Here is a 68406-nt window from a genome sequence, read left to right on the forward strand (position 1 = left end):
GTCGTTATGAAACAAAACTTTATTCTCTTAATCTTAATACAGCCTCCAAATAAAATTGCAATTTCCAACTTTTTTTATTATAAACAAAATAATTATTATTGACAGAACACAGTGGCTGCAACTTCCGTATGGAATCTTCGATTTGCAACTCTTATATTACTTATAAAACTGACCATTATAATTTAACAACAACAAAATTATTTGTCTCTTCTGTTTGTTATTATAATAACATTGAGGAATATTTGATGGTTTAAGTTCAAGGATAATCCTCTCATCCTGGTTCATGTATACATGATTAAAGTAATTGATAGGAGTGCTATTTTTGAAACATTATCAACTTTGCAATTCATTGAACAACATATATCCCCATATGAATATTTAGGCGCAGCAAATGTGAAATCAATTACATCTACTTACGTCCGAATAAAGTTTTTAGAAATATAGCCATGTTCTAGATTTCTGCCACCATCTGCGATTTCAATACTATAATAGATTAATCTTTATCCTCATCCACTATATAATTAACGCCAGTGGTATTAGTGAACTAGATTTTTTTTTTAATTTTCCGTTTAGATTAAAATTTTCAAAAGCACTTATTTTTTTAATATTTACTCATCATCTTCTCTACTATTCTTGTCTCTTGTAAGGCATTTGACGAATCTTATTGGATAAAATATAATTAAATTGAGAATGCATCTGAAATGATTAAAAAACATTAAGTAAAATTTATTTTCTTCTCTTATTTTATTTTATATGATACCACTTTATTCCAGTTTTCTCCTCTATCATTGTGCCCTGAACATGATAGTGGAGCATTGTTCCCAATATAGGTTTGTTTTCTATGCTTAAACAAAGTTAGTGTCAGCAAATTAAACAATTACACATACATATTGTCCAAATTAGATGCACGTCATGCTATTGTAGGTGGAGCATCGTCTTTGATTTGGTGCTAATCGAAAACTCATGACTTCTTTATTGTCCAAAAAAAGCCTTGACTACTTTCAATCCCAATTCAGGGTTCATCTTATAAACAAAGAGAGATAATTAGAAAGGTATATTCTGGTGATGACTATACAATAGCATGGATAAATGTTGGAATTAGTGGTTGGTACAGGTTCTGAGGATTATTACTACGAACATCTTTTTATATTGCTTTGATTTTCTCAATTATGGCATGTTAGTTATCCTGTCCCCACTCAAAGGAAACAGTGAATGAAATTCATTAAAATTAAAAGCAAGATAAAGATAAGAGATGAAATGTATATATTGACAGCGTAAGAGTTTTTTATATTGTCATTATATCATCTATAATTTATTTTTAATCACCATTGATTCTTTAAAATTAAAGTAATTCAAATTAATGATAGATAATGCATTGATTATGTATAAATCTTTATATTTATATTATCAAAGTATAAATATTACTTTGTAAAATAATATGTATGCATGTAAATACATGCAAATTTAATAGTTTGACTTTAAAATTACCGCACTAGTATAACTTTCATGTTAATTACGAAAGTAGTATAACTTTATGGAAATCGGTTACCACATAGCCGTCTTTTTTTCTTTTTTCTCTACATCCCACCAAAATTAGCTACCGAAGAGGAGTTTTTTTTAAAGTATTCCTATGGAAATCGGCTACCTAGATGGAGTTTATCGTTTTTTCTTTGCCTTAGCAAAATCGGCAATGCAGAAGGAATATTATTTTTTTATAAATATAGCAAAATTGGCAATGGAGAAAGAGTTGTTTGCTTTTTATATTTTTTTGCCACTCAAGAATCGGCTATGTGGTAGGAGTTTTTTGTTAATTTATTTTTTGCCTATGCCCTAGCTAAATCAACTATGTTGAAGGAGTTTTGTGAGGGTTTAAATTTTTTATGCCTTAACTAAATCAACAACAATTTATGCCCTAACTCATTTTAGATTGCGCAATACAACTAGTGTGGAGTAGGTTGGTCAAAATTGGTACATAAACAAATGAGTTAGGGCATAAAAAATTTAAACCCTCTAAAACTCCTTCAACATAGCCGATTTAGCTAGGGCATAAGCAAAAAAATAAATTAACAAAAAAATTCTACCACATTGTCCATTCTTGAGTGGCAAGAATAAAATAAAATAAAAACTCCTTCTCCATTGCCGATTTTGCTATATTTATAAAAAAAGTATTTCTTCTGCATTGCCGATTTTGAGGCAAAGAAAAAAATGATAAACTTCATCCAAGTAGCCGATTTCCATAGGAATAAATTAAAAAAACTCATCTTTAGTTGCCGATTTTGATGGGACCAAGAGAAAAAATGGCTATGTGATTGCCAATTTCCATAAAATTATACTACTTTCATAATTAAGAAAAAAATTACAATAATACAATAATTTTAAAGTAAAACTATACTAACTAACCGATTAAGTTTGCCTGTAAACACAATGCAAAATTGAGGGCTTCCGAGTTCTACGTGTAACAGGCTTGCTGCCATGGTCAGGAATTTATTTGGAGAAGTAAGATTGATAGAGGAGGCATTGATCTAGTGAGTTTGATACATGAATTGAAAATGATTTATTTAAATTAAGTTTATTGATAAAATATTGATATATGATTTATCATTTATATATTATAATTATCATTGACTATTAGACAAAAATAATAAAAATAAATAATGAATAATAACTAAAATTACAAAAAAAAATTACACTTTTTATGTTTATAGATATTAAACTCAATAAACATATACGGTTTAAATAAACAATAAGGATACATTTTCTTATGCCGATAATTTTATAATTTTGTTATTTCAAGATAGCGACAAGGGCAAAAAAAAATAGTACTCCATAAGTGTGTGTTAATAAACTAAGTCTTCTATATACCCTTAAAAAAACTAACTTCGGTACTTGTATAGATATTAAATACCTTAATGTTCAGCATTATTGCATAAAGTTGCAATTCATAGCTAACCATGCGGATTTAGGTTAATAAAACCTATGTAAAGAAAAACGTTTATAAAAGTTATGAAATCTTCCTTTAATATATGTTTTTATCTTTACTAACATTTTTTTGTAGTTTTTTTCTTGCACGTAAAACGAATAACGTTTACTAAATTATTTATAATGATTCTTTAATGATCTTTCCTGTTTATACCAACTATAAACACCAACTATATGGAATGAGAGATCAATGATCCTCTCCATTAACGAAGAGGTAAGTGATTCTTTTCTTCGCATTTTTAATCGCAAAAAAGTAGTTTTATAGTAAACAAAAGGATAAAATTATTATTACATATTGTATTTTATGTATTAATATGTTTCACCTCATAAGCGCAAAATTTGGACCCAAAACGAATGAATAACGCGTTGACAGAAAGCTTCTCGAATTTCTATAAAATATGAACAGCCTAGCGATGATTGTGGCGTCTCTCACTTGGAATGTTTTATCTATTCCCTGTGCATGTCTTTCTCTTTTCTTGTAACTGGTAAAATAAGTTAGGAAAATGAAATATCCTATTATTAATATTTTTATCCAAAAAAATATATTATTTTATTTAGTTATGATTGATATATAAGTGACGTGTCACTCTTCTGTATATAGGAGAATTTGTATAAAGATTTAGTAACAAAATATAACATTATTAAAAATCTATTTTCTCCTCTCTTTTTGTTTTTTCATGTATATTTTTACATATTTTGAAAAGTTTTTTATGACATGTGATTATGTTATTATTTCCATACTATAATTAATTGATTCAGATGTTACATGACTCTTTTCTCATAAGGAAAACTAAAATATGAATATCGTGGGTGAAAATAGAAACATATCACGAAAACAGACTCCATCACAACATGAATATTTTAGTCTTGAATTAATTGAGTTCCTAAAGAATCTTTGTGATCTAAAAGAAAATATTATTTTGATATCCTTGCCCAGCTCAATTTGACCAATAATTCAAGGATTTTGATAACTCTTACGAGTAAGTTTGAAAGATCCGAAAGTATATCATAATAATGGGAATGACGAATTTAAGTAAATAAACAAAGTATGTTTAGTTTTTCAATATAAAATAACATTTTAAAGATTCATAACCTAACTTAAAAGCCTAGGATAACAAAATCCATAATTTAAAAATACTTTAATTTCACACTTGCAATTATAATTATATACTATTAGGGTGCGAAAGACACAAGTGTCTGCCCAGCTCACGTTGTTATTTTACTGTATAAGTATTCAAATTTATATATTTTATTTGGCAGAAATTTCTTTTGGTGTTAAGTATACTTTGTATTTTTTTTTGTAATTTATGTACTTGTATTTTTTTATATACTTTGTATTTTTTATATTTTATGTACTAATATTTTTTTGTGTCGAGTGTACTTTACTTTTTTGTCTTCATTATAATGTTTAATTTAAGGTGAGAAATGATTAATATATTAATGGTAATTACCTAAGATTTTATGGTTTATAGTTGAAATTAAAAAATGATACTGATACTATGTTTTATTTTTATATATATTTATTTGATTTGGGAGTGTGCTTCCTCGAGGAATGGATGTTGGCCTAGGAAGTCAAATTTTATATTTTATATTTTTATTACCAATAATGATATAAGAATTTATTTACGTAAACTTATATTTATATACAAATTGGTACGTTAAGTTAAATTAATTGTTGAAAAGTGAAAAAGGGTGAAAACGCGTAGAGCATAAAAAGATAGAGAATGGGTCACTGAGGACAAATCAGCATGGGGTTGCGTGCACGTCTCTATAAATATTAGCGATTCCATTATTCCAATTTCATTTTTTATCTATGTTTAGGACTAGACACGAGCCCACAGGTTCAGGTTCTCGCAAAATCGAAATAATTCCAACTAAACTAGCATGCTTTAAATAAAAGGGCAACAAAACATGTATAAAAAATGTAAAATAAAAACAATCTAAAGTATAAGAAAGGATCTAAAATGAAGCATGTATGAAAACTATCTTTAATTCATCGAGAGTCAGAAGAACCGATGCTAGGGTTCCCAAAATGCAAAAATGGATATCTTGTATATAATAATAGCATGTGAAATAAATTATTTTTAACATAAACATCAAAATGCCATTTATAGGTTGACCTCTTGAATCTCTAATATAAATGAATTATGTGGGACAATTTTTATCCAAACATGGTCCAAATTAATTTTAAACAATTATATAAATTAACTCAAGTTAATAGAGTTTCTGAATTAATTCAAACCTGAGTGCAATCTTAGCGAGGTAATTGTTGTAGTTACAATGGCTACCAATTGCACTTGCAAAAACAATGAATCGGTGCAAAACCAACACATACAGCCTAAAATTCAAGTGTTTTTCTCTAAGTTGCACACAAGTATAGAATGTCTATCATCTTTAGTAAATACGAACCGGATGCAGATTTCCTGTAGTTATTGGTGTCTTCAATAGTGTATCAAGACAATCAAAGTGTGTCATTTAATTGTAAACTTTTTTATAAAAAAATATAATTTTATATTTTATATTATTTTGAGAAATAATATTGGTTAGGGACATGAGGACATGGTCTTTTTTAGACATGGGATCCTTGTCCAATACGAGCTATGCCATATACACGTAGAATTATTTCCACATTATATAAAACTAATCAGATTAATTAAACATCATAATTCCCATGAAGGTATCCAATAAAATAACCCTCATTTTCTCTTTTTAGTAGATGTTAATTAATAGGGTATTTTGGTAACAAAACTAATTAATATACCCAGGAATACGTGTATGTGTATATGTACATGCATATAATATACATATAAGTATATCTGAATGAATTTGAATTAGTGATGGAGATGCCTTGTGATTAACTTCAATAAACATAGTAGTGAGTTTAATGGATGCTTATTCATATTTAATTTTAAGCTTTCCATGTATCTCGTGTTTAATATTTGAGATAATAATGCATTGTATTAGTTTTATATAATATTATTACATTATCTATCATTTATGTTTTATTATTATTTAAGAAAAGACTAATACAAATGAATAGTAAATTATGTACTGATTGTGTATAAATTTTTACACTCATAGACATATATATTAAACTTTTAAAATTTTATGGATTACTAATTATTAAATAACTATTTATTAATTTTCTTATAAATAGTCAATAATGACCCTTGTAATAAAAGAATTTTCAAAAACTATTTATTTTAATTATATGAGAAAAATAAAATAATATTAGGCTATTAGCATCACGTATTTAGATTCTTCAAAACATTACGAATAAACAAGTATTGGTATATGGAAGGTTACTTTATACTCCACCGTGGTTGCGTGTAATCAAGTTATCCCTATTGGTATTTAAATAAAAAAGGCGCCTTCGAAAAGTTGCCCAATTATATACGAGTATAATATTTATTTGTATAGATTTACACAAATTCAATATATTATCTATCTCATGCATTTATGTTACTTTTATTTAAGAATTAATATCAATAAAAATAAATGATAAATAATATAATAAAAATTAAAAAACGGTAACGTTGTCAATATATATATCTTTGTCTGATAATATATTACAACTTAAGAAAGATTCTATAATTTCTTCTCACATTAAAAAATGAATATTGCGTCACTTCGAGCCTCAATTATTTGCAAGATATATATTATTAGATGAGTACTCCTTTCGCTATAATACACTTTCATTCCAGAGCGTATCTAATTTTTTTTTGCCACACTTCTTAACGTGTGTCACTTGCATTTATATTATGAAAATAATTGAGATGCCTACTTTCCTTTTTTGTAAGGTTAAAGTTGAGGTAAATTAGGTCTCAAGCTAGGCTTACATGGAGTCAAATCTTATCTCCCAAATTGAGATGCCTACTACTCCATGTACCTCTCTTTTTTTATTAGTCAACAAAATAAAACATGAATTAAATATATATTAATTTTATATTTTTTGATCAATGAAAATGAAAAAGCACATTATGTAATATAAAATTTGGGACAAGATAGACCTCACTATTTTTTGAGCACTTATAGATTACTCACCAACAAAGCACCATTTCGAGAACAAGATAATTTAGCTTATTATCGACTGTACCAACTTCTAGTGAGAGGTGCTCACAATCTAACAAACACAAACTAATTTGACTTTTAGAAATGAAAATTCCACTCTATGAATAACATTTTGAGCCATGCTCATATATAAAAATCCCAGTCTATATCTTTGTTCAATGCATGATGGCCCGCTATTATAAGCAGTGCCAATACCCATATTTAACAATACTAATTAAGCTTCTTTTGAATGACTCGACGTTAAGCCTTTGAGAAGAGGGGAAATATCTTTATCATCAAGTTACACTGCCACATTGTTTGACCATTGCCATTATAAATATTTGATCTTTGGTATATTCAAATGTGAAGTTTCATACAGGATATAATGAGATGAGAGGAAAAGGTTTCAAGTAAAGAATATCCATATAATCAGTTTCATAGAATGAGTTGAGTTTTAGAAGAAAATGAAGGAAAATGTGTCTAAAAAGGCTAACCTTAACTATTCATTGGAAGGATCTTTGATTGAGATATTAGACTGACTTAGAGCATTATATTTTGGGTTTTTTTTTATTTGAATAGAGCTTCCTCTGCCTTTTTATATATAATACACTAGAGCTTCAAACAATTTCTAACGTACGTAGCTATACAGGACACAGGACTCAGCTTGTAAGTAGACACTGCTCCCAATGAGATAAAGATATATTGTCTTAAACTGTGTTTTAAATATATCTTTTACTAAGAAAACATTTTATGTCAATTAAAATAATTAAATATTTATTATTTTTTTGTTTTAATATCATTAGTCTGAAACATAATTGAAGACATAGTTTTGGACAACATATCAATACAAATGAGACTATGCTGATATCCAGACAGCCATTAATTAAAAAATCAGAAAACAAGAAAAGGTCATTAATTAAAAAATTCAACATAGGTCATTAGCAAAATTAATGAGACGAGAGAAGTAATAATAAAAATATATAATCATGAGGCAAAAGGTGCATTGAGAACAAAAAAAATTATGTAGTATCTGCAACATAAAAAACAATTATTAATAACAAGTAAAACTCCTCTTTATTAATTGAGAGACAAATTATATTTTATAGTATATATTTTAAGGTTAAAATTATAACTTCAATAAAAAATTAAAGGTTAATATCATTACTTTTTAATTTTTTTTAGCATATTTTGACTATTTTCCCCTTCTCCAGTTACTCTTATTAAGCTTTTGGACTGAAATTACCGGGGCGAGCGGTCAACATAATAATACTAAGTTGCTGTTGGAGAAATGCAGAGTTCTATTCTTAGTTACTGAATGGAGAAAAGGAGTGGCAAAAAAAGTCTCATTTGTTAGTTTGATTATGCATTGGAACACTAACCGTCGTTTATTGATCCCCCATGTGAAGAGTCCATACCCATGAAATTAATTTGCCTCATAACTATAATATTCAACCACATTCATGGTAGACACACAACATGGAATCCTGTTTTGGAACATCAGCAATGAACTGAGATCCTGAGATCCTCATTCCCTTAATCTTCCCGTCTTTCTGTCCCGAACCAATTCCAGTTTACCAATAAATAAAAAATAATATTTCATTCTAATTTTATTTTACAAAAATAATACATTAATATCCACATGTCTAGATTTAAGTGGCTGAAACAGGAAATAGGACACCAGTTTTGGACAAAGGATCTGAAGGTGCCACTTTACCTAACTCATGTATGATACAATTAAGCCATTCAAATAAAAATAGCTTTAAGACTAACATCTTAGATTTATTTGTTTTCTATTGTTTAGATGCTTCCCTCAAATTGTTTTATTAGACTAGTTGACTGTATTTCATGACCGTCTACATGAAAAATAAGATTTATTTTGCCTAGTTTTGCTGACAATTTCATTCACAACAGAATTTTCTGTGGGGCCTTTATGATCTTCATTCCGCTGGTCCAGATTTTGAATTCAAATGACAGCTTGCTCAGTCAATAAAGACAAGTGAATTAAGTTGTAAAACAGAATATACCCAAATAATCACCTCAAACAGAACATGCCAATTCACTACTGTTAAAGATACCAGTAAATTAATCATGATGTATCAAAACTGGTTCCTATCCTTGATGGAAGCTACTGTAGTGAAACCAGAATAAGGAACAAGAAGCAACACCATTCCATCTCTACTAGAAAATTAACTGAGATTAGAATCATACTCTCAACTGCAAAAAGTATTAACGACCCAATGATCTAGGCGATTTTCTTTGCTAGTCTTGAGCAGGTGTAGCACCTGCTTGTCGGATCCTTCGTTGATGAACATCCCAATTATAGACCCGAGCAATAGTAACCTGATCGAATATAAAAAGGACCAAGAACTAAAACAAATTAATGTCAAGAAGATGATGAGACATTTGGGTGGATGCTTAGTAACATAAGAAATGTCCCAGATATATTGATTGTTAGAGATGAAAATGGGAGTGTTGGAAATGCCAGTGGAAATCAGTGTGTTCTTGCATACTAGGAATAAAAAGGAACTGTTGAAAATGTGTGACAGCCACAGTTTGTATGTCATCTTTTACAACAACAATCGAGCCTTAATCCCATTGGTGAAAAAGTAACATAAAAAATCATATTCCAAGATGTAAGAAACATCAAAGTGAAACAGTAAGGACGCTTCCATCTATTCTTCTCTTCTCCATTTTATACTCCACTCTATACTTTCCAACTCTCATACTAAGAACTTAAACATGCAGTGCAAGTCCCATACCCTCATTTGAGTCCTTTTGATAAATAGGTGTGGTGAATGCAGAGAGAGAAATAGAGCACCTAACCTGAGTTATTGTAACCTGATCCCTCAAGAACTGAAGATCAGAAACAAGAACTTCTAAACTAGCTTTAGCATTCTCAAGGTTCTTCTGTAGAAGATCAGTAGCCTGCACCAGAAATTCATATTTTCTTATGTAGGAACCAAATAAAAAAAGCGGAAAGAACAGTAACACCTAAAACTAACAGGGAAGGACCTCTTCTAATGAATATTCCAACATAACATTAGCTCCCAGCCATAAACACACTGAGTCTATTTCCTCAATCCGAGCACGTGAATATATTCCCTCTGACACCTCAAAATCAGCAGTAAGTGCCTGCATTTAAGTAAAATGAAACATATACCTTCTAGTTAATAACAGATTAAAAATAAGTTAATATTTTACTCACCTGTAGTGTACAACTTTACAGAATTTCATCCACAGCCATTATGGAGGCAGTGATTTTAATGCAGTGAAATTTCCAATTGAAAATTAAAGCAGGTACCAATATCAGTAAAATTAGAAAGATTGATCATTTGGATTATATCAGCAGTGATCATGATTGTTCCTGGGAAACACCATAGATGAAAAACAGTTATGAAAGGATCTATCACAAATTCCCAACGGCAAAATGTGATAGATTAGTGCAAGGAGTTAGTGTGTGCATATAGAAAGTGAAGCAGTGCACTAAGCACAAATATGAATGCTCGTGTACAAGAGTGCCATGTCGTCTCTATGTGTCAATTGTTTGGAAACAGAATAGTCACAGTATCAATTTTATATGATGAGGATGTATCCAAAAGTAGATTCCTGGTCATCAGTTGGAGAAGATGAATAAATTATTTGAAGTTGGCAAGATGCAAACACCAACAGAAAGAATTTTTGCATATGGTACAAACTTCTGATATCAAAATTATAAAAAAGGGCCAGTACAAGAGGATCCACCTAATCGGATCTGGAATGGCTAGAAGTACATAGCCTCACCCCCTAAGTGAACAGGTTGCTTACAGTTCCAGGTTCACTCTCAATAAGAATTACACAACAACGACCAAGCCTTAGTCCCACTAGGTGGGGTCAGTTACATGGATCGAATAACACCATAATACCCTATCATAAATCATGTTCATTAATAGTGCACTGATCTCTAGATCTTTCCTAATAGCCTATGATTTTTTTTTGCCTCCAAAAATTGGACTAACCTATATTTGATCTTCTCACATTTGTGGGACTTCTAACATTCTCTTTCACACATGCACAAACCACCTCCATTTGGCCCTTTCTCTCCACTCTACTCTTAACCCTTACATCCATAACCAAAGTCCAAAATATTGTTGCGTCGTCAAGCTCTCTTCGGGTATGACTATGTGTGTAGTCCAAACAATACTCTCTAATTTTCTTATAAGAAAGAAATCGATTTGAGAATATATCACCTCAGTCTTATATGTAATATGCTGCTTCTCTCACTTCTTGAAACATGTATTTGTTATTGTAAAATCAAAAGTTCGGGAGAAATCTAGAATAGCCTTACCTTCCGTATTTGCTTCCCCTATGTCCTAAACCCCATGAAAACCTTCATACCTCTAGTGTCTCCCCCTACACGTCCATTCACATCCCTTCTTAGGAAAATCCTTTCTCCTAAAGGTATTCCCTAGACTACACCCTCTATAAGAATTATACCCAAATAAAAATCAAAGGCAAAAATAAGCAGACAGCATAAACCAACAAAAATAAAGCAAGCAGTATTCACTATTCAGTATCTAATAATATCTTATTTGAACATTATTATCTTACAGTTTTACCTCAATTACAAAACATACTTATCTTTCACAAACAATGTTTTCTATCATATACTTCTTGTTAGATAAAAACAAGCTCCAAACGAACCTCACCAGTGCCCTTCTTAGCTTGCAATGTAGCAACGGCATCTAAGCACTTCTCAATATCTGGTATCTTCGCCTGACAAATACAATAAATAAATAGCACCAGTAAGAGAACAAAGAAAAAAGGAAATGCACATACTGAGACGATTAACTTACAAATTTAGGATTATTAGACAGTAGTTTTAGGTGATCAGAAAATCCTACTTCTATGATTTAAATTGAGGGTCTCTCTAATGCGTATCCTAGCCCTAGGGCACATTTTAATTCACACAAAAGGATAAGTGGGCATTCAAAATTGATAAACACTAATATATTTTCGGCCAGATTTTATCAAGGGAAATATGGTCTATGGTACACACTATAAGAACCTTAAAATAAGTCCTGGCAAAATGAACTAGGTAGATTGGAGATAATGGAGTTATCTAAAATTAGAGAGTTTGAAAACTTTTGAGTCTATAATTGCAAAGCAACTCCTGCAGCTGTAATCCCAACAGTTTGGGTTTTAGTTGCAGCCTGCATATGTTTTTGAATACTGGAAATTTGGAGCCCAACTACACCATTTCCAAAATAATAATAACATCAATAATTATGACATGCCAATGAGCAAAGAGCTTGATGCATGATCCTGTCAGGCAGACACCTAAACTAACATTAAAATGTCAAGTTCAAACTTGCTTTTATAGAGTGGATATCTTACTCAGTGCTACTGATTTAGGTTGAAGCAAAATAACAAATTTCATTTTGAAAGCCCTGAATCAAAGTTTTACAAACCATATATAAGTATAGCTAGAAATACTTTAAAAGTTCATGTGCCAGCAAACTACAATCTATAGATATACAAGGCTATGAAACCTGAAGATCCCTTTGCTGAGTGAGAAGCTTCATTTCGACCACTTTGTATTGCTGAAGCCTGCAAGAATAAGTGCTGGATGATTCATCAAATCATACAAAATAAACGTGAAGCTCCTACTGAATCCATAACACTATAACAGAAACCCACATATAATGTTTCTTTAATGTACGAATGAAGTTTAGTACTTTAGTTACTTAAGTATCTAACCAATGCAATTACGCAACAGAAACTTTACAAAACCTACTTTCTCAGTAAACCTAACACATAATAACAATGCATAGAGTTTTGTTACACAATTACATTGACAAGTTAAGCATGATAGGTCTTGAAAAGAGAATCACATTGGTCTGTCTAAAAATTATATTAAACAGAGCCAAAGGCATTAATTTCAAGAGTGTTGTGTGATGTTACTACTTAATGAGACATATAAAGGAAGCGTTTAGAAGAGTATTTTGGACTCATGAGAACAGTCTAGGAAAACAAGCTCTTTTACTTTTGTTTTAGTTTATGACTTTCCAATAAGTTTGTTTTAGTTTTATTTCAATAAAGGCTGTTAGAGAAGCTTATGAAAATAAGAAAATGAGCTTTTTTAGCTTATTTCAAAAAAGCGTTTTTTAGCTTATTTCAAAAAAGCTTACCGAATAAGTGCTTAATTAAGTTGTTCACCCCAAACATGCCCAAAATAGCACTTGAATGCCATACAAAATCCAAACACCTTCCTATACTCATTCAACCCATTCTTACCATTGTATCTCACCATTATTCATGGCATTGTTCCAAATCCAATGAATCAATGAAACAAACAATAAAATAAAAACCACGCACATAATAATAAATATCTCACACCACTTCAACCCAAATTCAAATGTCATGATCTTACATCTAACCAAAGTGTTCCACTCTTCTGATCCAACACAAATATTAAGTGACCAAAAAATAGCTTCTTTAAGCGATCTAGTAGGAAACAAAATGTGATCATTTAAACCCCAAAAAATGTTAGCTTTTGAGAATCAAAGTATAAAGGAAAGGTTAAGGCCTTAGTTGATTACCGTTCTTGTAGAAAAGAAAGGGCAGAGTTTGCATCAAGGCCAATCTGTGTGAGATAAATTTGAACATCCTCTACGAACTGTGCACCTGGTATCCCTCTACGCTCTTCCACCACTCTTCCACTTCCTGTTGAAGATGAAGAAGAAGCCATTTTTGTCTTGTGTTTAGTTCAGTTGAGTTGTTTACTGCTTCAAACTCAACTTCGCTCATCGTTTGTGGGTTTGTTTTGTACTTTTGGGCCTAAGCCCATTCATCAAACTGTTTAAGAACATTGGTCCTAGGATCTATGGTGTCACGTCTACGGTTAGAAAATATATAGTTAATATATATTAAATTCATGTTTTATTTTTTGGCTCGATGAAAATAAGGCTGTATAGAGTGATATATATATTTGGATAGAAGACGTGTTTTGTGTCTAGAGTTTCAATGTTTTTCTACATGAATCGGATTCCTTTGCCAATTGCCACCAAAAGTATGGTGAGAAATTAAGGTATGATTTTAGGAAGAAGAAATGAGTAACTGAATAATGATTCTTTTGAAAATTGATTTTAAAAAACGGAGAGTTTGGTGCGTGAAATTGTTTTATTTGTTGATTGCAAATGGGCCTATTGGGCCATCTCCTTCAATAATTAATATCCTCCTATACTTGGTTCCCTTTCCTCTAAGTATGATTTTCATAATTCACACGCCGAAATAGTTTTTTTAAAACATTAATTATTCAATTGAAATTTGTTCGTAAGATGTTATGATTCTACATATCCACCTGAATTTGACTGATGTACTTAAATCCATTAAAACTTAGATATAATACATAGTTTTATTTATTTATTTGAGTGAGCATCGAAGAAAGTGGACATTTAATAATGTTTATTCAAGTGAATCAACCTAGCTTGTTTGAGTAGATAGTTATAATATATAGCTAGCTTGAGTGAAAACTCACACTACATAGCTTGCTTGAGTGAAGACTTACACTACATAGCTTACTTGAGCAAGTAGTGTAGAAAATAGAAACAACACTCACTCAAACGACTACTGTTAAATGTCTATTTTCTATAATACTTTTGAAGCATTGTTGAATCTAATTCTACGTTTTATAACACTCACATAGACAATGTTCAAAAGTGGTGTTGAATGACAATCTTCAACGTTTTTTGCGATTTTGGCATAATGAATACATGACATTTTGTCAAGCCAATAACATTTACTTAAAAATATTTCATGTTCAACTTCTCTAAAAAAAAAGAAGAGACCCTTCATAAGAAAATTAACACAAAAGTATATTTTCAGAAACACACAGAAACTCCATCTAGATAGTCTCAAATCAACTATTATCTATATTTAGCAGTATCAGCCTCCCCTCGGCCTTAATAAAGAACAATATATCTTCAAAGTATGAATATAATGACTTGTATTCTATATTCATTTGGACATCCTCATACTCATATTTAGTGAAGTATTTTATTTATATTAAAAATGTCTTAAGCGTATTCAAATGAAATCAGTTACTCCCGGGATGCTATAGCAATAACATCAAATTATACTGATATTTTCTGAATTTTGGTGAAATTATTTTATTTTTTTACACTTACACAAACCCCTAATTTTTATACTTTCATTACATTGATCACCTTTGCATGAGAAATAAATCTAATATTTTAAACAAAAAATACGATAAATGCAATTTAGTCAAACAAAAAAATGGTATAATGTATATACAAGTCCAAAAAATATATGAGTCAATATCTCTTTATTATTTTTGATTCGTTACGATATAATGTAAGAGCGATTTAAATAATATTTCTTTGGAATTGTTGATACATTTTGTAACCAAAAATAATAAAAATACATTGATTTGTATATTATTTTAACTTGTCTCCACGATATACCATATTTTGTCTAACTTAATTGAATTTATCACATTTTTTGTTTAAAAGATTACATTTATTTTTCATACATGAGTGGTCAGTATAATGCAAATATAAAAATTAGGGGATTTATGTAGGTGTAAAAATATAAGAGATAATTTGTATAATTTTACTAAAACTCAGGAAATTTCATTGTAATTTACTCTTTGCTATTATTATTCAATCATTTGCACTTTCTTGGTTTAATGATATTGTCCAAAATAGTCATAGAAAGTGTTATGTTGTGGGCCTTTCTTAACATAAAAGAATAAACCTTACGTTCAAAAGTTGAATCCGGAGGAAAATTATGTGTTTTGGGCATGTTTTCCTATATTTAATATAAACTAATTTAACTTATATTTAAAAAAAATTAGGATCATTTAGATTTTCTAATTTTTGAGGGACTAAGATTGAAAACCATGAAAAACTAAAATAAATATTTAATCTAACAAATATGCAAAATCCTAAATTGCTTGGAAGGTAAGAGGCTTAAACTGCTTTAGAGCAACCACAATGGTGAACAATATCTTCATTCTTATTTGTGTTTTACATATTATTTTATAATTTATTATAACACTACATTCTTTTTTTCTGACAATAACAAATATCATTTTTGTTCTTATTTGGATCCTACAACATCTACCTTTTTTCTTAATTTTTATTGGCTAAGAACAACTAAGAATTATTCTTATTTATGAACAAAAAATAGAAAATAAGAATAATACAATAAAAAATAGAGTAAGAATATTTTTATTTCATTAAAAAAACTCAACTATTGTGGTATGGAGAAAATATATTTTTTAAATTTCACCAATATTTTCTCTAGCAGGACGAAAATCAGTACACAAGGATAAGAAGTGAAGCTTATCATTTTGGAATATCCTTGTGAAATAATTGTGGGAATTTTGTGGAGTTAAAACCTTGCATAAAAAAGATAGGAATATCATAGGTTGAACAGGTGTAGGCCTAAAACTATTTACCTTCTCATTCCATTAGGCAAAGACAGGTCAATTAATTGGGGCCATTACAAGGTGGCTTTATATTGAACCTAACATCTAGCATTTATTCATTTACAAAGATAAGAACGGAAAGGGACAATCAATTAGTGCACCAAAGCTAAAAAAATATCAATGTTGCTCTACAAATAAATTAAAGTCTTATCCTATCCCTAGAAAACTATGCACGGTTTACTAGCTTAGTGATATGTAAGTTCACTAATATAACAAAAACATACATTTCAGAGCGATTTCATACAGGAGAGTTAAGTTTATTTTTTGTTTATATTTTTAATGATAAAAACATAATCTCATTATAAATAAAAAGATATAAACATTATTATATTTTGCTTTTCCACATAACTGATCCTCTCGGAGAGGATTATCATCATTTTTATTTTATTTTTCTACCATTCTCAATTTGTTTCCCTTTTGCGATGCTGTTAATAATTGAATTATAATGCTGACATATCTGCAAGCCAATATACAATCACTTAAAAATAAAGCATACATAATAGTTAATGGCACTTTTTTATTTTATCTTCAGAGAGTGAGATCCGAATTTGGTTTGGGGTGATGAAACTTTTGTCAATTCAACTTTCTTCGCAGTCCTAATAAGATCCCTACTATACCCCATAAGTCTAGTTTCTAGTTCAATAGACACTAAATCCAAGGCAGGACCAACTAGGTTTCGTAGTTTTTGACTTGAACTACTTTTCTTTTTTAGCCTATTATTACAACTTTTATTCATAAAAAAAGCATATAACATTTTTATTTATGACGTCATTTGACATTTCCCTAACTTGTATAATACCACCATAAGCTATAGCATATTAGTATTTCATGGTAAATTTTAGACATTAATTCTTAACTTAGATACATCGATCAATTGGCTAATTTCACTGTCTTATGATCTCACTGTTAAGTTAGATTAAATTCACATGCAAAGACTTCACATTAATAGTTCAATAAGAAAAGTTAGATTAAATTCACATTTAAGTTAACAACAAGGAGATTAGAAGAAGGTATATTTTTATGAAAACTGATATATCTTTATGTAAATCCTCATGCACCTTAATAGAATTAAAATAACATGTGTCACAAAACTGATAATATTTTTTTATTAGTGATTGATTTATAAGTAACATATATTTTTAACATATTTTTGAAATGTGATGATGAAAAATATTATAAGTTCATCCCTCATATCTGGTTATCATATTCTATTAATATAAATATTTGACTTTCCAAAGATACATTTGAATGAAAATTAGATATTAGAAATAGGAGATCACCAAAGTCATTTTATACTAAGAATTGACATTCCTAATGTAAATCCAATATTCTAACTAAATTATCTTAATATTTCCAAGAATGTTACTTTCTTAAATATTTCCTTGGAAAATATTAAAACATTTCTTATAAAAAACAATATAGGATGATTCATATGCATATGTAGATATCATCCCAAATGCAATATAACTTACTTTATGCAATAGAAAATGAAAAATAGACACTTTTGTACTCTTCATGAATATCTAATTAGGATTGTCATCAAACTGTCCAAGTGTAATACAATTAATAAAAACTAATATTAATAAAAAATCAGGTCACAAAACTTGGTTAGTTTTCATAGTATTTCATCCGATCCCTGCAAATTTAGTCGGCAATGATGAAGACAAATAGATTATGCTTGAAGACAAACTTTTTTTTTAATAAAGATCCTCTCAATTAATGGAGAGACAAACGTCCACAATAACACATAAAAGATAATATATAATGACATTTTTGTTTTTATATTTACAATGAAATTACATTTTTGTCATTGGAAATATGTGAAAAAACTCCTTCTTCAAACTCCTTCTATATTCCATTAGAGTGGTGATCATATGAGGCTACCATCAAAGACCAACTTTTATTTTTCCCTTCCACTTTTTCAGGGTTCTTTGGAGTGTAATGGACAAGACATGACCCCTCCATGTGGTTTAAGAAATCTTTTAACATGAAGGGACGGTGCCATGTGGTGTATTTTTTAAAGGAAAAATATATACACAGTTTTATATATTGTCAGCATATTATACATTATTCTTTTAATTATCATTGTTTCTTCGAAAAAAGTAATTTAATAAGGGAAAAAAGATATACATCGACAGTGTGAAGGTTTTTACATTGTCACTACATCATTCACTATTGATTTTTAGTCGTCACTAACTATTAAATAAAAGTATTGCAAATGAATGGTGGATGATGCATTGACTGTGTATAAATCTTTACACTGTCAGTTACACTCTTCAAATAAATGATAGATGATACATGTATATAAATTTTTACACTGACAATGCATTGATATTATGTTATATTTTGTAATACTTAATAGTATACATTATTACTCCTATGATTTTTTTTAAAGAAAATTATATATTACCTACATATAAGAATATTAGCTAGAGATTAAGTATTGTCTTCAAATATTGTTTTATTTTTTAGCTAATTGGTTGTTTATATAGCCCTTTAGCATTTTCTATTTCATTGATTTTATTCTGTATTTCATTTTTTCTATTATCTTATCATTGTTTTCATTTCATTGTTTCAATTTTATTGTTTTTATTTGTTGCATTTAAATAAAGCTATTTCCATTTGTTATTTTTTTTGTTTCATTAAATTTTCATTACATTGTTTAGATATATATTTAACACTATTTTTATTTCAGTGTTTCTATTTATTTCTTTCGAACAATGTTTCGTTTCTTTTATTCTTTATTTGCTTCATTGTTTTTATTATGTTCCATTGTTTCTATTCACTCTTTAAATCTTTATAATTTATAATTTCATTATTTCTATTATGCTTTGTTTCTATTATATTTTATTTTATTTGCAATGATTTTAGATGTTGCAACAATAACCGCATAAAGATAATTTTCAGCTATAAAGATTACAAAAAATAGGTTGCATGGTTAAATAAGATATGCATGGATGAATGACTCCTTATTGACTTGTATTGAGCAATAAGTGGTTAACAACTCTAACATTAATTTATATGGAATGCGTAATTTATTTGAATAGTTCTATTTAAATTTTGGTGATCTTCATATTAATGTTTTTATATTTTTATATTTTTTTATAGAGAATTAGAATGTCTTTTGTATTAAATATGTATTTTATTTTATAATTTATATTATATTTATGGTAATATCCAATTTAAAGTGGGATAGATGATTATTTTATTAATGATAATTACCTTTGATTATATGATTCTATTAGAAATTAAAAATTGTTAAGAGGAAAATAAAAAATTGGAAATTCATGCATAGTGGTAGTTAAAACATGTTTTGCTTTTATATATTGTATAGAACTATGTATGATTTTTTTATTTAAATTTTTAATATATGTCGTACACCTGCTCCAGGGTCTTAGAATCGTCAGTGACATGACCCCTCCATGTGTTTTAGAGAAATATTTTAAATAAATTAATATTTTTAGAAATGATTGTGCTTTTATTTTTCATAGCTTTTGGTGTAATCACATGGAACATCCCATTTGGTTGAGTTGTAATGTCTACTCCAAAAATCTAGAGGACCTGTTCTCTCTTATTATATATACATAGTTGATTATGTGTGAACAGAAAATCAACAGTTGAGAAGCTTTGCTGGATATGTTAGTGGAGCATGAATATGCATGCAAGAATGAATTTTCAACAAGATGAATGTGGCTCATTTGTTAAGGATATATATTTCAAAGTTTTGCAAAGAGACCCCATGACCTGTACTTTTTGCATTATGATCTAAATCTACAGCCTACAACATGTAGAAAAATATGAGTATGAAGGTTGGTTTGGTCAAAGATAAGAGGGTAGCAATATGGTTCATGATGTTGTGGTGGTGAAGCTTAATTTAACATTGCACATGTTGGGTGATTTTTTTATTCGGTATTCCAAATATGAATGAATTGAACAATATATAAGTGGATGAGTACATGAACATAATACCTTAACGTTTTGGTCAAGATGTGATATTAAACTCACTTATATATTTAATTTGCTTAGTCCATGAGAAAATGTTACATCATATAAACTAAGAACTCCTAAACTTTTCAACCTTTATTTAGTATCTCTAAATTTTATGTATATGCATTTGTCATGTGCAGTTTCATATTTATATTAAACATTAACTATTATTGTTTATTAATATAAGAACCTTATTGTTTCTTCACCAGAGCATGTATTTCTCATCCTTAAAATCATGCAACATAGGACAATTGTTAAGTAGTCCAAAATTATTAAGTCTTCATAAAAAATTAAAATGTTGGCTCTTGATCTATTAAATTCCACCATTTTATAAGGAAGACTATGTAATCTTGTTTTCGTTATCTTCAATGGTAAGCAAAACTGAATTTACAAAAATAGAACTACTTAACCTCAAAGTATTCTTTAATCACTGATAAAAGCACAAACAGATAGCCACAGATTTCAAGTAACAGCATTGGCTTTGAGCCTCCGTTGTATGGCCACATCGTGAGCACAAAGGAAACTTTGATGTTTTGTGGAGCCTGTCTTTACTTGGAATATGAGGGAAATGAAGTTTGAAAATTTTGGAACATTATTTTATTAAAAAACAAATAAAATCTATACCGCTGAAAAAACTTTGTGTCGCGTTTAAACTTATACAGTTGGATTCTCTAGCACCAAAAATGATGAATCTATTCATAATTATTAGGGGTGAGAATGGATGTGAGAACGAATTAAGATTTGTCTTTACCCGATCTTTAATGTTGATCGGGTAACTTTTTTGAATCCGAACTTAACCTTAGACCTGAAGTTAACCCGATTCTAAATATCGATTGAGTCAACCTTGAAACCTGAACCTAGACCCGATTAAATATAATGTATACTCATTTTAGATAAAATCTTCTCAATCTTATTTATTATTATAAATACGTAATTTCATATATAAACTGGTATGTATATATATTATTAATTATATATATGATGAAAAAGATTAGACAATCAATAATATTTTTGGCTAATCTCTGAACCCAAACTCGGCCATAGACCCAATAAAACCAACCTTATTCGGGTCCAATTATAATCAGACTGTATTAAATAAGTGGGTAGGATTGCGTCATTCTCACCCTAATAAATATCATATTGAAGATCTTTTTTCCAAGTAAAGTTCTAATTTGGGAATAATAATGAAAAGTACAAAATGCTATCTGTCAATTACTTTTTTTCCTTATTATGAGCAAAAAAAATTAAGGTGGGGAAAGCTATTTTACCAATATGAACCCAAATGTTTATAGTTCTTATCCTACAGTTTTACCAACTAATTAAGTTGATTCTTAAGACAACTATCAATTAGTTATTTTGTTTAACAATCTATTTTGCCTTTTACTTAATTATTAATAACAAAAAATATAAAGATAAAGGATTTTGTCACGTATAACAACATTTTGTATTAAGCTTTTTTATGGGGATTTGTATTAAGCTTTTTAGCTGTAAAGAGCAAGTGACAATATGGAAAAAAGTGGATCAAATGCAACTTTTTTATTTTTTTTGTAAAGGATTAAATGTTACTTTGTACGTAGCTATAAAAATCAAATTCAATTATCAATTGCTTTCTATGAATGTAAGATGTTTGATGTATAATAACTTATCTGTTAAGGTATTGAAATCCTTATTGCATATGTTGAACGAGGTTTCTTGCCTCTTAAACAAATAACTTTAGATAGTAAAACGAATTGGAATCAAAATGCTTTAATTTTGAGTGCTATTGCAAGAACTATGTACTATTACCTTTTTGCATTCTCAAGGTATTCTTGGGAGATCTTCATCCATGGGATGTCGTATTCTTCTATGGGCTAAGTGAAAGAAGCATAATATTGGGTTTGATACCAATCTTGACCAAAAACCTTAAGGTATTAGGTTTATGAGTTCATTTTGTCGAACCGCTATTCCAACAATGAAGAAAGCAATAAAAAGACATAGCTGTTATGACAAGTTTCTGTTTTAGCAGTTTTCTGTTTTGGCAGTTTTTCCTATTTTGGAAAGTTCTGTTTTTCTCTTCTTTTTCTGTTATGATTATTTTCTATAAATCTCTGGTTCTCTTTCAATTGAGAATAAAGAATGATAATAAAGTTTTTTGAGGTATGTTCATGTTAAGAGTTCTTATATCTCTCTTTATCTTTGCTTTCTTCTTCTTTGATTCAAGGTGAAAGGTTGTTATGTTTTTCACCTTCACTCATTCTGTTTTTCTATCAATAGAGTTCATGTCTATGCCATCCTCTTAAGATGGTATCAGAGCTTTAAAGCTCTGTTGCACTCCTATATTCTTTCACATATTCTTGTTCATGTCCTATTTGATCAAAGGCCTTCGTTCAAGATTCATCTTCAATGGCTACCAATGTTTTGAATGATCCATTAGTCCTTACTTCGTACATCCCAATGAGAACCTTGGTTCTGCCATTGTGTCTAAGCCCTTGAAAGGGGGAAACTATCATTCTTGGTCGAAAGCCATGGAAATGGCACTAAAAACTAAGAATAAACTCCAATTCATTGATGATAGTTTACCAAAACCCTCTACTAATGACCTTGTGTTTGCTACCTGTGACAGATGCAATACCTTGGTTCTGTCATGGATCAACCAATCTGTAGACCCATCTATAGCTGAGAGTATTCTTTGGCTTGAAACGACTTTTGAAGTATGGAATGATCTTAAGGAAATATACTACCAGAGTGATATCTTTCGCATATGTGAGGTGCAAGAAGATCTCTATAGCTTGAAGCAGGACAACCTTTCAATTGATGCCTACTACACTCAGTTAAAATGCATATGGCAAGAGTTAGACAATTTTAGATCCATCCTAACATGTATGTGTGAATTCAAGTACAAAAGTACAGTGGTTCCTGTTGTGAAGACATATAGGGAAAATGACTATGTTATAAGATTCTTGAGGGGATTGAATGAGCAATACTCTACTGTGAGATCTCAAATCATGCTCATGGAACCCTTACTTGGCATAAATAAAGCATTTTCTCTCCTGGTCCAACAAGAAAGACAACTGAACACTCCCTATGAAGAACCTAGAATCTTGACCAGCAATGTAGAAGAAACCTTTGGCATAGGAAGAGCTGGAGGAAGAGGATTTTGAGGCTCAACTTCAAGCAACTTAGGAAGAGGAAGGAACTATTTTGGTAGAGGGAATAATATAAGGATTTGCACATACTGTAACAAATCTGGGCATACAGTTGATGTTTGCTACAGAAAGCATGGATATCCTCCAAGTTTCAAGAATAGTAATAATGTCAACAACATTATGAGCAATGAAGAAGATAATGCCAAAACTAGTAATGATGTTGAACAAAGTCAAAAAGATTCAGGATCAATGCCTTTCACTCTTGATCAGTAGTTAGCCATCTTGACATTGATGAAGCAAAGTAACACCCAACCTCTGCACATCACTAATCAAGTCAGTTCAAATCCATAAGGTATATCACATACTCCTCCTATCTTGTCCATATCAAAGGACTAAATACTTGACACTGGAGCCACAGATCATGTGTGCTACTCAACTTGAAACTTTCAATCCTTTAGGGAAATAGCTCCCATTCATGTGAAATTACCCAATGGCAGTGATGTTGTTGCTGCTATTTCAGGAACTGTCTTTTTCTCTAATGACTTCTATCTTTCAAATGTTCTTTACATACCTAGTTTCAAATTCAATATCATATTAGTTTCTAAACTAATTGTATCTCTTAATTGTGAGTTGATTTTCTCTAAGATGAAATGTTTAATTCAAGAACATAATTCCTTGAGGATGATTGGTGCAGCTGAGATTAGGAAAGGATTATACATTGTTAATAGTAGTAGTTTGATTAGTAATACTTCCTATATAAGCCAATTCAATATTTACAAAAATGATGTATGGCATAAAAGGTTAGGACACTTATCTCATGCTAGATTGATAACTATGCATAAATACTTTCCTTTCATTTCTTTAAAATCATCTAATTATCCTTGTGAGACTTGCTTTTATGCTAAACAAAAGAAATTGCCATTTCAACAAAGCATTTTTGAATTTTTGAATGTTTTTTATCATATTCATGTTGATATATGGGGACCTCTATCTGTCTTTTCTATAGGTGGACAGAGATATTTTCTAAGTATAGTGGATGACAAATCTAGCCATACTTGGATTTACCTTATGAAACTTAAATAAGAAACTTCTGCTTTTTAAAGGCTTTTGTTAACTTTATAGAAACACAATTTGACATTAAAACAAAATGCGTTAGAAGTGATAATGACCTTGAATTCAAACTCACTGAATTCTATGCCTTAAAGGGAATCACACATGAAACCACTTGTGTTGAAACTCCCCAACAAAATGGAATAGTTGAAAGGAAGCACCAACATATCTTAGGTGTAGCCAGATCTCTCCTATTCTAATCCTATCTTCCAAAGTGTTTTTGGAACTTTGCTGTTAACCATGTTCTATACCTCATTAATAGACAACTTAGTCCTTACCTATCTCAAAAATCACCATATCAGATATTGTTTAAGCATGATCCTAATTTGATGATTCTTAAAGTGTTTGGATGCTTATGTTTTTCCTCTACTCTTGTTAGTCATAGAATGAAACTAGATTCTAGATCTAGAAAATGTATCTTCCTTGGTTACAAACATGACACAAAAGGATATATAGTTTATGATATAAAGAACAGAGAAACCTTTGTTAGTAGAAATGTAGTCTTTTATGAACATGTTTTTCGCTTTGCCTCTGATTTTTCAAACAACAAGAATGAAAATGAATTTTCTCTACCTACTTATCCTTACATGTCTTGTGATCATTTTCTTGACTATCCTACACAAATTGAGACTATTGTTGATAGAAATGATGTTGACACTGAGTTGATGCAGAATGAAGTTGAAAACCATATTCCATACAATATTGATAATGAGCATATAGATGAGACAGGTCCTCGTGATGAACTTGAACCTAATCTTAGAAGATCCACCAAAATTAAAGGACCACTATCACATCTACAAGATTACCAATGTCTCTTATCATTAGAAACACCAGCCTTGAATAAACATGGTATTGACTATCCTCTCTCAGATTACATGTCTTATGGTAGGCTTTCTAACAGGTTCAAACATTTTATCCTACACATAAACACTCATATTGAGTCTTACTCCTATGAGGAGGCCATAAAATATGCGCAATGGAGATTAGCCATAGATAGTGAGCTTAAGGCCCTCAATGAGAACCACACTTGGATCCTAACCAAACTCCCTAAAGATAAGAAAGCTATAGGCTGCAAGTGGGTATTCAAGGTTAAGCACAAATCTGATGGAACCATAGAGAAATATAAAGCTAGGTTAGTTGTTAAAGGGTATACCCAAACAGTTGGTCTTGATTACCTTGAAACATTTAGCCCTATTGTCAAAATGACAACAATCAGAACCATGCTAGCTTTATCTGCTATTAACAATTGCACATCTATCAAATGGATGTCAATACAACTTTTTTACATGGAGATTTGCTGGAAGAAGTCTACATCAAGGTGCCTTTAGGTCTATCTGTTCAAAATTCAGCATTGGTATGTAAACTACAAAAATCTCTCTACGGCCTAAAGCAAACCAGCAGACAATGGAATGCAAAGCTCACCGCCATCTTGACTAAATATGGGTACACTCAATCCAAGGCTGATTATTCTCTATTTACAAAATCTTTTGATAACAATTTTACTACAGTTCTTGTATATGTTGATGACTTGATGGTTGCAGAAAACAATTTGAAAGAAACCACTCAACTTAAAGCCTTTATGAACAAGTAGTTCAAGATCAAAGACTTGGGTGAATTGAAGTACTTCCTTGGAATAGAAGTGGCTAGAGCGGCAAGAGGAATCAACATATGCCAAAGAAAATACACATTGAACCTTTTAAGAGATACTGGACTTCTTGACTCCAACCCTTGCTCAACTCATATAGATCCCAATGCAAAGTTACATGGAAATTGTGGTCATCCCCTCACTGACCATAGCAAATAGAGAAAGATAATTGGAAAGTTGATCTATCTCACTCATACAAGACCTGACATCTCATATTCAGTGAGCCATTTAAGTCAATTCCTTGCAAATCCCACTGACATGCACTATGAAGCTGGTTTGAGAATTGTCAAGTATCTCAAAAATGCTCATGGACAAGGTTTGTTCTTTCCAATGCATAACACTACAAAGCTAACTGGTTTTAGTGATTCGGATTGGGGATCTTGTGTTGACACTAGAAGGTCAATCGCAGGTTTGTGTTTCTTCATTGGTAAAGCCTTAATTTCTTGGAAGAGTAAGACAAAAAACAGTGTCTAGATCCTCTACATAAGCAGAGTATCGTGCCTTAGCTTTGGCTGGTTGTGAAGCAAGGTGGCTGAGTTATCTTCTTCCTGACTTACAAGTTGATCATGTTACTCCAATAATGCTTTATTGTGACAATCAATCCGCCCTTCACATAGCTGCCAACCCCGTCTTCCATAAAAGGACAAAGCACATAGAAATTGATTGCCACTCAATCCGTGAAAGAGTTCAAGATGGTGAGGTTCATCTCCTTCCTATTTCTACCAAAAATCAATTGGCAGATTGCTTGACCAAATCTTTACACAAAGGCCATTTCAATCGATTCATTTGCAAGCTTGGAATGTCAAATGTTCACATTCCAGCTTGTGGGGGCATGTCGAACCGTGATTCCAACAATAAAGAAATCAACAAAAAGACATAGCTTAGTGTTAGTTTAAACTGATTTTTCAACTTTCCTTTTTTGGCATGAACTAGCTGTTATGACAGTTTTCTGTTTTGGCAATTTTTCCTATTTTGGAAAGTTCTGTTTTTCTCTTCTTTTTCTGTTATGATTCTTTGCTATAAATCTCTGGTTCTCTTTCAATTAAGAATCAAGAATGATAATAAAGTTTTCTGAGGTATGTTCATGTTAAGAGTTCTTATATATCTCTTTATCTTTGCCTTCTTCTTCTTTGATTCAAGGTGAAAGGTGGTTATGTTCTTCACCTTCACTCATTCTATTTTTCTATCAATAGAGTTCATGTCTATGCCATCCTCTTAAGATGGTATCAGAGCTTTAAAGCTCTACTGGACTCCTATATTCTTTCACATCATCTTGTTCATGTCTTATTTGATCAAAGGCCTTCGTTCAAGATTCATCTTCAATGGCTACCAATGTTTTGAGTTATCCGTTAGTCCTTACTTCATACATCCCAATGAGAACCTTGGTTCTGCCATTGTGTCTAAGCCCTTGAAAGGAGGAAACTATCATTCTTGGTCGAAAGCCATGAAAATGGCACTAAAAACCAAGAATAAACTCCAATTCATTGATGATAGTTTGCCAAAACCCTCTACTGATGACCCTTTGTTTGCTACCTGGGACAAATGCAATACCTTGGTTCTGTCATGGATCAACCAATTTGTAGACCCATCTATAGCTGAGAGTGTTCTTTGGCTTGAAACGACTTTTGAAGTATAGGATGATCTTAAGGAAAGATACTACCAGGGTGATATCTTCCGCATATGTGAGGTGCAAGAAGATCTCTATAGCTTGAAGCAGGGCAACCTTTCAATTGATGCCTACTACACTCAGTTAAAATGCATATGACAAGAGTTAGACAATTTTAGACCCATCCCAACATGTATGTGTGAATTCAAGTGCAAAAGTACAGTGGTTCCTGTTGTGAAGGCATATAGGAAAATGACTATGTTATAAGATTCTTGAGGGGATTGAATGAGCAATACTCTGCTGTGAAATCTCAAATCATACTCATGGAACCTTTACCTAGCATAAATAAAACATTCATTTATATACTCTTTAACTCATTTACTTTTGTACAATATTAAACTTCCTCATTCACACTTGAAATCATAACGTGTAACATTATTAATGTCAACACATTGGTTCGGTTGATTGGAAATTGACTCATAAAATTGTAATTTGTCTTGATTTCAATAAATTTTCCGTGATATAACTAACCTGAACTTTTGTTAAAAATGAAAATATAGTATCATCACTATCATCCATTAAATCTTGCACGGGAATACCCGTTTTCAGTAGAACTCGTCGGAAAGTAGTGAGACATAATTAGTTAAATTAATCGAAAATAATTCTCATGGACGCAACTCTAGTGGAAAAACAGCATAATTTTCATGTTCACACGTCGGAATATTATCTAGGCAATTCTAATACACCGAACATCTTGGGATACCATAGTGTAAAAATAATAGAGAATATTATCTAGCATCAATGAAGAATGTTTTGAAGAGGGTTAATTTTATTAATTTCTTATTCACACATTTATTCCTTTTCATGAATCTGATTTCGCAGCCATTGGAATATTTGTGATGAGAGTTGAGGACACGAGTTTCATTTAGAAAACGTCAAACTGATTAGTGACAATTGTCATTTGATTTGAAAAGGATCATACATTATGTTAGTGCTGGATGTGACAGATGCAATAAAGACATTCTAAACTTCCATTTATATCTGTTTTTTTACTCTCAAAATCCACTTGGTCTCGAAATGAATGCTTTTATTTATATATATACCTTATTTTTTGGGTGGGAATGCTTATATACCTTCAACTCTAAGGAATCACGTTTGTCTCTTTAATATTAAAAATAACTGATCTTAGATTATACTCATCAAGTGATTGAAATTTTATAATTTTTGGTGTAAAATAAAAATTATCTATATTTAATTAAAATTAAAAACAAAATCAATTTTTATCATGGTAGGTAAAAAAATTAGGGTCTGATGTGGAGGATATTATGGTCCTAATCTAAAAAAAATAGATATGTGAAATTTATATGTCTAAATCTAAATGAAAATGTATGCGAAATCCAAATGGATATTCTTTGTTTGGTAAAAGAATTTAATTGTCTAATACATTTATAATATAATTTGAACTAAAAAAATCTCGTACAAAATATGTGAGAACGTGACGTATATTTTACTTTTAGATTTGATTATTGTTACATATTATGTATTGTAGATTTGATTCTTGTTATGAATGAGATTGTCTAATCGAGTCTAACTTATAAAAATTTAAAAATAAAAAAGATAGTGTGATGGTTAGAGAGAATGGATGAAGTAAAGGAGGTGGAAAGTTTATGTCTCCTCCATAATAAATATTACCTTTGTCAATAATAAAATTATTTGTATCTACTATTATGGTTTGAGAAAAGAAAAAGAGGGAGAAGATAAGAGTGCGTGGTGTCAAATGTAAGTGGAGTTGTATAAAGTGGGGACGATAAATCACATGGTATGTTGGGCCATCGTGCTTTGTCCAATAAGCATGATTTTGGCGCTTTAGAGAAGTGGACTTGGTCATTCATCCAATCATCCCATTCAATTTCCATGACCTAAACACTTATTAGTTATTATTGCTCAGCTGACTGAGACAATAGACCAATAGATTCTCTCATTCATCAGCACCCAAACCAGCCAGATAGATGACTTGCTGAACTAGAAAAAGTTAAAATACAATCTATATGTCATTCAATGGAAATAATTAAGCATGTAAAATTAAATTTACTTTATTTTTTCTACTATCAAAAATATCTTTACATCTTTCGGATAAGAATTAATCTCTTTTAAGACGTATGACTTTCCCCCTCAACAAATGTTGCTCACATGAATCGAACTCTTAATATTTTGATTAAGATAAAAATCAAGTGAAACCCTACTCTTTTTGAATGTTTTCCTTTTTTCTACCTTTGGACATAGTAAAGAATGTGTCCCCATTGATGAGGATCGACTGGAATTTTAAAAAGAGTGAAGATACACTACTAACCCCCTAAATTTTAGCATGTCTTAATTTGATTTTAAACAATTTATTCTTTACAGTTAAAACATTATTTAATAAACATAAAAATGTCCAAAATTTTATAGTAAAAAGCTAACAAAGATTAACTTTAATCCATATTTAAGATATCAAATATTCAATTTCAATTTTTTAATAAGACCAACCAATAATTGTTCTTAGTTAAGAACAAAAGTCAGGAAATAAGAATAACACAGTGGGAAGAGAGTAAGAATGTTCAATTAAGAATAACATTAAGAACAACCAATGTAGTTGCTCTAAGCTTTATAAAAAAATTGTATTAACAATGATATCTCTTACTTTTTTGATAAAGAACTAATCCTTATCACGTTCCCTCCTAACAAGTGTCATTCTCGGGACTTGAACCCTTAACTTTAAGAGGATCTAATAAAATTTTATATCAATAAACAAATATCTTATTAATAAACTTTATAAGATTAAGTTACTTAAAATAGGTCAAGAAAAAAACATGAAACAACGAATATATGTACTTGACAGAAAGAAATCTACCTCATTTATTATGTACCATCTTACCAAATTTATGGTGGCCATGTAGTCACACTGATATCAGATACTAGTTAACTATTTCTTTACTTTCAAGAAGAAACATACGTAGAAAAACATGCCAATAATAACAATAATTTTTTTCATAAAAAATTGACACCTCAAGTAGGTGGTGCTGACGTGGATGCTGAGGTGTCACCAGAGGCAGAGAGAAGGTTGAAAAGAGCGGTCATGGCTCTAACCTGCATCTCAAGCGCAGGTATATAATCAATGGTTTCTTCTAGAATCACCGGTAACGGTTCTTTCCGACAACCTGGTACTAACTGTCCAAGGAACCTTACTTTCTTCTTCATATCCGGTAATCCCTTCCCCTTCAGCCTTAACACACTCACACGTGGCTTCTTCCACCGGCTAGTCCCGGTTGCTCCGGCGACCGATCTCTGCCTATTGTTCTTTTGCTTCCTGAACTTGAGCTTCAGCCGGTTCGTTAGTATGGCCCGGCTCCACCGTGTCCTCCCCTTCGCCGTGGCGGCGAGGACTCTATCAGCAGCTTCGCGAACGGCTTTCCCGCCGCGTGGCTGTGATGGTGCGGTTAAGGCTTGGTGGAGCTTGGAGGAGTAGATTTGTTGTTGTTCTTGAGATTTCCATTTTGTGTGGGTATTTGAATCTTGTTGGTGGTGTTTCAGCTGAGATTTCTTCTTCTTTTTCCTCTTTGAGTCACGTGACCGATCCGTGTTCGTTACTGGGTTTAATATCATCACAGATGATGACGATGATGCCATATCAATTGAAGAAGGTCAAAGGGAATTGAAAGTTTGTATCGTTTTGTGGTTTCTATTTCTGGGTATCAAATGATGAAACCGGTTTCAGATTAAAATGGGTAGGATTCAATAATTGCATATTCTACCCTGAGAAAATGGTAAAATTTTGGGGTCTATCGAATAGAAAAAATAACTGAAATTTTCATAGGGATATATATAGTTGAAGGAGGTTAAGGGAATCTAACAGATACAGAAGGGTTCAGAAAGTGAGGGAGTGTAAAACGTAACGGTGTTGGAGTTGAAGGGTGAGGAAATGGTGGATGACTTTATAAAGGGTCACAAATCACAATAGAGTAGTGGAACTGAGAGCACTCGTGTCTTTTCCTCTGATTTTTAGGGGAAAAGATGATGAAGATGAAAACGCCATTTTAATTCATTATTGGGCCTTTGTGGAAATTAGTGAAGCCCCTTTTCCTAGCCCTAGTTCAATTTATGCCACTTGTTTAAATCTATGCCCTCCCAGGCTGGAAAGCTATTTCACAGAAAAAGATAAAGGTACCCTAGGGCCGTGCATGTATGAACAAGGATCCTCTCCATTAATGGAGAGGCAAGTGATTGTTTTGTTCACATTTTTAATAGCAAAAAAGTAATTTTATGATACACAAAAGGGTAAAATTGTTATTACATGTTGCATGTTGTGTGTTAATGTGTGTCACTTGCCTCTTTATTAATGGAGAGGAGCCTTACTCGTCCATGTATATAGGATATTAGTGACAAATATATGTTGTTATAAACTGTGTTCTAAACTATATCATCTATTAATGACATTGAATTAAAATAAAAATAATAATAAATATTTAATTTTTTAATTAATATATTATATTTTTATTGATCCAAGGTTTATAACATATTTTAGGACAACATATCTTTGTTCTATCATTTCATGGTGCTGGTTTTTTTTCTTATCTTTCATGGACAAATTAATGGCCAAGGTAGAGGCAATAACTATTTTTTATCTTTCATGAACGAGTTAATGGTCAAGGTAGTGGGAATAACTTTAATTTTAGCTCTATTTTTATTTGGTTTTTGATGGAGTATGCTACATGCATGATTGGCCGTAAGGCTGAACTCTAGAAAGTGAGGATTTCATATGGAGAAAAAAAGGTATGTATTAACAATGTTAAACTTTTATACATTATAAATAATATATTGAATATGTATAAATCTTTATACCGATAGTACATAGATATTATAATCTTTTATATTTTGAAATTCTTGTAAAGTCAATTTCAATACATGTGCATCATTGAGTTTCTACTCGTATTTTTTGTGTACAAATAGCTTAAAGAGGAAACAAAACAAAAAAACTAATGCTGCCTGGGAAATGAGTTCTCAAGCTGTCAGCAAACAATAACTTATTTGGTTTAGATTTAATTATAGTTGGAAATTCTAGGATATTCTAATTATTCTGTAGTAAATTACTTATCGTGTCAATTTTCTAGATTAATATTGAGGTTATGTATTACATCCCTTCCGACTTAGACTGATGCTTGTGTCAATTGTCTAAGTTTTATATCATCGTTTATATTTGCCTTTGATTTTGGTCTTGGTATAACTGTACATCACAAGTTTGATTTTGGTCTTGTTACCCTCAAATTAAAAGCAACAACAATGCCAGTGAACACAATTGCTATTAGAGATAGTTTGACATATTTGGACAATTGATTCATATAAGAGAAGAGCAACTGAATTTCCCAATGGATGGGTGAGTAGAGTTGGCTTCCACTTATTGACTGAAGAATGAGACCCCACATATTATTTATTTTCATTCTGTGTAATGATTATTGGGCGTCACGATCCGCAAAACATGAAGGGTAAACAAGGGGAATGCATGCATGTGCTGTGTGGATTGTTACTCTGACACTTTTGCATGTTTTGTTTTTTGTCGGGGTTTGAATTTTTATTCCTTTTTGAGCTTGTGGACAATCAATCATGCTTCACATCCTAATCCCAAGTAGTCTTGTACAATAGATATTTTATTAATTTAATTCTCAATCATTTAGTATCTACCATATGAGAATCAAGAAGATGAATTTTACCCCTTTATTTTGAACTAGACTTCTCACCTATTGGAGAGTGGAGTGCTATACAAAACAAGCCAAAAAATAAAATGAAATGATAATTATATTTTTTTGTTTATATTTATAATCATATTTTTATCTTTAAAACTAGTATAGAAATAATATTTTTCTCTCTGGCATACTCCTTTATTTTGGCTGTCATTGCTCTTTGTGCTATCATAGTGCTAGTGGAAATTCATGGGTCCAGTGCTTTGTCCCCATTTCATTGGCTGAAGCTAGGGACTAGAAGAGATACCAAAGCAGAAAGGAGATAGAATTGCCAAAGCTAAGTGAACGGTTAAAATCAAAAGCTGAAAAGGTAAAACAAGATCCATGTGCCAATGTCATCATGGAAGATTAAATTTATGTCTAATAGTGACAATCATTAACACACTCTTTATTCTCGTTAAAACAAGTGTTATAATATATCCTCTACACAACATGAATATAACATATGTTATTTTCCTTTAAATAATGATACCATATATGTATATGGCAACATACAACAAAAATCCGATAAACAGTATATTTTGAAAAGCTAAATCACTAAGCATCATTGCGTATATATGGTTGCCTCCCTTGTGTGAGACACAATAAAACAGTGAGCACGAAAGAGGAGGGGGAGCATTAAAAATAACAAGAAATATACTATCAGTTACTGCACATTAGCTGCTGTGTTTCGCCCAATCGACCGAGCATCCATTGACCGGACCAGCCTTATCCTGGTACCATGGCGTGGGCCAGGCGTTTTGGGCCAGTACAGGGACTACTGCCACGACATCGCATCTGACACGTTGTCAATGACATATTGTTATACTGTCTGCAATTCTCACATAACTTCCTGTCAACACGACAAGAATAGACATGCGATACAACTGCTAGACCTGTCACAAAACAAGTCAATGGTGCACAAAGTACGGCCTTGCCAAATCTGTCTGACTCGAGTAAAGCAGCCCCTCACAGGCCCAGCTGGTAGGCAACGTCGACAATGCCCGCCAAGAACTACAACATTCATCCTTCCGCTATCCCCCATCCCACAAGGAAGTATTCATTCATTCTCTATTATTGATATTGCTCTCTAAACTTAGATCTATTATCTCTCATCAATCTCATAGCTAGTGACTTGATCGTCGGAGAATATTTTTAGATATTTCCACCGGCGGGTCCAAGCTCAAGCCAAGAACCTTGAAGAAGACTCATTGCCTGACCTTTCAACCCTACTCTCCAGACTCCTCCTAAAAGACTCATTGCCCGGTCCCTTGACCCGACTTACTAGACTTATAATACAAAAGAACAAAGGTTAATCCAATATCACATCGAGTTATAAGGTGGTCCGATGATGCTCACGAGTGTCATGAGAATATATATTTTCAATGGTTGTAGTGCTTATAACATTATGCACACCAGGTTCATAGGAATTAGGATGTACATAGCAAAATTGTAAACCTCTTAGCACAAAGTTAATTGAGACCAAATTGATTGTTTTTAGAAAATTTAGCCAATAAGTGGTTGGGCAAAATCAAATTTGAGAACATTGTCCCGAGTGAGACTCATCTCAAATAATGGAAATGTAAGTGTCTTTTTCCTTTGTATTTTAAGGATAAAAGTGTAATATTATTTTAAATAAAAGAAATAGAAATGTCAACGTGTCTTACATTTTCTTTACTTTTATATAGTAGTTGCCTCTCCATTAATGGAGAAGATTCTCGCTCCATAGGTTGTCCTATAGACGTGCCACTTTCGGTTTTTCCACTCTAAATAACATGCATGTTTGGGAAGATAGACGCATAGGGATTGCAATGAGTCCAGGTGCCTAGTAGTTCATTGAGCATCTGCATAGATATTTGCTAGGTTTATTATTTGGACCACATTTGTTATCTCACTTTATGTATCATTATATTTAATTGGTTGAAAAAAATTATTTCAATTAAAATATAATTAATAAATATTTTTCTAGTCAATCATATATCTTGACATATAGAGTGAGACAATATATATTGACCCACTTATGAATAGTTGGATACCGAGTATTTGAAATGGAGAAAATATTAAAAAAACAATTGTAATGTGATTGTGCATTTCTTCTGATTCTATTTGTTATTTTAGAGAATCAATGAGAAAAAACTATAATAAAAATTATAAAACATAATTAAACACAAGTACATAATTTTAAATTATTAATTTAACACATTTTTTTACTCAAACACATAATTCAAAAGAAAACTTGGAAAGTAAGGCATATCAAACATAGAATTTTTTTTATCAACATCATTTAGGTCAATTGATTCCTACAAAATATAAACATTTAATTTAAAATCTAACAATCAATACTATCACAAACTTTATAAATAAAAAATTTAGAAAATTTACTAGCATCATCAGCATCATCTATTGATGATTTATAATATCCTGAAAAAAGAATAATAAGTGTATTAAAATGTGATTTTATGAATTATTATTATTATATATATATATATATATATATATTAATTAGGGTTAGGTTTGTTATTCAATATTTATTTTGGGTTGATGATTTGCGTGTTTGAGTACCCCATTAATGACTCAAACCCACTCTATTCAATAGTGAGTTTTAAAATTTTAAACCCTAACTATTTATATATCCAATACCTTGGACCTAATCCAAGTATTACTGTGAATACTCACGGGTTATTGTACTCATTATCATGCTCGCAGAGTGAATCATTTTTCTTTTCTATAAATATGGATTACATAGCATGACCATTCTAAGTGATAATAGAACTTATAGCACAATCAAATGTTTAATAGCTAATAACACCTCATTGCCTTACTAGTTTATAGGAGGATCTACCCTCTTTCTTTTTTTTTTGTTAATAGAACATATTTATTATCCCAAAATATGTGTCGCATTATGTATTATTTATTTTGATTGATTAAAAAAAAATATTTAAATTAAAATTTTAATAATTCAATATTTTTATGATCAATCACATTTGATAATATATGAAGTGAAACATTTTTTTAAGACTAAATTCCCCTTTTCCATCTAGCCAAAGCCAAGACAAATATTAGTTTAGTGGGGTATCAATTAAGACTTAAGAGTTTAATTGCAAGTATAATTCTTTGAAGTAAACTAGCAATTAATTATACATCATCAAATATATGATTTAATGTAAGTATTAGATAAATGCATATTTTTAATGGTACATGATAGCATAATAAAAATAATTAAACTGATATAATGATACATCACAATTAAGGAAAATGATAATGACTGTCATAACATTTGTTAAGGAATTCAAATTAGAAATATGTATTGAAAACTGGAGCATTCAACCATTTCCATACATATTTCATATGTTTAAATTCTGAACGATTAACTTTAGGAAACTCGTTAACATGTCATCATAACTAAATCCATAAAGTAATCCTTACATAAGTAACTGGAACAAATGTTATGGCTATTTGGTTGCAGTTTGCTCATGGAGTATCTTATTCTTGGAATGAAATGCTTACAGTATTAAATTTTGATGTTTGGACTAAGCAACTGAAAGTATAGTCAAATCAAATGTTTTCTCACAATTTTATCTACCACTATTAAACCCCATGGCCATTTATACAAGATGTTGCAGGTTGGGCTGAAGTAGCTTATGTCATGGTCTAGCTGAGCCCAATAAGTAACACAACCCGTGACAAACTTTTCCCGCCAAATAACAGCAGAGTGAGTATAAGCATTTCAAAAGTGGGAATTGTGACATCTCTGATTGCAGAAAATCCCATTGGAGGAAAGTACTTGCTCAAGAGCTGCTGAAAAGTACATTGCATATGCCAAACTGAATGTGTTTCCAAGGTTATATAGTACTGATATATAAAACCAGAAAGTATCTTGTGTCCCAAACGATATTACAAATTATGCTTACATCAATGATAATAAAATAAAAATAATAAATATTAAATTCTTTTAATTAACGTATTATATTTTTATTGGTACGGTATGTAATTTGGAAAAATGATTTGGGACATCATATTTTTTATTCTAGAGAAACTGGCTAGTGTATATGCTGAGATGGAGAGGGAATCTTCAATACTCTCCACCCTCTCTTTTTTCATACCATACTTTTGCATGTGGTTATTCTTTGTACTGGTTTCTCAAACATGTTGCTCTTATTCTCTTCTACAGCATGGGCAAGGAGTTTCCATTGCCACTAGGCATGTTGAGTCAATGATAAGAATGTCCATAGCTCATGAAAGAATAATGCATCTTAGACATCATGTCACACAAGAGGATGTGGACATGGCTATTCGGGTTCTACTTAATTCATTCATTTCAACCCAAAAATTTGGGGTGCAGCAGAAAGCTTTGCAAAAGGTATTTATGTTAAAGCTATTTAGTTTAATATAATTGATTTTGTTACTTTAGTTAGGATCTAGGTTTGTGTGCGTGAGTATCACCTATTTCTAATGATATTTCACTCGTATATAAATATGTGATTGATTCAGTATAAGAAATAAGATATCATTTAGGATAAATAATATTTGTTTGAGTTTGTCTTATTACATACTATCCTATAAATAGGACCGTTTCCTTGAATTCCTTGACACAATATATTATCAGAATACATAATTAAAAATAATCTTAAGCCCCTTCCTTATGGTCTTGTTAGTTAAAAATTACCTGTTTGATTTTGTTTTCATGTATTTTCTTTTTATATGCCTTAAATAAGAAATTAAGTATGTATTAAAAAGTAAAATCTAAAATTTCTTGAAATAATAAACTCATCAATTTATAATACAAAAATATTTTTTAAAACTTCTTAAATTCAATCATCCTTAATCAAACAAATAATATAACGTGATATCAAGCTTTTGTAAACGAAAAAAAATAACGTGATATCTAAACCTGCAGTGTACAGCCATAAAGGCATAATAAATCTTCTTGTATTATAAACCGCTCATAAATCCTATAAGGCAGAAAATATAAACAAATCGGGATTGAATTTAGTTTTTTTTACTGTATTTATTTATGTAAGTGTTGTTTTCTGTAAATGTTGGCTTCGTTTATAAGCTGTGCTTTTATTTTTTAGGTATGCCATATTTGTGCTTCCCAGCTCATAAAAGAATGAGTCTGACTCCTATCCGTTAGAGGAGAGGCCATTACATACTTTAGATTATGACATATGGCAAAATCAAATTTTCAACGGTTCAAATTTTAGTTTATTTTTAAATTAAATAATTTTACATATGGCATATGTAACTAGAAAGGCAAGTGACATAAAATAATACACACGAGGTAATATGTAACGATACTTTTATCTTTTTATTTGTTATGAAATCACAATTTTGCCATAAAAATATGAGAAAAAATTATTCCTCTCAATCCTCTACTAAAAGCAAAAAACTTGTGCTTATTGCACTCAAATAAATGGAGAGTCACATAATAACCAAATAAGACAAAGCCCATTAATTTCCATGGCTCATATATATTATCACTTTGTACGCATTATAATAAATTATTCAAACACGAGCAAAAAACTCCTAAAATCGAAGGGAATCATGTATTATGACATCACAACCATTATGATTTAATTGATTAATTAGAGACGGAATTATCAAGGGCTAATATACGAAGCAAACCATCGAAGCTAACGCCGCCGTTTTCGCTGCCGCCGCCAAATTTGATCATGGCGTTGATTTCCTCATCCGTTGCAGAAAAACCAGCCACGGCCATGTAACTCTTCAAATCCTGGTGGCTGAGCATGCCATCTCCGTCTTTATCCATCACCCTAAAGACATCCTCCATGGCTCCATAACCTAATGTTCTTCTTTCCCCCGTGACCACGTGCTCGAACTCCTCGTACTCCACGAAACCGTTATTGTTCGTGTCTGCCAACGTTATCATTGCTCCGATGGCGTCGTCTCCGCCAGCATGGGAGCCGTATATGCCGGTGTAGAATGCGCGGAGGTCATCGCGGCTTATTTTGCCGTCGTTGTCGGCGTCTAGGATGTCGAATGCTGGCCGGAAATCTGAAGTGGCGGAGTAGGAAGTTGCGGTAGGTCGGAGGCTCCGGCCAGAAGGGCACATATTGTTTTATGATTTGATTGAAAATAGGTTTGGTTGAGTTTTGGGTTATAAGTTATAACCTTATACCACTTAAAGAAAATTAGATGGTTATGTAATGTAATTGTGTTTAAATACGGTCCAAACGTTGTGTTCTGTCACTTCCCTCAGTTTATGGGCCCCACAAAATTTGGAAAAGAATCTTAATTTAGAATAAGATATTCTTCATTAATTAAGAGAGACAAATACATATATTTTTCTTAATTCTTAATAATAATAGTGTCATTTTTTCTTTACTTTTTAATGCATTTACCTCTCTATTAATATTAATGAAGAGGATTCTAACACCTGTATGCAAGAATCATGTTAAACCCTTGTATTAAATAAAAAGTTTAAAATATTTTTATACTATTAGTATATCATTATTTATGATTGGTGTGTATTATATTTATTTGAAAGTCAATAGTGATTAATAAATCAATGATAAATGATTTGTTAACAATATAAAAAATAGTTACACTATCAGTATATACATATTAAATTTTAAAATAAAATATTATATGTGAAAATAATTTTAGAAAATTCGACTTTTTTCGCTGAAAGTTATTGTACAATGTTAGAATCTAAAAAGCATCAAGCAATAATTATTTGAGAAATAAGTATCCAACAATAATATGCTAATTATAATTAACTTTTAAATAAAAAATAGATATCATATATATAGTTTTTTGCTTTTTGAGACGGTGAATGTGGGTAATATTACGTATGCAATGACATCGTTGGGCTTGTTTCTTTCGAATCTCATTCCAAGGACTTCACAATGAGTTGACCTCGTGCTGTTAAGAAGTGGGGACGTGGCTACATATTCTACCACACCATCATGCTTAACAACTAGAGAAAAAGATATATGCACTGGTGTATAAAGTTTTATATATTTTTATTATAACTCATTATGTATTATTATTATTGATTTTTTATTATTATCGTTTTTCAAAAAAGATAATCCAAATGAATGGTGGATGATGAAATATATGTGTATAAATCTTTACACTGTTAATTTGTATATTTTACGCTCTAAAAATTATATATATGTTGTGATATATAATAATTAGTAAATAATGGCACTAGAACTAAGAATATTATTGTTTATGATGTTGGCCCAACTTTTCCCACCCACCCACTTCCATGTTCTAAAAATGTAAAAATACTAGCTTCTGTTTTTTATTTTTATTTTCAATTAAAAGTTATTTTTAATTAGATGAAAATACAATTCAAAATATAAATGGAGACACACCTGATCTCCATCCTCACTCACAATTCTTGGGGTAGCATCTAGCATATATTAACCTGTGAGCCTCTTTCTCGTTAGTATAGACAATTAAATTAGCAACAATGTCATGCTCATATTCTTCATACAGCAAACTGCAAAATAATACAGTATTAAAGGGATTTAATATTAATACACCCATAGAATAAGCACTTTTCTACATTGTTCTTACATCATCAACTATTTAAATGTTGATCAATATTTATACTTAAATAAAAGTGATACAAATAAATAATGAATAATACACAAGTTGAATAGAAAATATTATACTAGTATCAACACATAGATATTAACCTCATATTAAAAACGATTAGATAAGTCAGCAATACATAAGAAACGAATATATTAAATTATCTGCTGAGGATCATGGAAGATGAGTGTACAATAGATGATGTTTTCTCCTTGCATGATGAACATGAGAATTGTCTACTGTTGTTACCATAGCTTGCAGCAATTCTAAATGACATGAAATAATACTTACTCGATGAGTCACGACCATGTCGCTCTCTTTAAGACGTTTCGTGACATTGCCCAAAAGTGTAGGCAGACAATCAACCATGCCGTCCCCAGGATAAAACAGCCCAGATCTCTGTTATCGAATTCTTATTGCACTATAAGAACCGATCTCGAATACACCATCCACAATATGGTTACCAGTGTAAATTCATGAAATTTCCCACAATATGGCTACCCGTGCCAATTCTCTTCCCACAATACTGACTACCAGTGTCAGTTCTCGAAACTCCCAAAATATGGGTACTTGTGACAATTCTTTCCCCCAATACTGACTACCAGTGTCAGTTCTCGAAACTCCCAAAATATGGGTACTTGTGACAATTCTTTCCCCCAATACTGACTACCAGTGTCAGTTCTCGAAACTCCCAAAATATGGCTGCCTGTGCCATTTCTTAGTGCCACAGAAAGAGAGGCGAAGAAGTTTGCCGGAAATGCATCGGCGGAAAATATGGGGGAGAAAGAAAAAGTTGAATGAAAGCGCATTCAACTTAAGGCAAGAAAATATGAAGGGAGAAGACTTCTATTTATAACTTGAGATTTTTTCCAAGTTCCTAGTTTCTCCAATGTGGGACTTGAGAGTTGTTTCTTTCTTTTTCAGAACTCTTCAATGTGGACTTGAGAGTTGTTTTTTCAAAACTCTCCTATGTGGGACTTGGGTGTTTTTTATATTTCACACCCAAAAGTTCTCACTCATGGTTTTCAACAAACCATGTTCCAATAGTATCTTTCGAACAAGATGAATGCTTAGATGCACCATTATGACAAAAAAAGAAGATGGAAAATACATTTCAAGCTCACATAAAGTCAAAATGATTTGTCATTGTAATGCAAATAATTTCACAAGGCCAATCACCTTGCTACAAATTGCCTTGAAGAAGAAGCATAACTTAGTTATGGTTCCTCAAACTTATGCAATTAAAAAAGGGAAACCCTACTCATAATGTAATAAGGTGAAAGGGGAAACTCTAACTCAATAAAAGCTAAATGAGTGAATGATGATTTTGAGGTTGAATGAGTGAATGAGTTTTGAATTCGGTGTTGAATGATTTTAAGGTTGAATGAGAGAATGGTTTTTGTGTTGAATGATTTTCGTGTTGAATGAGTGAATGATTTCGAGGTTGATTTTCAGTGTTGAATGATGTTGAGGTTGAATGATTTTGAGGTAGATTTTGAGAGTATATGAGTTTGTCTATTTAGTAAATGAGTTTTGAGATTGCTAAATGTGTGTGAATGCGGAAAAGTTTTAAGTTTTTTGGGGTTTGATCATACTGGAGATTGATACACATTAAGCCTTCAACAACACTTATTAAAGTGAGCATTGGAAAAGATATATAATCAACAACTTTACCTGTAACAAGCGTAGATGAAGACATCTCATTCAAATATAATGAAGAAAATGTAAGTATTCCACTGACGTATTTGTCGCTTCTTACCGTTATGAAAGCGGTTCTCAATTTTGTTTTTGCAATAGCCGCGATACTATCACAAAGGAACAACACAACTGATATATGTTTTTCACATAGGGGAATCTCTGTAAGCAAACTTCTCAGCTAACTTGTTTCTTCATTAGCTGTTGCTAATGCTATCATCTCAACTTTCATAGCGGATTGAGATAACATAGTATGTTTCTTCGTTAGACTCTAGATAGTCCATCTCATCATTTATGGCTTATCGCCACAAATCAATATCCAAAAAAAACTTCTTGGAGAGTTGATAGATTATCCTCCAATATATAGACCATATAATCAGGTCTATACTCTTTAACAATTATTGCTCTCTTACTCTTTCTAGGTTCTATTTCAAACCTTTCATTTTCTATCATTATCTCTAATCACAAGTATGTGACTAGTTGATGTGCCTCCACTATTCCTCAATTTAAAAAGGAATTTCTTCTAATTAAAGTCAACATCGTTAGACTCAATGATCATTTTGTGTTAAGGTCGTAATGCCTATACACAATACTGTTTATATCATACTCAATGAATATATATTCATAGGCTCTATGAGTTTAACTCTCTAGGGTCACACCATCATAAATAATTTCATGAGCAATTTTATGTATCTCATAGGACTGAGACTCTACTGATTTATTATCAGTCATTTGATACTTGAGGTAGTGATAACATTATACATATATATTTTATCTTAACTTCCTCGGTATCATATTTCTTTATTTCTCAAGTGCATACCAAATTAATTTGGCACACTTGTATGGGCTGTAGTAATCATACAAATCATCAGACAACCTATTCAGAATGAAGTTCTCACATAAGTAATTACTTTCATTCCAGAGAGCTATTTCAATAGCCAGTTTATCCCTTTCATCTTTCTCAGCCTCATCCGTCAAACCGAAATGGCTTGTTCAGGTCATAGTTGTTCCGTCCAGTAATATTATCTACGAATGTCATTGTAGTCGGAACGTCTTAAAATTGTTGTTACCGTAGCTTGCAGCAATTCTAAATGGCACGAATTAATACTTACTGGCTGAGTCACGACTAGGTCGCTCTCTTTAAGACGTTTCGTGGCACTGCCTAAAAGTGCAAGCAGACTATCAACCACGCCATCCCTAGGATAAAACAGCTCAGATCTCTGTTATCGAATTCCTATTGCACTGTAAGAACCGTTCTCGAATACACCCTCCACAATATGGCTACCAGTGCCAATTCTCAAAATTTTCCCACAATATGGTTACCATTGCCAATTCTCTTCCCACAATACTAACTACCAGTGTCAGTTCTCGAAATGCCCATAATATGGCTACCTGTGCCAATTCTTTCCCTCAATACTGAGTACCAGTGTTAGTTCTCGAAACTCCCAAAATATGGCTACTTGCGCTAATTCTTTCCCCAAATACTGACTACCAGTGTCAGTTCTCGAAACTCCCACAATATGGCTGCATGTGCCATTTCTTAGTGCCACGGAAAGAAAGGGGGAAAAGTTTGCCGGAAATGCATCGGCGGAAAATATGAGGGAGAAAGAAAAAGTTGAATGAAAACGCATTCAACTTGGGGCAAGAAAATATGAAGAGGAAGGCTTCTATTTACAACTTGAGATTTTTTCCAAGTTCCTAGTTTCTCCAATGTGGGACTTGAGAGTTGTTTTTTTCTTTTTCAAAACTCTTGAATGTGAGACTTGAGAGTTGTTTTTTCAAAACTCTCCTATGTGGGACTTGGGTGTTTTTTATATTTCACACCCAAAAGTTTCCACTCATGGTTTTCAACAAACCATGTTCCAACATCTACATTTCGAAGGAGTGGTTTCTATATTTCTTAGTACATTAATGTTTATACACATAACTAAATGCTTATGCTTAGTCATTCTTAAAATGATGGTAATCATGAGAAAGATAAAGAAGAAAGAACACTATAAGGGTGAGCAACTTACAACTACAACACTTGGTGTGAAGAAATCAAGTGAATGAAGAGGAAGAAGATGAAGAACTTGATGATTGAATAATACTGTTATTTCTTGTATATTGATTATTGAATTCTATGCCTCTACAATGAACAAAAGAAACAAAAATAACTAAATAAACAGAAAACAGATTTCCAAAATTGGAAACTAACTCAAGAATCAACTATGCCTAAACAATCCTAATGAATATTTATTCTTCAATTATAGGTTGAGAAGGTTGTTTTATCACCCCTGCAAGCTGGAATGTATATGTTAGACATTCCAAGCTTGGAAACAAGATTGTGAAAAGAAGCATTTGGGAAAGCTTTTGTAAGGCAATCTGCAATCTGATTTTCGAAGGAAATTGGTAAGAGATGAACTACTTCAGCTTGGACTTTTTCAGGAATGGAACGACAATCAATCTCTATGTGTTTTGTCCTCTCATGGAACACTAGGTTGGCTGCAATATGAAGAGCTGCTTGGTAATCACAATACATCATAATGGGAGTGACTTGGAGTACTTGGAGATCAGGTAGAAGGTAGGTTAGCCATTTTGCTTCACAACTAGCTAAGGCCAGGGCACGATATTCTGCCTCTGCTGATGATCTGGACACCATTTTCTGCCTTTTGCTTTTCCAGGAAATGAGAGAAATTCCAATAAAGAAGCAATATCCTGTGATAGATCTCCTAGTATCAACGCATGAACCCCAATCTGAGTCACTGAATCCTGTTACTTTTGTGTTGTTCTGAGAAAGATAAAATAAGCCCTTTCCAGGTTCGTTTTTGAGGTATCTAACCACTCTTATAGCAGCTTGGTGATGAGTATCAGTAGGGTAAGCAAGAAATTGGCTTAGATGGCTTACCGAGTAGGCAATTTCAGGTCTTGTATGTGTTAAGTATACCAATCTTCGAATGAGTCTTCTGTATTTGGAGGGTACAACAAGCTTGGTTCCACAGTCTCCATAAAGTTTGATGCTTGAGTCCATAGGTGTTGAGTATGATTTAGCTCCTAGAAGACCAGTGTCTTTAAGAAGGTCTAAGGTGTATTTCCTTTGCAAATGTTGATGCCCTTTTCTGCTCTAGCTACTTCCATTCCAAGCAAGTACTTCAATTCCCGCAAATCCTTGATGCTGAATTCTTGGTTTAAGAGAGACTTGAGGTGTTTGATTTCTTGCATATCATTTCCAACTACTATTAAGTCATCTACATAAACTAAAACAATAGTAAAAGTGTTAATCAAATCTTTAGTAAACAGAGAATAATCTGCTTTGGATTGGGCATATCCATGTTTGGTTAAAACAACAGTGAGTTTGGCATTTCGTTGCCTACTTGCTTGTTTTAAACCATACAGTGATTTTTGTAATTTACAAACCAATCCTGAGTTATGTATTGAGAGACCTAGAGGAGGTTTCATATAAACTTGTTCTAAAAGATCTCCATGTAAGAATGCAGTGTTAACATCCATTTGATGGATATGCCATTTATTGATGGAAGTCAAGGCTAAGAGGGCTCTAATAGTGGTCATTTTTACCACTGGGCTAAAAGTCTCAAAGTAGTCCAATCCAGCAGTTTGGATGTATCCTTTTGTAACAAGCCTAGCCTTGTATCTATCTATGGTTCCATCTAAATTGTGTTTGATTTTAAATATCCATTTGCACCCAATGGCCTTCTTGTCCTTGGGTAATTTGGTAAGGATCCAGGTATGGTTGTTATGCAGGGCTTTTAACTCAGTTTCTATGGCTAATCTCCAACAATGGTGTTTGATTGCCTCATCATATGAATAAGGCTCAATATGTGTGTTGATGTTGCAAATGAAGTGTTTGTGCCTAAAGGAAAGTTTTTCATAGGATAAATGTTTAGACAGAGGACAGGCAGTGCTAGCTTTAGTTTGAGATGGTTGAGTTAGAGAGATGAGACAATGGTAGTTCTGTAAGTGTGATGGGACACATCTAACTCTTGTGGACCTTCTAAGGTTAGTTGAAGGTTCTATAAGGTCAATATGATCATCATTCTGGGTAGGCTCATGCTGGTTTTGATTTTCCTGTTCTGCATTAGTTGCAGTTATCTCTTCTGGTTGACAAGAATAGTCAAGAAAATGATCAGAATCTATAAAAGATGATGTAGGCAGAGAGAAATTATGAGTTTCATCGATAGTGTGATTAGTATGAAAAGGAAAAGAATGTTCATAGAAAAATACATTCCTAGACATGAAAATTTCTCTAGATTTCAAATCATAAACCATATATCCTTTTGTCCTAGTTTTAAAAACAATAAACACACACTTTCTTGATCTAGGATCAAGTTTCTTTCTATATCCAGCAAGAGTGGAAGCAAAACATAAACAACCAAAAACTTTAATAATCACAAGGTTTGGATCATGCTTGAATAAAACTTGATAAGGTGACTTTTGAGATAGCAACATACTAGGTTGTCTATTAATGAGATACACAACATGCATAACAACAAAGTTCCAAAAACATTTAGGAAGAGATGATTGAAAACATAGAGATCTTGCAACTCCTAGAATGTGTTGATGCTTTCTTTCAACAATTCCATTTTGTTGGGGAGTCTCAACACATGTTGTTTGATGCAAGATCCCCTTAGAAGCATAGAATTCAGCAAGTTTAAATTCCAAACCATTATCAGTTCTTATGCATTTAACCTTGATCCCAAATTGAGTTTCCACAAAACTCACAAAATTCTTTACAAGAACAGGGGATTCAGACTTAAGTTTCATCAAATAGATCCAGGTATGTCTAGTCTTATCATCTACTATGGTTAAAAAGTATCTATGCCTAAAAATTGAGGGAATAGATAAAGGGCCCTATATGTCAATATGAATAATATCAAAAGCATTCAATGATTCAGAAGTGCTATTTTGAAAAGGCAATTTCTTTTGTTTGGCATAGTAGCAAACATCACGAGGATTTTTATTAGCCTTTGTATGAATAAAAGGAAATTGTTTGTTCATAGCAGCTAGTTTGGTATGGGATAAGTGGCCTAGTCTCTTATGTCATACATCATTATTGTAGGAATTAAAATGATTTATACATGTAGGAGTGTCAATGATCAAAGCATTATTACTAATAATATACAATCCTCTTCTAATTCCAGCTGCACCAATCATCTTCGATGTATTCTGCTCCTGAATCAAGTAGTGCATTCTTGAAAATATCAGCTTGCAACTCAAGGCAAATGTTAGTTTAGAAACATATATAATATTGAAATTAAAGCTAGGGATATACAAGACATTTGATAGATAAAACAGGTTTGAAAAGGATATTGTGCCTGATATGGAAGTCATAACTTCATTTCCATTAGGAAGTTTTACATGAACAAATGGAATTTGTCTAAAATATTGGAATTCTGACATTGAGTAGCACACATGATCAGTGGCACCAGTGTCAAGAATCCAATCTTTTGACTTTAAACAATGAGATAAAACGTGCATTTCACCTGGTGAAGCCGAACTGATTTGGTTGGTAGTGTGCAAAGATTGATCATTGTTGTTCTGCTTCATCAAGCTTAATATGGCATGTTGTTGATCCAAAGTAAATGACATGTTACCTGATTCTTTCTTTTTAGAAAGGCCATTGTTGGATTGGTTGTCATCTTTGTCTTGTAGGCCTGCTATGGTGTTTATATTGTTGTTGTTCCTTAGATTTGGAGAGAATCCATGCTTCTTGTAACGCACATCAATTGTGTGTCCTGTTTTGTTGTAGAAGGTACATAGTTTTGTGTTGTTGTTGTTTCCCTTTCCATATGCAATCCTTCCTCTACCAGTATTATATCCTCTAAATCCTCTACCTTTGCCTCTTCCTTTAGTATTGTAACTTTCAGAGTTACTGGCCAAAATCTTAGAATCCTCACAAGGTGTGTTCACTTGTCTTTCTTGTTGCATTAAGAGAGAAAATACTTTGTTTATACTAGGTAGGGGTTCCATAAGCATAATCTGGGACCTTACAGCAGAGTATTGCTCATTGAGCCCTTTCAAGAATCTAATGACATAATTATTTTCCATATAGGACTTGATTATGGGTATTAAATGGCATCGACATTTGTGCTCACATAGGCAAGAGGGAATGGGTCTAAAGTTATCAATTTCTTGCCATAAGGATTTTAATTGAGTATAGTAGGCATCTATGCAAAGGTTACCTTGTCTCATGCTGTAGAGGTCTTCTTGTAACTCACAAATCCGAAATACATCTCCTTGATAGTACCTTTCTTTCAGATCAATCCAAACTTCATATGCAGTCTCCAACCAAAGAACACTTTGAGCTACAGAAGTATCCAAAGACTGATTTATCCATGATAGGACGAGTGTGTTACATCTATCCCAAGGTGAGAACAGAGGATCATCTGGTTGTGGTTTTGGCAAAGTCCCATCAATGAACTGAAGTTTGTTTTTGGTTTTTAAGACCATAGACATTGCTTTTGATCAATTGTGGTAATTACTTCCACGAAGTCGAACAGATACAAGAACTGCCCCAGGGTTTTCGTTGGGACTCATATAGAAAGGGCTTGATTGACCACTTAATGGGTTTGTAGCCATGACGAAAGGAATGACGATAAAGATTTGATATGAAGAAGACACAAGAATGAGAGAAGAAGGGGTATCGCATAACAGAGCTTTATTTAAAGCTCTGATACCATCATAAAAGGATGGTAATCATGAGAAATATAAAGAAGGAAGAACACTATAAGGGTGAGCAACTTGCACCCGCAACACTTGATGTGAAAAATCAAGTGAATCAAGAGGAAGAAGATGAAGAACTTGATGATTGAATAATGCTGTTATATCTTGTATATTGATTATTGAATTCTATGCCTCTACAATGAACCATTGTCTTCTTATAGAAGAGAAGACTCTAGCAACTATACCTCCCAAAAATAGAAAAACAGAAGAAACAGAAATAACTGAATAAACAGAAAACAGATTTCCAAAAATGGAAACTACTTAACTAACTCAAGAATCAGCTATGCCTAAGTAATCGTAATGAATATTTATTCTTCAATCATAGGTTGAGAAGGCTGTTTTATCAGTCATAGTGCATAAGCATTTACTATGAAAGAAAACAATGGTACTATTTTCATTAAAAAAACAGTGTAAGTTATTTAATAAAATATAATAGCGTGTGTTCCACTTTAGATGGTTGTAGAGCTCACATATGTAATTTTTTGTACACACGTGACCTTGTATAAAAATTATACAATGACATAAAAATGGTGTTTTGGACTTTAATGCTTCATTTGAAACAGTAGAAATAGGAGAGAAAGAGAAGGAGGGGGAGAGAAGTTCAAGATAAAATAATCACTTTCTCTCTCCATTGGTTTAGATGAGAGGATGGGAAGAGAGAAGAAAAAGTGAGTGAAGCTCATCTATTTTGTTTCTTTTCTTATGTGGAGAGAAAATGAGATAAAGATTGGTTGTCTTAAATTATGTTTCGTACCAATGACAATGAATAAAAAAAAAAATAGTAATATATATTTAATTTTTTTAATTGACATTGCATGTTTTTATTAATTTGTAACAAGATTTGCAACATTGTTTGAGATAATATATTTCTATTCGAGAGATTTTAGAGAAATCTTTATCCTCTATTTCTCTTCTTTTTATCTAAAATTAAACAACACAAAAATCTACTCCACTCTTTTCTATATCTTTCTTATATATTTATCTCTTCTTATTTTCTCTTTACATCCAAATAGAGAATTAAACTATAAATTAGGTGTAGAATTTCTATAATGAAAATCAAAATGAAATAGTGTAATATTACGTACTAATAATATAAATATTTATAAACAATCAACGTATTATATATCATTCATTTATATTATTATTATTATTATTATTATTATTATTATTAGGAGTTAGTAATAATTAAACTCCCATAATAGATTATGCAATGAAAATAAATATATACATTTTTTTTCTCAAACCCATGAAGAATAACTCGTATTTGTAACACAACACATATTGTATTTGTGGGTTGAAAGGTTATGAACTCAAACCCAATGGGCCTATAGTCTTGTCGATCAGAGTAAAACCCTAATTCATATATCTTCACTATATAAATCAAAGCTACGCTTTCTCCTCCCCAAATATTCATTCTCTTCCAAAACTATTATGTTCCATTTTAATTATTCACAGTTCAGCACATCTACCCGGTTCTTATAATGGAACATTGGAAGTGTATGAGTATCGTTAAATGCTTAATTCTTCTCTCATTTTTTTTATTTATTTTTGTGTTTTCTTTAAACATTTTGATTTGCATCTTGAGATGCCTTTGATTCACATGCTATGAATTTTGGGTTTATCACTTTATCATTAATGATAAAAAAGAGGCATAAATTTCTCGCAGGAAAGTTGAGTTACTTCGCCTTCGTGTTATTCCCAGGCGCAGTGAATTTTGTACTGCTAGATCGCTTATCTTGTTTTCTCTATTTTTCGACCTCTTCAATTTTTAACCTATGAAGTTATATTTATGTGGGATTCTATGATGGTATGAAATCTTTGAGACCTGATTGTCATATTTGATGACAACTATAAGCATAATCACTGAGAATCTCTTATAAGTTATAGCTTATATTTTTTTTAGAAAAAAATGTATACTGGTTGTGTTTTTTTAGTTTTAGAATATACAAATCAATAAATAGGGGAAGTAAGATATGATTGAATGATGAAATAAGCACTGGGCTCTGAGCAGTTTGATTAATAACCTGCTTTATTGATGCACATTGCTAGCCTAGAAAGCTATGTCTGACTAAACTGATGTCACCTCTATTCCTAGGGTTCAATGCTGTTAAAAATGAGTTTTGATTATGAATCTGATTCGAATAATTGTTAAATTTTATTATCCGTTGAGAAATATATCACATTAAATGTTTTGTAGAATTATTGGAACAATTGAGTTACATTCCGATTTGATTTTAAAAGAAACATACATACATCCGTTCATAGAAGTTAATAATGTCAAGATGAAACCAGAGCAATCAAAGAATCTGAATGAACCAAATAAAATTGAGAAGCAATTGATAAATATGTCTGAAGTCAAACATACTGGACAAAGTGATTTTGATAAAACGGATTTAAAATTAAAATGTGAACAGATTTTGACCAGTTAAGGACTATAGCAAGTGTAAAAGATTTATGAACTGTCGCAATATCATGTATATTATTATACAAGCATACGGATATTACTCAAAATACAAAAATCAGAGATAAGAATCCGAATGTAGCAAGTATACTAAGTAATGCATTAGAATTCCGAAAGTCCTACTCAAATGGAGCCACCTTATAATTGTAAATTTGTAATTGCTTGAACCTGTATAGATACTCAATGTTGCCCCCTTAACTACCACCCAGTAAATATTGGCTTTCTTTTGTGTAATTGAATCGTATGAATGATCTATAGGGATCCATTTAACTAAGTTTAAAAAACTTATTAAATTGTTATATAAATGTTATTTGGCTTAAAATAACATAATATTTGCAATGGGAGGATAAACAAATGCACGATACCTCAGTCCTTCAGATTTATAAGGAAGACTAGTAGTTGGGAATAGGAATAGCGAGATGGTAAGATTCAATCTAGTGTCGGTATTGGGAGAGAGAAACAAGTGTAATTACCATGCTTTACCTTGACTAATGGCTAAATGAGACATTGTTTGAGACATTTGATCTCTATTCAAAATGAGTAGACAGAACCACTTAGTCTCTCATTTTTGGACAAATTTTCAGGCTAATGGATTTGCAGCCCATCAGTGGCCATTACTAAATATTTACGAATAATAAAAACTTCATAAATCAAAATAAAGAAGTTCAAGATAGAAAATTGAGAAAACCTTAATATGATATATAAAGTTGAAAATTCAAATAACATCACAATTTTGTTAGTTATCAAATTAAATTATATCATAATGTATTTGAATTTAACTTCCTTTTAAAACATTATTGTCACGGGCCACCCATAATGATAAATTCAAAAGCCCATGGGCTAGATTAGCAATTGGGTCAGGCAAATGAACTAAATATATCCACACTATCCACAAAAAATGTGAGCTATGTGGGTAAGCTCAGAACATAACTCATTTTACCATCTATACTTAAATTGTCATAGAGCTAAAGAAAATGACGAGTCTACCAAGCCTGAGCAGATTCGACATGTCATGACATTATTTACCACAATTACCCCACAAAATAATTGTATTCACCATACTCTTCCTATTTCAGCCGACTTATATTAGTTTCTCTCATTGTCTTTATCAGAACTTTGATACCTTTAAATGAAAACGTTATTAAACTTAAAAGTAAGTACATGTAGTTGGTTAAATTTGTAATTAAAAAAAAACTATATCTTTTTTTTTTCCAATTGTTTAAATAAATAAATGTATTCTGATATAAAATTGATTTCATGTACATAAAAATGGAATACTAAATAATAATATCAACATACCTGCCGGGCACTTTTCGCTGCTTCTTCGTAGATTGTAGTTTCTTGCCTTAGTTTCCCATTTCACCACCAACAAAAAAAAGTATACAGATTTAAAATTAAATGAAAAAATCCATTGAAAATCTTAGATCATATGAATAATGAAATAGTAAAATCTATAACGTGCAATACAACTAGTATTGTAGTAGATCATTATTTTTATATGAAGATGTTATGAATAATTGAAGATACCAATAATGTTATCTTGACAAACCCACATATCAGCAACAACTTAGTCAAATAAGTGTTACTATTGAAGAACAAAGCTACTACATTTACATATTTTATATATTTTACATATTTTACACATTTTACGCATTTTGCGTATTTAACACATGTTGAAGTATTTTTCAACACGTGTTTATTAGTTTGTTAGTTAGCTATTTTACACTATAAATAAGGTTTTTCATGCCTTGATAATTTAATGAGAAAAATTCACATTATTCATTTTATGCTTCCGCATTATTTTCTTAATAGTTAGTTTGAGAGAGTTGAATTTTGGAGGGGAAGGAAGGGAAATGTAAGGTTTGGGAGACATGAAATACACTTGTGAGATGACTCCCAAGCCTTTCATTTTTCTTATTTTCCCTCCAAAATCCAACTCTCAAACAAACCCTAAGACGTCGAGGAGGGCAGTTCAAAATCACTTGGATCAGTTCATTGCTGAGTAGTTAGAGTGTTCACTGTCCATGAATTATTCTGAACAATATTTCTCACTTGAAGATGCAAATCATGAATCTAAATAAAATCAACCACACTGCTAAGAGGACCACAAGGAATCCAGGGATCAAACCAGATGGAACTATCACTATTACCCGGACAAAAAGAATGGAAGCTAGTGAAAAATCTTCTAGTGTAGCCTTAAGGATGTTTCGGTGTATTGGAGAGGTACCTGAAAAGATTCTCTAAAAATCAAGTCATTATATGAGAGAAATAGAGTATATGAAAGAATAAAATTAAGTGATAGAGAGCAAGCACATGAGAAAGTAAGTAAGAGTAAGTATGTAAGTAAATTTCTTGAAGGGGAATTCCTTATTTATAATGGAGAGGTGAGAGGAATATTTTTTGTAGATACTATTGGCTGCTTTGTTGAACCTGTTTCAGATAGACAAATGTTACTTTTCTTGTGTCAGATGGTTTTTTTAGCAGCAGTATACCTTTTGACTAAATGAATGCCATTTTTGTTCTATGATCCCCAGATAAAACCTCTGGTAATAACGTTTAGCTTATTACAAACAGAACTGGGTACCCAACAATTTTGCATGATGTATGTGCATATAGATGGAATGAGTAATTGGACTATAGTAACACGTCCAAGTCTATTGAGAAGTTTCTACTTCCAGTAGTAAAATAGATGGAGATGCCATATAATTTATTTTCTTCGCAGCTGCAATAAGTTTACAACTTAAAGCTCTTGATTTATCCACGTTCACTTTCAGACTTGACATAATGCAAAAATCATGGATAACTGAGTAACATTTGTATACTAAATAATTATAAAATCACAATTTTAAAATAAATTGGTGTTCCTCTTTAATACAATTTATTATATTTATAAAATGATGAATTTCAAATCAATTGTAAATATAATAAATGTGACATACACTTAAAAATAAATCAATGCTCCTCCTAAATGTAACTTAAAATTTTATTTTTGGAATCATAATGATTATTGTTGTACAATTCATCAACATTAATAGATCAACTGCCTACATTTTAAAATCAAATATTATATTTACATATCAGGCAATACTTCTATGTTCTAATTGTTAACCCCTTCAAAAATATATCTTTTTTCTTTCTCATTGAACCAATTGAAAGATGAACACATGAAAGTCTCATAACTTGTTGCCAATAATTTAAATTCAACTCATGAATAAAAAAATTCAATAAACAACACGCTGCTTGATGCTTGAATGTAATTGAATCGCCAAAATAAAAAATAAAGAAAAATCCAGCACATGGATATTGGAACAAGACTTGAGGTTAAAAAAGGGAGTCTCTATAGATAAATTTTTTAATAACAAGTTTAACTTCATCTCGAGCTTCATCAATGATCTCAATACCATAGACCAAACCGTGCGTCAGCATTGCCAGTGGCATACTCTAGGCATGTTTAGCCAATGACAATTATTCCAGTGCCAAAAAGTTGTACACAAGACAGAGCATGTTTACAACCATACAGGTCAGTGATCAAGAGCACTTCGAATTGAGAGTGGCGAATTTAGCACTGTGCCTCTGGATATAAGGTCGTGGTTTAAGAATAAAACTATAACAGATATATCATCATGAAAATGGCGCCGAACCTTCTTGTCAATCTTACGAAGGTCTGAATATCGCATTTCTCGTTTTCTTGCTGCTTCGTGGAGGGCAGCTTTAATAAGTCTCTTGGCACTACCCTGCATGCAGTAAAAGAATTTTAGTTCCTTCCTTTGACAGTACTCAATAGCCAATGCAGAGACAATGGTGACAGACTCAATGTAGAAGAAGGCCACAATGGTGACAAAAGAAAAAATTGAATCTCATCAAGAAGAAAGAATAAGAACAAATAACATTCAAACACCCAAAATCAACATGTATAGCACGCAATAAATATTTCGGGCCTCTAAAATGATAACATGTGATGCAATCACCAGGTTAAATAAAGTTTTGATAAGAAAAAAATCAAAACAAAGCATTTCATGTCCATCTAAAATGTGTGAAGAAAAATAAATCAGGTTAGGAAAAATAAATCAACTGGTACTACAGCAAAATTCAACCTCAGGATAAAATAATCTTACCGCATGCGGATTGCTGTTGACAATATCCACTGCTTTTTCATTACTCAGGTGCTCCCATAAACCATCTGATGCAAATATAAGAAAGGAATCATTTGGCTGAAGACGGTGAGAAAGAATAGTGGGATTAGCAGTCATGTAAGGCATGTTCATCGGTTCAGGGAGTCTGAATTTGGCAGCAAGTGGTTCCCGGTTAAACTGCGCTTGTTTCATATATACGTCACCTATAGATCTAGAAACCTGAAGCAAAAACAATGAAGGAAGTGGTTGTATGTTAATGTCATTAATTTGGAGAGTGGAAGTAAAACTGACAAATAATATAATGATTGCAGAACTGAGAATTTCCACCATTAACTAACAAAATATATCTGACTATATAAATAAAATAAAATGCAGGTTGAATTAAACAGGAAAGCATATCAACTGTCTTCTATATGATTATTGGACTCATTTTTAACATACAAATGCATTACAAAACAAATATTATTTTTTTCCTAATATTCAAAGATAAACAATTTACTTCCATTTATATGGTTTGGTTTTATCCTCACAAACTAGTGATTGGACCATAAATATATTTTTAGGTCTTTGAAAACTCCTACATATGGGAAATGATATACAGTAAGATTTGCTACATATTCAAACACAGCATAAAATTCTTCTGCAGTCTGTTTAAGTGAAGCGTGACTCTAGTTCTAAAACAGCAGCCCATTGGGTTTTGCACTTCCCTATAACAACTTCCATCTGAAGCAGGCTATTTGGAGCCTTGAGTGAATTCTAGCTTTGAATTCTCAACACAGATCAATTCCTTCTTACTGGCTTCAGGGTTTTTCGTGTAACTAAGGAAATTGGTATTCTGCGTCTATGCTGTTGCTCTAGCTTTGAATTCTCAACACAGATCAATTCCTTCTTATTGGCTTCAGGGTTTTTCATGTAACAAAGGAAAGACATATTGGTATTCTGCATCTATGCTGCATTGGGATGAAGTGAAAGCTCATATTTTCAAGAAATCTTCAAAGTCTTTGCATCTGATATGGGGCATGATAACTTTTTTGGCTTGGACATTGTTGGTAGCCACAGGATCAGATAAACAAAAGGAACAGAAAACTTTGACTTCCTTGTTTCTTATTTGTGCCTTGCTTACTATCGTTTTTAATATTTCTTTCTCCTCTGTAATAATCTTCTACCGACATTCTTTAAATGAGAAAAATACATATACATTTTTTAAAAGTAATGGCACTTACTGTACTGCCTAAGTTATCCTCTGCAACTATCATATGAACAACCCAAAAGTGGCTGTGTGCCACAATGCCTTAGCAAATTAAGGTGATTCGGACTTGTCTAAATGTGGGATTTGGTACACACACAAAAAATAGGTCATTTTATTTGCATTTTAAAGGAATTCTGGCAAAAGTATTACAGAAGAACAAGATAGCAAGAGATTCAGAAATAAGAAGCTTCTTAAATTTTTTTATCAGGTCAACAATTTCAGGAATAAACACATACAAAGTAAACAACAACAACCACCAACAAAGCCTTAATCCTACTAGGTGGGATTGGCTACACATACAAAGTAAACAGACAACTATAATCTAAGACTCTGGCTTTACTTGTTTTGTGTCTGTTTGACATATGTGGATTCAGAAACCATATACCAATGTGCACCACCCAATTTTAACAAACAGAAGAATGACCGTTAAAGACACAGGTTAAGTTGCTTCAAACACTATTGATCTACCAAAATTCAAACTCTAACTTTCGTCTACATACCACTTGAAGAAGTGCAAACAATAAATAAATGATTGGCCACCACCATGCAAGCACCAGTTTTCACGTGTAAGACAGGGATCTTTAGACAACACAATTACAAAAAAATACCTGAATAATGCCTTTTACCCTCCACACTCCATGCTTAAGGACAACAATTTGGGGATCATCAGGGTGTAATTCTTTAAGTTCATGTCTAATTTCCTCCAGACTTGCATTATGTTCGGTAGACAGCTGAATTGCAGCCATACCTCCAGTGTTGCCAACTTTCCTACCTAACACAACACGAGAATCTCCAACGTTTGCTACAAAGAGTGTCTGCTGAAATATCACACCAACTAGACAACAGGACCCAGCATTTGCAATCTGAGGTCGAGTACTCCATAAGTCCGATACGTGGGCAGTGTACCCGTCCTCTGTTTGGTGGAAAGCCCTCTCAATAGTCTCAGCTGTCACAATCCCGCGTGACTCAGCTGATATTGCTGCATAAACATGAAACACAATATAAGACAACCAACACAAAAAACAAACCATTATCAAGAGACAAAGACAATGTAGAACCAACTCCCAAAACACTCATACCCCATGAAGGAACCAAAATTGAAGGCAGAATGCTCCACCAAAACAGTGGGCCTTCAACAGGGTCAAACACCAAAACACTTTTATCACATTATGAAACAATTCACCTATAAAAATCAATTTAAAATTAATTGGGAATAATAATTGTGACAAATAAAAAACATAACTCTCCTATAAACACTGTCAGAAACAGTATGTACCCACTGGCCAGCATGTTCAATTGTACTTGGTTCATGAGAAAACTCCAAAAGACTAATGAGAATAGTGTACTTTAAGAAAAAGGTTCACGAAAAGCGAATTCATGAAAATCACTCATAACAGTTACTACTACTGCTACTCCTGAAAACAATCAAAACCGAAAACGTGGCTAATGAATGCCGCAACAACCATCCAAATAAATAAAACAGGCTTATGCACGAACATAACTACAAAATTGATTCGGATTCAGAACCTTTTAAATGGCGAAACAAGTGATCGCAGGTGTATCTTGCAGCCTCGGGTCCGCCGTGACCGTCGTAAATTCCAACGAAGGTTCCTAGAGGACCAGACTCGATCTGGCTCTGGTCTTCGAGAACCTGATTGGCCTGAACCACCGCCATAGAAAATTCACCGGAGCCATATTTTCCGACATCGCGAAACCAGAGCAATCCTTCTTTTCCTTCTCTTCCAGTGTCATCAGTACCGCGCCGAAATGGCTTCCAACACACAGAGAACAGATTCATCAATGCATGAAACATACCACATCTCTCGGAAACCCTAACCCTAACCTCCACCGCCGCCGAAACCAGCCAACCTTGCTCCGATTCCGATCGATCCTTCGAATCTGGGTTGGGTAAGAGAGGGAGTGTGTTAGAGAGAGAAAACGGTTATCGCGGTGGTTATTGAGATTGTGAAGATGAAGGAGAAAGGAATAAATAAAGGGGAAAGGTGCGCACGGAACAGGTTAAGAAGAAGGCGCACGTTAGTAAGAGGTGGTGGCGAGGTGTGTTCGGTGGTAGAGGAACATCAACGAGATCATGTTCATTCTCTTGTGGGGAGAGAATGGTGTGGGGAAGACTTTGTTTCTGGGTTGTTATTTTCAATGTTTTTATTACTTAGTTTTTTTTGTAATGTGTTTATCCTTCCTAACAATATTATTCAAAAAAATCGAATATTTGATATTTTTAGTATTTTTTAGAATAGAACTTATAATATTAGATTAATATTTTGTTGATATTTTTTATTTTTAATATTTGTGTATTCTCTTAGGAAAAAAGAAATACAATGAATTGCGTTATTGCGTGTGGTCATCGCGTTCGCGTACATCTTTCTTCACACCCATTGCATCTTTCATGCCTTCGGCAGAATTTTGAATTTTCTGACTTGCTTTGTTTTTATTTATCATTTTTCAACTAGCGAAATAATTGTAGTGAATTGTGATTACAAAACAATTTTCACATCTATTTCAAAATAAAATACATATGATCTATACTCAAGTTTCATTATTTAATTTTGAATACCTAAAATGACATTTAAATTCGTTTATTTAGGTCAAATGCGCCACTTATCATGATGATTCATGAATAATAATAAAAATTGTTAGACACCTCCTAAAGCTATAGGTTGCAGTATTAATCTAAGTTTGCTGAAAGCGGAATTAATATAAACGGATGGTCACAGGGGTCAGGCTTTTCGTGCAAGACCCGAAACAAAAAACATGACTTATAAATCAGACATTTGTGTTGAGAAAATGGAAATATTAAATTCAGCAATTACGATTAAGTATAAGAATCATAAAAAATAATTTTATGTTGGAAAATGAAGAATTTATTACTTCAAGAATAAATAGACTTAACTTTCCAATATTCTCTTACCCTGATTGAACCTCTTATCTTCATTCTTAACAACTAAGGTTGATATAACCCTTGCAAATTTGGACAATAAATAAATAATTTAATTTATAGACTAAAATGTTTGATCATATTAGCAAATAAGTTATTTCTTTCAACCATTAAAATTATGATATATGTCCTATTTTTTTTTTTAGTTTTTAGAAATTTTTGTAGAAAATGGAATATAACATATGTCATTATTCTAGTAACTGAAGAAGATAACTTAACTTCTAATATGATGAAATACTTAATTATGTTTAATATAGTATAATACTAGAATCTACATTTTTTAATGAAAATACTTATACATAATTAATATATTATTTATCATTTATTTATATTATTTAGAAGTAATGATAACCATATATAAATGGTAAATGATATATTAAGTTATTAACAATGTAAAGAAAATTAAATAACTGATATATAAACCTTTCTCCTTTAAGTATACGAGATTTTCATTGTCAACCAGATTTTGAATTAATTCTTCTTGTGGTAAAAGTATGGATCACCTGTATTTAATATCTGAATTGATTGATTCATTTTGAATAAAAGAAAAAAATTTAAAAATAAAAAGTAATAAAAATTAGCAATTTGGTTAATTTGTGACAGAGAATAGGTAATTTCTCTCCCTCGTAAAAGTGGAATTTTGTTTTTATTTAATTATTACTAGCATGTTAACAACCACTATCGTGTATGTCAACCCGCTTTCCTATTATTTATAATGTATAGTTTGTATGTCATAAATGTCAAACATAATATTTTGTGTTAAATATTTATAATCTACAGTTGAATTTATTTGATTGGTGTAATATTCTACATTAAAGACTGATAGTCACAATGCAAGAATAAAAATAATTAACCAAATAATATGAACATATATTAGGTGGAGATGAACATTATGTTATATATAATTTTTTTTGTAAAAATTAGAAAATAGTGAAGGCAAAATAGAAAGAACTACAAATTACATCATGGTAGGTGTTTATTATGAGTTTTCTTCTTTATAGAAGTATAGATACATAATAACAATTAATTAGGTAAGATATTCTAGAAAATGCAAGATGGCAATGAAGCAACTTCCTATTAAAAAAATATGGCAGCATAAAGGCAATATGGTAAAATCACTTCATCACTGTTCACGAAAAACGACAGCAAGAAGACAATAATAACTTATCTAAAACACACAAAATACAATATGGATGAGGGGTTGGTACCTTTCTTGTTTTTTGTTGGTATTGAAGGGGTTGAATGAATATCAGCATGCGGGTGAATATTTAGGGTCTATTTTAGAGTCTTGTACTCTTGTTTCGGAGAATAGATTATGAAAAGAGTTTTTTGTTTTAGAGTTGAGTGAAAGGAAGGAGAAGTTTTTGAAGATTTTCTAGAGCCATTTATAATCCTTTATATACTCATTTTTATGGTCCCCTAAATTTAAGATTTTTTCTAAAGACAATATTAAATGTTCTTACTAAAATTTTATAATTGGAATTATGTTCACTTTCTATTGTTAATTATATTTTTAAAAAGATAATAAAATATTATTATATTATCATTATTTTATTATCTTCTTTATTTTCCACTCATTTAAATTTCACACTATTGTACAAAGAATAATTTCCAAACACACTTAGGATATAAGGTTTGGAACTTGGTTGAACGATGCTAGAATATTTGGATAATTAAAGTACATATTTTGTCCTATAATTTGTGTTATTGTATGTACCATCGACTGTGATTGATGAAATAAATACTTAATAATTAAATTTTTAACTTAAATATTTTTTTTTGACTAATCACAACTAATGACATAAATAGTGACATAAATTATGGGACAATATATGTATTTTCCTGTATAACATCGTTTTTTGTTGAGGATTCCACTTCCTAAAATATTTATGTATGTAATCAATCTTGAGGCCCTTTGAACTTATATTTATGTATGTAATCAATCTTGAGGCCCTTTGAACTTACTTTAAGCCTAAAGGTTGATTTTAAAGGATTCACATGGATGATGACTTTGAATGTGACACCTATTTACTAGCGTAGAAATAGAATATGTTGAAATCAAATTTTAATTCTATTTGATCACAAATTGTTTTTGAACTCGTACCATGTTTTTTGTGGTCCAAAACCAGAAAATAATTTAATCATCCAATTGAAAAGCATTGGTTTGCAAACCAAATCTCTAAAGTTCTAGAATAGATTATGAGTTAGGAAATGTATGAACACTCGCCTTCATGTATTGAGACAATATCTTGTAGATTACATGTGTTTGACTTTATATTGTAAATTATTCATTATACACTTCACTTATTATTTCATTGTAAAAAACAAAACAAAACAAAAACATCTATTGTTTTTTGTATGACAACAATTTATATTACTCTATGTATCCATAGGTATAACATGAAAATAAAGAGTACATAATTTTTTGGGTATAAAAATGTTTGTTGATTTAAATTCATTTTTAATAAAAGTAAAAGATTAAAAGAACATAAGCAAAATGTAGTCAAAGTCATAGGTCACCCTCTCAACTTCAAGAGTGGGTAAAGACAATACTAACGATCATCATCTCTCACCTCAAAGATAAAAGGAATAAATATTTTTGACTGATATCACCTTGAGAATTTTTATTTTCATAAAATAGTTATGTCACATTAAAATCAAGAAGACATATATCTCAAGAAATTTTACACACATACTAATTCAAGAAATTAAGCAACATCAATATTTTTATCATTGATAAGCAAAAAAAATTCCAAACAAAAGTTCAATATCCTAAACACAATAGAAATCATACATTTTAAAACAAACATTGTCACACAAAATCAAGCGCCTAAACTTCTTCAAAAAAACTAATTATTTATTAAGAAGAACAAATAAAATATAAGAAACAAAAGGAGAAAACGAAAAGTCCAAAGAATATACCTAAACAAGATCTAAAAAGGATCTGAAGAAGAGAAAATATATATTGATGATTAGAGACCTCAAACCGCAAAGGAACCTATAAATAAAGCTTAAACCTCGAGACAAGTCCTCTTGAAAAAGTCAAATTGGTCCAAGTCATCCTCAATCGAAGCAACACAAGCTTAAGCTTGCAATCAATGCTAACTACACTAGACGACCCACACATGATGCATGATGATTACTTGAGCTATGGATGTAATATTTACATGTTATTGAAAAATGTAATACTATATTCTCCTACTAATCCTTCTATCCATAAGAATTTGACATATGTAATAAGGTCATACTTTATTTTTCAATAATTGGTTTACCTGTTACAAGTGTCACTTTCTCGTGTGGGTAGGAAGATTAGTAAGAGAATTTAGTATGAGGTATTGTTAGAAATTTATAATTTATAATTAAGGTGTGCATCATATATTTGATATAATGATATCAACTATTTATTTCCGGGGTTATATTATAAGTGATCTAATTATTGGCACCCCTTAGATTTCTAAAAGTTGATAACAAATATGAGCTTAATGGGTGGATACCCATCAGGTTAACACATAGGGGATAATGAGAACCCTATAAGTTAAAGCATAATGAAGAAGGTTATGATCCCCAACACACCAAATCACAAATAGTTTTTACCTCTCCCTATTAGAGAGAAAACGAAGGCCCCAAAATGAATTAAGGATTTTGTTAAGGAACACCATCATACCAAAACTCTCTCAAAAGGTATATCAAAGGACTAGACTAGAGAACATGAATTCATGAATTCAAGTATGACTTTATATGCTTTATATTATGTGTGAGAATCGTGAGATTCAAGATCCTAGGATTGATATTTCATCAATCATAAGGAAATATCTAACAAGTGGTATCAGAGTTTTGAGTTCTGAATTTTATGGTTCTTCATTAAAGATGTATTTCCCCCAAATTTTATGAACCCTAATTTTTAAATTTGAGGATTTTTTATGCTTCCGTTATTGGTTATGAAAAATGGGTATTTAGGAATAATGAGGATAACTTTTATCCGCTTCTGCTTATTTGAATTATGAGTAATTTGTATTATGAATCTTTGTAACATGTGTTGAAGTATGTATTCATATGTATGCATGAACATTGCATTAACCTTTATGACTCTGTTATGTCATATGTATATTATATGTGCGTTAATGCCTCACAGTTGGATATTGACTTTTGTCACTTTCAATTTTGCAATTTGTTAAAGTATATGTATAAGGTATATATGTGTTAAGATGTATTTTTATTTTGTATATATTCAATCTGGAATTTATGACCTTATATATATTGAGAATTAAAATATACATATATACATATGTAATTATTTTCAGCTTGAGGTTATTGTGAGGTTTAAAATTACTGATTAAAGTTAATATATATATATATATATATATATATATATATATAATGATTACAATTAATGCTTAAAATTATATATATTTTACTATGTTAGTGTGAGAAAGTGTATATATAGTGTTGTATACATGTTTTAAGATATGCATGATCATATTCAATTTGGAATTTTGATAATGATTTGCATCTATATTTTATGCATTTCAATCTGGATCTATTTTGCATTTGATTAAGATTGAAACCATTTTTATGGGTTGATATATATGTAATATATCTTTTTTGATTTGGAATTATATTATGAGATTAAATTTGTTAATCATAAAAGATATCAAATCTGAATGTTTTAATTCTAAGATCATAATTTTTTTATAATGGACCCATGTTATTTTATTTTTTGTCTGGTAATTATTTTGAATTAAATGATGCAATATGTTGTCAAAATAACATCTATTGTGGAAATAAAAGAATATACAATTTGGCCAAGTAATAAGATACATGTGATGATAAATGAATAACAATAAAGTTTTTTTTCATGTGAATAATAGTCGGTCCAAAGAAAGACTATTGTTTGACAGAACTGATTGTTAATATTTGATCATTACGATGAGAGTACCACTTACAAATTCATTTCTCTGTCCAAAGACTAGAAATTGATGTTGTGTTAGGTATCTTGTGTTAGGTATATTATGTGAACATGTCTTGTTTTATATATTACTCGACTGGTTTGTTTAAATGGTTGCAACACTTATGGTTTGTTGCATTGGTTGGTGGCTAATTGCATTATTAAGTAGTTGCAATTGTTGAAACATTGTTTCTGTTTTGACAGCTTGCCATGCCATGTTTAATCATGTTTAAAATTGTAATATATTTTTTTTAATGGAAAATTCAAAAGGACCATTATTGGAATTCGATATGCAGTCATTGTGATGAGAATGATGCAATGCTATCAATAGGCTATAATGAATATACTTATTTATATGTCGATATAAATAATATATGTTTTGGATTAATGTTATGTTGAATCAAAGTCAACTAAATAGTTTTTCTTTTGGAAAATAAAATTTGTTTGACATTTTAAGTGAATCTATTAAATATAAAGTCGCCAAAATGACATATTTTCTGTGAATTGTTCATAATAAGTGTCAAATGCTAGTGCATATATGTATCCATGCAGGTATTAATCGGCCCAAAAGAAGATTATTATTTGGCCGAATTATATACACACATGTGATGATAAAAATGTGATTATTATAAAGTTGCATATGTGAATGACAAATGAGTCCAAAGAAGGATTTATTACTTGACATGCATTATGATCAATGTTTGACCACAAACAAGAGTATTATTAGTGATTGATATGAAATATCAAGCCAATTGTATGTTTGAATTTTATGAGAATAATGATTGGCCCAAAGGAAGATCTGTTCTTAACATCAAGTATGTTGGTACTGGATAAGAAAGGGTAACTCCAACAATTTATTTGTCCTCAATGCCGCTTAATTTCTTGGAATTAGTCCTAAATTACAAACATACTTGTAGCAATAAATATGTAATAATCATATGGTTTTCCATGTGAATAATAAGTCGGTCCAAAGAAATGCTTATTGTTTGACAGGACTGATTATCAATATTTCATTACTATATTGAGTGTATCATTTTCAAGTTAATATTTTTGTCCAAGGACTGAATATTAATATTGTGCTAGGTAACTCGTGATGTGCCCTATTATCATTTGAATTTAAGTATTAAAGTTGAATGTGAGTTTAATTTCAAGAATGATTGCAATTTTTTTGTTCTTTTACTAGTGTTGCAAATATTTCTGATCAAATTAAGAACATCTCATTGCTGAATGTGACAAACTTTAATGTCTGGAAGGAAGCCGTAGAAATTATCCTCGGCTGTACGGATTTAGATCCGACACTTCAGGTGGAGAAATTCATTTCTATTATGGAAATCCTCGATGAGGTTAAAAATTGAGAAATTGGAAGACTTTAACTGAATGTGTCTAATGATTGTGAAACGCTCTATTCTAGGAGCATTTCAGGGCTCTATTTACGAGGGTCAGAGTGCAAGAAAGTTCCTTGAAGAAATAGAATCATGCTTTGCCAAAAATGAAAAGGTGGAGACGAGTAGCCTTTTGGCTAAACTCATCTCTATGAAGTATAAAGGCAAATGGAACATAAGGGAGTACATTATGGAGATGTCTAATCTCTCATCAAAACTCAAGTCACTTAAGTTAGAGCTTCGTGATGACTTGCTCGTGCACTTGGTTTTGATCTCGCTTCTTGCACGCTTTGGGCAATTGAAAGTGAGTTTTAACACTCAAATGAACTATGTGCAAGAGGAAGAGAGACTGTAGAGAGATAAGATTGAAAGTGCTCACTTAGCTATGACCTCTCAGAATAAGATAAGAAAGAGCAATCATGATACTGTGAAAGGGATATTTGTGGTTTTTTTTCCAGAGAATGTGAAATTGTTCTGTAATACACTATGCTAGGCAAACCTAGCATGAAGGGTATTGTTGAGCGATTAAAACAAACTCTTAAGGATATGGTGAGAAGTATGATTAGTCATTCTTCCTTGCCTGAGTCTCTTTGGGGGAGAGCTTTAAAGACCACAATTTACATCATTAACAGAGTGCCAACTAAAACAGTTAACAAAACCCCATATGAGCTTTGGACTAATAAAAGGCCAATCTTAAAACACTTGCACATTTGGGATTGTCCAGCTGAGGCGCGACCTTATAGACCACATGAAAGAAAACCAAACTCAAGAACTATTAGCTGTTATTTTGTTGGCTATGCTGAACGCTCTCGGGGCTATAAATTTTATGACCCCACTTCAACACTCTTTTTTTAGACGGGAAATGCAAGATTTCTTGAGGAAGTTGATTTTGGGAAGGAAGAGAACATACAGAATGTTGTCTTCGAAGAAGAACATATCACTGATAGTGAACAAGTTCTTGTGCCTATTACCATCAAGGAATGAATTCGGTAATAGAAGATAATGTTCAGAATATTGTCCTTGACAATATTTCAGAACAAGACAACAATGAGGTTCTTCCTCAAGTACCTATAGAACAAATTCAACAACCTCAAGAAGTAGAAGTACTATAAAGGAGATCCACTAGAGAGAGGAGAAGTGCAATTCCTAATGATTATATTGTATTTCTTCAAGAACATGAGGATGACATTGGGGTTAACAGAAGATGATTCATTGAACTTTTGTCAAGCCATGAAAAGTTCTAACTCTCTAAAGTGGATCGATGCCATGAAGGAAGAGATGAAGTCTATGCATGATAATGACGTTTGAGATCTTGTCGAAATACATGAAGATGCGAAACCTATTTGTTGCAAATGGATATTTAAAACCAAGAAGGATTCAGAGGGTAATATTGACAGATATAAAACTCGTCTAGTAGCTAAAGACTTCACTCAGAAAGAAGGCATAGATTATAAAGAAACCTTCTCTCCAGTATCTTCGAATGATTCGTTTAGAATAATATTGGCAATAGTGACTCATTTTGATTTAGAGCTACATCAGATGGATGTTAAGACT

The 68406-nt window shown here is 31.6% G+C and overlaps 4 protein-coding genes and 1 long non-coding RNA gene across 6 annotated transcripts; 1 reads left to right on the plus strand and 4 right to left on the minus strand.

Annotated features, from left to right (window-relative positions):
• Positions 9085-13800, minus strand: LOC109328967 (probable prefoldin subunit 3). The gene is made up of 6 exons (XM_019562620.1): positions 13608-13800; positions 12558-12615; positions 11710-11781; positions 10042-10161; positions 9853-9954; positions 9085-9369 (listed from the first exon to the last, which is right to left on the minus strand). Exons 1-6 carry the CDS (start codon positions 13754-13756, stop codon positions 9289-9291), a joined length of 582 nt encoding a protein of 193 aa, XP_019418165.1. The 5' UTR covers positions 13757-13800; the 3' UTR covers positions 9085-9288.
• On the minus strand, positions 30857-32033 carry LOC109330370 (transcription factor bHLH147-like). The gene has a single exon (XM_019564546.1). The coding sequence runs from the start codon at positions 31656-31658 to the stop codon at positions 31038-31040; it is 621 nt and encodes a 206-aa protein (XP_019420091.1). The 5' UTR covers positions 31659-32033; the 3' UTR covers positions 30857-31037.
• LOC109329058 (putative calmodulin-like protein 6) lies at positions 39175-39901 on the minus strand. The gene has a single exon (XM_019562720.1). It carries the CDS (start codon positions 39816-39818, stop codon positions 39327-39329), a length of 492 nt encoding a protein of 163 aa, XP_019418265.1. The 5' UTR covers positions 39819-39901; the 3' UTR covers positions 39175-39326.
• On the minus strand, positions 55371-59728 carry LOC109330056 (probable protein phosphatase 2C 42). Of its 2 annotated transcripts, none has more exons than XM_019564045.1 (4): positions 59101-59728; positions 58178-58552; positions 56303-56539; positions 55371-55921 (listed from the first exon to the last, which is right to left on the minus strand). In XM_019564045.1, the coding sequence occupies exons 1-4, from the start codon at positions 59380-59382 to the stop codon at positions 55709-55711; spliced, it is 1107 nt and encodes a 368-aa protein (XP_019419590.1). In that variant the 5' UTR covers positions 59383-59728; the 3' UTR covers positions 55371-55708. The 2 variants fall into 2 exon arrangements, with proteins under 2 accessions (XP_019419590.1, XP_019419589.1); XM_019564044.1 differs by having other exon boundaries at positions 58178-58548; positions 59097-59727.
• On the plus strand, positions 56546-57401 carry LOC109330057. The gene is made up of 2 exons (XR_002105618.1): positions 56546-57150; positions 57247-57401. It is a non-coding gene; the product is annotated as an uncharacterized LOC109330057 (long non-coding RNA).

Source organism: Lupinus angustifolius, chromosome LG16 (genome assembly GCF_001865875.1).
Source record: "Lupinus angustifolius cultivar Tanjil chromosome LG16, LupAngTanjil_v1.0, whole genome shotgun sequence".
Lineage (NCBI taxonomy): Eukaryota > Viridiplantae > Streptophyta > Magnoliopsida > Fabales > Fabaceae > Lupinus > Lupinus angustifolius.

Coding starts and splice junctions, on each gene's coding strand:
- LOC109328967 (XM_019562620.1), bottom strand. CDS start 13,756: ATGGCTTCTTCTTCATCTTCAACAGGAAGTGGAAGAGTGGTGGAAGAG. Junction 12,616..13,607: donor CTTTCTTTTCTACAAGAACG/GTAATCAACTAA, acceptor TTATTCTTGCAG/GCTTCAGCAATACAAAGTGG. Junction 10,162..11,709: donor CTAAGAAGGGCACTGGTGAG/GTTCGTTTGGAG, acceptor ACTTAAATGCAG/GCACTTACTGCTGATTTTGA.
- LOC109330370 (XM_019564546.1), bottom strand. CDS start 31,658: ATGGCATCATCGTCATCATCTGTGATGATATTAAACCCAGTAACGAAC.
- LOC109329058 (XM_019562720.1), bottom strand. CDS start 39,818: ATGTGCCCTTCTGGCCGGAGCCTCCGACCTACCGCAACTTCCTACTCC.
- LOC109330056 (XM_019564045.1), bottom strand. CDS start 59,382: ATGTTTCATGCATTGATGAATCTGTTCTCTGTGTGTTGGAAGCCATTT. Junction 58,553..59,100: donor ATCACTTGTTTCGCCATTTA/AAAGGTTCTGAA, acceptor TTTCATGTTTAT/GCAGCAATATCAGCTGAGTC. Junction 56,540..58,177: donor GGGTAAAAGGCATTATTCAG/GTATTTTTTTGT, acceptor TTTTTGCTTCAG/GTTTCTAGATCTATAGGTGA.